Here is a 72089-nt window from a genome sequence, read left to right on the forward strand (position 1 = left end):
AAATTTGAACGGGACTTATGCAACTTTTTGCGATAAAAGTAATGTAATTCAAAACACACATGCATTTTTTATATTGCAATATATTATTTTTATTTTTTAAATATTATATTATTTATATTTTGAGTGCATATTACCATTTTTGAGGAATTTCGATTTAGCATTTTACGTTTGATGAAATTCTTGCGATATTTAAATTATTTTTAAATCAGTGAAGGCGGAATTCAGAGATTTAAAAACATTTTTTTACTTTTTTTAAATTGTATTAATCCCATGTGTTTTGCCTCAGTTTAGAAGCGCGCGAATTGCATTCGGCTAAAATTTTAACGTTAAATGCGCCTGACCGACGCGTTGTTCACGACGCTATAAAATGTACATTCCCGGGAATTCATCTGTCGCACGACTTCCTGTCTATGAGAGATACAGTTGTTAGTCAGATGAACAAACACCGATGTATCTTAATGAAATCTTTTAGAATTTGAATGTTTGAAATAGTGATATGTATATATTTAAGTATATTTTGTATATTGCGACACAGAATGAATTCTTTCCGTCGAATTTTATCATTTATTAGATTCGCTGTCTTTTCAGGAATAAGAAGTTACAGAATTTTTTCTAAAAGATTTCTGGTATCTGTCAAAAATAAAAAATATATCACAATTCGTCAAATTCACGCATTCCCTTCTTAAGAGCGTAAATAACGTGAAAAGGTCCATCTAGAATTCTAGGTCATCAGTTTACGAGATTGACCATTCGAATGAGCGTCCATAAGAAACACGTGTCCCACCGAGAAACGCATAAACATATGCGTTGGCCGAGATATTTTCACGAAAAGCGAGCGAGAGATGTGTATCCCACGAGTCCGCCGGTTACGACCCTCGAGAATTTATATCGTCGACTTACATGCCAACTATATCGAGCAAAAGACAGAGACCCGGGCCGAGTATCCGGGACGTCGATTTGATCCCCCTAACTCCTCGAGTTCGATTTATTACAAAACCCGGATCGTTTCCAGAGACGACGCATTATCGATAAGACGAGAGAGTGGCTTAAGGTCCCCGAAAGCGTGCGTATAATTCCGCTGTATCGCTATATCGCTCAATCGTTTTATTCTTTCGTTTTCTTCCCTTTCTATATCGCTCCATGGCAGCCTGTTTCAGCTTCAGTAGAAAAAACCGTTGTTGGTCAGGCTTGTCGATCCGGATATCAAAGAACACTACGCACATTATATACAAATGGACATTTTCTTGACGAATCACTTAGTATTCGGAATATTTGATAAAAATGATAAGACGAATAATTTCTTATTGCAAAATGAGTTTAATTATAAAAGTTATTCTAAAAAATAATTTAATAATTGTTGAGAAATTATCGTTTGCTTTTCTCCTATCAAATTTCCGTACCAATCGTATTCGTATACAGTTAAATACTAAAATCGACGATAAAAGGATCGTTATGATAATACGCAGATAAATAAAGAGGGAGCGGTATATCTGCCAGTTCAATTAAACTCTGACCGAGCCCAGCCGCGGAGTCTGTTCGTAGGTCGTAAGATTATTTGAACAGCTGAGGCCGAAGAGAGAGAGAAAGATAACCGGCGAATAAGCATCAGACTTCGCGATCCCACGAGTTGAGTAGGAGAGATTTGATTCCCGGAAACGATGAGAGAGACAAATTAATCGGCCGTGGAAACGCGAGAAGAAGTGAGAGAGAGAGAGAGAGAGAGAGAGGGGGAGAGAGAGAGAGAGAGAGAGAGAGAGAGAGAGAGAGAGAGAGAGAGAGAGAGAGAGAGAGAGAGAGAGAGAGAGAGAGAGGATATCTCGCGATGCCGCGGTGGCCGATAAATTTACCGGAAGTTTAATTTCATTTTATAGGCACGATACTTTAGCGAAAGCACCTGCACTTTACACTAACGGCGCCGCGCTGTCGTGAGAACCGCGAGGGCGGGAGGATCGCTCTCGTCCTCCGCACCGTCGAGGTCTAGGAATTATACATTATACCGTTCTAAATCATGACTCGAGCGCGCAACCTCATGTAATTATATCGTCGTTTTTAGAGCCCACCCTTAATACGCCGTTATGCGGCCCGTGAGTCTTACTAACGTTTCGCGCCTCCCTCTCTTCTTGCCGTCACACACGTGAGCGCGTAACGGCGCGTTGCTTTCCCGAGAGCGAGTAATGTTAACTTACAAGAGTAATGCCAAGTGGAAGGTAGCTTAAATTTTATAAATTTATAAAATAACAACTGAACGACTGATTAATCTGAAAGATACACGACGATATCGTTCGCTCTTACATCAATATATTTTAAACATATCATCTTTGATTAGTATTATCTATATAATTAACGTAATTAATAATTTTTGTCATTGGTAAGAATACAGAACAAATATTGTTGGTTCTCCGGAGATTCGATAAACGCAAACGATCCCTTAAATCAAAAGCTTCCTTGTCTACTGTCACGGTGCATCGGACGGTAAAGCAAAGCTTACTACCACGTGAACAGATAGCGGTGTAATATAATATTAATCGGCTGTATTGTGGCGCGAGGCCCACGGAAGTCGGAGGGTGGCTTTGCTACAGTCAGATTGCCAACCGAACGAAGACAATGAGGGAAAGGGAGATGCTGATCAAACACTTGATTAAAGAAAGTTTCCGATAGCTACTCCGCGCGAGAAAACCGACGTCCCGGTCGCGGTGATTGGATAAGGTAGGATACCAGGAATTTCCACGTCTCTCAACGCTCCTCTCGTCCCTATCCATCGGCCCATTGCCGATGCCGTCCCGATCTTCCTTCGTTCTAAACTCGAAAGTTCTTCGAAGCGAAGCTGAAAAGTCTAGCCGGCTTCCTCGCCGTCGAACGTTCGTTTTTTCACGACAGATATTTCACCGTGATCTTCGCGGCGGTTTAACGATATTAATATACGGCTTCTGTCGTTGTTCGCTTGTTAGACATTTTAAATCAAACGGAACGGTTCGTGCAGAATCTTACGATTTTCTTACAGAAATTTAATACTGTAAGTAATTATTTGGCTAGTGATTAATTACTTATTTTGAGTATTAAAAGGATTAAAAACAGTGCTTTTGAGATTATATCTTATATTGGGTAATTCGCATCTTTCTGAATTTATGAGATATTCTTACATTTCTACATTTAATTATTTTCTTCGATATTTAATTATTTTTATATATAGTAATTGTACAATTTATAATTTATTTAGGGCCGGTTGTTCCAACCTGTTGGTAAACTAATAGTTAAATCATATATCCATCTTTGTCTAATTTAAAGGAAAAACAGACATATATACATATGATTTAACTATTAGTTAGTTTACCAACAGGTTGGAACAACCGGCCCTTATACAATAAATACGATTTATATTATGTAGATTTTTATATATAATAGCGTATTTATATAATATTATCTTTAGCTACATCTTTAGCTTACCTTTCTCTCCCGTTCTATCGAAAAGAACGAAGACCAATTAGAATTATATTACCTTTACCGTTGCGTTGGACGATTTATGCGGTCTGCATAAATCTTGCGGAAGACGGTTATTAAAATATTAAATATTCCAACGAAAGACGGGCGCGCCTAACGTTAAACGAATAATCCGATTATATGTATATATATATTTAATATTGGCACGTTTGACGATATTTCGATCGGACGAGAGACAGAAACAGTTTAGAGGAGAAAGTTAACGACATGCAGATACGAAAGGCCGCAGTTTTTAAATGACTCAAAAAAAAAAGAGGGAGAGAAAGCCAAACCGAGGAGAAGGCCCGAGGAGAGGGAGGGAGCCGAAGGGCGAGACATTTCTAAACGAATGAAATGTAAATCGAGGAATGAAGGTAACGTTGCGGAAAATTAAATACCATTTGAATAACACAAATGCTAATAGAATTATCGGATTGATCGATTAAAGCAATAATACCGCCTGTCTTTCCGCCACTCGTGTCGGTTCTCGCCTTCATCCCCTTATCTACCAAGGACTTTACCCCCGCTCTCTCCCTTTTATTCCTTTTCTCCCAACTTCCTTTCGTATCACTTCCGTACCGCTGTCTTAACGAAGAAAAACCGTCCTCCATTCGAAATCCTTCCGTTCCCGAAAAGATCTTTCCTCTTTTCCCTTTTACTTTTTATCTAAAGCCGTTATTCGTGTGGTAACAATCTCTCTTTCACTCTTTCGGAAACGATGATCTTTTTGTTTCTACTCTAATACGAGACGTTGAAGAAGCGACGTCGCGGAAGTCGATGGAAGGCACGGCTGAATTTTCGGGCGGCATCGGTCGGGTGGGAAAGCCCTTCCTACCTCGGCTTTCGTTAACGAATGCTACGCAGGTACGATTGTTTAACGCAGCAAGCGTGAGGAGCGAAGCTTTTAGCCAAGACGAATGAGACGACTGACTCAGTCTCGGCACCAACAGCAGGAAATTGCGTTTCATTGTAGCGAGACGGTGTTTGCTTCCAGGGTACGATACCTACCGTTCCCTTACCCATTCCACCAACTCCCACCCCCCCCTTTCTCGTTCTCTACGAGCCTGGGCTGTTTGCAATGAGATACGAATGACAATTACACCCAGGTATGTAATAGTCGTCCTTTGCCGCGAGTGACGGTTATTTAAGATATGTCTAAGTCTATTCTGCGGAGGTTTAGAATCGTCAAAGAACGTTTATCATCTTCAAGATAAACGCATAAATAGAAACGTTCGGTTCCGATATACGAGTTCTGAAAATAATTTACAGGGTCTTATATTTCAAGAAGTTTCCAAAAGGGCTGACATATAAGTATATTGTACAAAAACTTGAATAAAAACTTTCGCAGCTCGTGAAAAGTGCCACGATAGCACGCCGCGTGGATGGTATACTATAATCGCCTTATAGAATGTGAGGAGCTGAACGTAGGAGATATAACTCATATATAAGGATGGCAAAGAGGACTGCCAAGCAGATTGAGCGCGACGGCGCGACGCGGGCCTGTCCCTGCGTGGCCGAGCCTTGGTTATTTATATTCATATCGATGCATAGGGAAAGTTGGTAGCCTTCTTGCCTCCGCAACTGCCGGCCCTCTTTTCCGCCCCTTCGCCAGCCCGCCAGCGCGCGCCAGTTGCATCTCAGCACAACGGCCATAAATACGAAAAACTTGTGCAGTCAGCCGCTCGCGGGCGATTTATTGCATATGAGCTCTCAGATTTGTCAATCGCGTACCGGTCCCCTCTGACCGCGTCGCGTCGTCTCCCCGGTCGATTTCTCGCTAGTGTTCGATACTGCCGAACGCTTGTTCCAAGGAACAAACCCCATAAATCAGTCCTCCGACTACGATACCGAGGATACCAGCAATCGCGGCGAGTAGTCACTACCGCCTATGTCAAACGATAATGCGTCTCACATGATTTAATTAGCGATACGAAACGCGATCAGGAAAGGAGCTTTGATGCGTTTTTCATATTTTAATAGTTGCCGTCTTTATTTTCCAGTACATTAATAAAAGCTTGTTTTACATCACGTTTTACATCACATTATATAAAGTTATTACTGTTAATGTTATATCTGGGAGGATTGTTGAAGCGGATTTTATTTGCAAAAATATTCGCCCAATTTCAACCGTGCACGTGACGTCTTTTACCGTGAGCCCTTAGTTCTCGTTCGAAGGTTTCGACGAAAAAGAGTGCTGCTAGTATTACGTACACGTACGGGATGCCCCGTTAGCCGATCGATTTATCAAGCGAGACAATTTACGAAGGAATCGCCGTAAAGCTCATCTCAAAGCACGGAGGTGGCAGATCGAACTTGCGGCCACCCAGAAAATAGGGTGTCCTAGAGCAGGCCGAGCGTGTCTACCAATTTATGACATGTAATTAAAAAGTCGAACGTCTACGATAGAGTCGTTGTTTCTTCAAGACATATTTTATTGGCCGAAAATCAGGCACGAGTACGACGATAATTCTATCGAGTCTCAATTAATATTAACGAATGCATTTACAGTAACGATTAAAATTCTTTAGACAAGTCTATAACGAGACACTCAAGAAATGCTTCTGAATTTATCATTGTTTAACAATAATTTTATTTCATAATTTACCATGAATTCTGAACCTCCCATATATACATCCCGTATGAATTTAATTTAACGAAGAAGATCTGATTACACGTTGCGATATCATTGTGAGCATATGCTCAATAAAATAACTGATATACCTTCGAATAACGTTTGTCCAGCGAGAAATCAATACTTGCTTCCTAAAATAATTGTCACGCCTGCAAATCCTTCCATATAATTTCAGCGACTTATCCGTATTATCTCACACACGCGCATCCGTAATAATTATTTGTAAATAATATCAATTAACTCATGACGTCAACATTAAATACTTCAAATGCTGCGCGCGAGCCGCGTTCGATCTCGACACGCCCGACACGAGCGCGTTTAAATTTAATCAAGATTTAATTAAATTTCATGTAAATTAATATCCGCGCCTCGAATTACATTTTATTCGTTTTGCGTTCGCGAACAATATTTTCGACGAAAGCGTACATCAGGCGCATTCTGTATTTGTACAGTCTTAAAACTGTTGTTTTTTTCCGGTTCGCAGACAGAATATTTACTCACACCCTTGCTTCCCCTGCGCTATGCAATTACAAAGTTATATACGTTCGCACCATGGAATAGATGTTCGAAATAATATGTAAGCGAACTGCTACCTATTTTTTAATTTTTTTTAAGTATTAATCGTGTACAAAATTTTTGTGCGAAAAATGTTATACCTATCAATGAAATATATTTCCTGCAAGAACTATACATGGAATTAACTGAAACATTCATTTTAGTATATCAATCAAATAGATTAACATCATTGAAAATATATATCTCGATGTTTTATTCATCAAAACATTTGCCCAAAAATTTTGTGTTAGAACTTAGTTGCGTTTCATGGACGCAGCCTTGTTAATTTTGCCAATGGATAAAGTAAGGAGAGAAAAAAGGGGAAGAAAAATGCTATCCCACTTCGTGAAGAAACGGCGAAGGAACAGGAAGGGAGAGAAAGGGACAGGCTGAGAGGGAACGACGCGATTGTCGCTCTCTTCTCATTATACATAGAACTCGGACGAATGCAAGAGCTTGCTTCCAACGGCAAACTTCCTTGAAAATTCAGGCTGCAGGGAGGAAAGTTCTTTTAATTTCATTTACTCTAATTTGTAAGGTAACTTTCCAATAGTGATTCTCTCTCGCAGTCACGGCACCGGGAATATGGGTTGAATTGGCGAGGGTGTATCGGCAAACTTGAGCAGTTTCGCTGTCCTATCAGCTCCCGCTATTTTGATTCACTTTGTAACTTTTACGTTCAGATTGTCCGTTCGCGAAGACACGCGTATCTGCATTCCAGCAGCATGAATAGATAAAAATTGTGAAGGTGATTACATACGTAATAATTGTAATCAATAATGCGCGAAATTAAAGTTAATTGATAAATAAATAATATATATTTCCGACTGAACGTCGTTGAACAACGGCGCGTGATAGCTAGCGCGATATTACAACTTTGTTGAGTGCTGGAATTAATTAATTTGTCTTTGAACAGATATCCCTTTACGAGATCGAGAATAGCTTTAAAAGGTGGCTGCCGTCGGTTGGTATTTATTAATTGAGAATAATCCGAATTTGTGCTTCAGCCAGACCCTCTGTCTTGAGGCGGCTCTTCGCGTTATAATCTTTTCCAATTCATTTCCCAGCTTTTTCTCGACTGTTCTTCTTGAACCCTTTTGCGAAACATTAAAAATTAGGGATATATCATAAATACTCCCGATTTGGTTCCAAGAAACGGTCCATTTTACGCATAATTGATAAGGATACTGAAATAATAGGGAAACACTTTATTAATTAACCAAATATTTTTATTGTTAGCCATTAAATGTGATACAAGAAATAATTCGGCGTCTTAAAATCTATGAATTCTTCACACTTTACTATATTGTATATAAATTGAGGAGTGTATATTAAAATATTGAAAATATCTCTGTATCAGTATTCAATGATCGTCAGTGAAACGAGTCATTTTTTACTCCGCGGTGGATTGATTTTTATTACAGCTGAAAACGCTGGATATTTCTAGAAAACTTCGATTTGAAATTCACGAACCAAACCGGTGCTGCTGTTATTTCAAGTAATAGGGTATGTTTATGCACGCGAAGTAACTAAACTTACCTACTCCTCAAACGAAGGAACGTAGCCTTCTTCAGCAACGGGCTCTCCTCCGTCTCTCGACGTGTCTCTTCTTCCGCCCGCCTCGCTCCATTCTGAATGATAATAAGATTTGACTCGTTAGAAGTTTCATTAGAGCTTTGTTTACCGCGTCTATGGGCGAGAGCGGGTGACAAACGGAACGGAGACGCAGAGACAGGCTGAACCTACTCCGCTGTTCGTGTCTCGTCGAAGAATACCTGGGTACTCATGGCACCTCGAGTGTTAGATCCGCGATATTAAAAAGCATGCGGAAAGTGTCAGGGTCTCATGTAAGCCATTAACAAACTATGCCGCGGCGAAACTATCCACTTTTGAATTCGTATATGCATAATCACTTGTATAATTGCTTGCTAATATTACTAGAAATTGATATTAATATACAATTATTCAACTTATTACTGAATTAATTCTTTCGCTTCACTGGCATGTGCATTTTTTCAGCTTTTATTCTTTTTCTGGGAAAAATTTTACGCTTTCCAAGCTGAAACGCGCACGTTGTGGCCTTTCATTTCTATTTTTGCAATTCGAGCCTTCCATTTCCTGCCCATTTCCACGTTTCATAAGCTAAATTTATAAAAAGTATCATCCGACTCTTCAAATAGCACTTTCTGAAAGTCGAACAGCATTTTTAATTAACTCTCTACGAGTTTCTACTAATTTCATTAAAGTTTCTCTCATTAAGAATCTAAAACATTTTTTTAAACCGTAAGCTCAAGAGGATATGACTGACAGTGCAAATCTACTGACGTGCACTTCCATCCTTCGACGTTGGTGCCCGAAGCAGCCATAAGTGTTCACTCACGCCGACATTTCAATTTCAGGCGGAAGCCGGTTCCATTTTTACGTGGGGGGTCTGCAGAGAGAAAGAGGGAAAAAAGAGCGCTCTCGCTTTTACTTCGCGGACTAATTGCGTTCTGCGTTAATCACAGTGATTTCTTCTTTTTTTATTTTATTTTATTTCATTCTCCGCGCCGCTCCGCTCTATCTCGCTTCGCGCTTTTATTCAACCGTAGACACAAAACAGGCCATTTATAATCGCGATAGAAATGGCGTAGCTAAGAGATAATCAAGAAACGTGCGTCCGTACAATCGCCAAGTATAGATGAATAAGATGCAACGATAGCACACATTCACTGGACCTACGTAAACGTAAGCTCGTCTTGAAATCGTTCAATGTATTCGTTATCGCACATCGTTTCAGTTTCATTGTGTGTCTTTATAACAATCATAAATTTACGTAATAAATAAGTAATAAAAATCTATTTATACTTAAAACCGTTTTTTTTCACGCGCGCTTCGGTATACGTTTCAAGTCAATTTCTATTGCGACGAATCTGAAACCGATTACGCGTGACACGTGGAATTGCACAAAACTGCGTTAGAGTTTATCAGAAGTTATATTCTACATAGCCGAAAAGAGTTACGAGAAAGCGCAGGTATCATCGTGCTGACGAATCAATTACGTAAATGTGAATGCGCGACGAGTCCTTGGCAGTTAGAACAGATATAGCGAGGGAACATGAACGCAGGCTGACTTATTATCGCGAGGAGCGGGGTAGATTGACCAGCAGTATGAATGATAAATCCCGACTAGGCAAATACAGTGATTTAACATTCGCTAACGAGTCATCTATATGGTAAACAGAGGGCTGGCTGCCGGTTGGAGCTCTCGCCTATAACGCGACCACCCCCTCCTCCCCATGCCGTGCCACAATATCAAATACCCCGGTATCTTCCCTCTATCACCCCCTCGTTGCATGGATTTAACCGATGAGCTAACATTTGGACGAATTCCCAAATTCGCTTTTACCACGACACCGGCGCGGCGCGGGCGCCACGTCGAGTGCCAGAGGTGCTATTTCGCGCGGTACCGCGTTCCCTCGCAGTTGCGGGGCGAACGATAACGATAACGTTGACGTCCCGACGTCAACGATCGTGAAACGCTTTAATTGCTCACCCCCGAACTGGCGCACTTCGGTGGCAGGGACGAAGGATGCAACGACGCCCGTAATATCTTTTGTCTTGGTGCCGTGAGCCAGAACATCTACCGCGTTTTATTCGATTAATTTTTATCTCGTAAACCACGAGAAAAATTGTGCATGTAGCGCTCGCGACACAAACAAGAGCGAATTTTATAAAAAAATTTAAACAAAAGATTTCTCGACGGTCTATATCACTTATAGAGATATCTGTATATGTAACTATAGTAATAGGCTATATAACTTGTATTTATATGACCGAGAATTTTGCACGCAAAATTCAAGTCGCGAACGTATAATGAATTTATTACGTAAATTTAAATGTCTAATTTTATAGACCAAAGGCATATTACGTCGCATCCATAAAGATGGAGCAAATACTCTTAGCTGAAGATGGAAGAGCGTTTCTTTTAAAGTAAAAGCATGAAACAGCATATCCTACATTTCATGTGTATAACCTTTTCCTTTTACTGCGAGGCATTCGCTTTGTATTTTAAAAGTATTTGCCTGTGAACGTCATCACTTCCAAAAGGTCCTAATATCTTTACTCGCGTACTTCTCGATATATTTGTTGCGATAAACAAAAGCAAACGCGTCTGCTCCGTTTTATTCGTACAATCTATTATTATTTTACAAACCGCGAGAAGAATTGTTATACCTGTAGCACTGCCGATACACACTGCACGCACACACATACATAGAGAAGCGGATTTTCTTGCGATAAGGCAAGATCGCGAAAATATCCAGCGGCGAAAGAAACTCTGTCATCTGAAAATTTAGAAGACAGTATCAATTTCAAGAATCGTGTCCCAGGTCGATTTCCCGACGTCGCGTCGCAGGAAGCGTCCGAGGAAGTCCCTTATTGAACGGAGAAAGTCAGTCTGGTACGCCAAAGCCATTTTTCCATAGCTTGATCTATGGTATCAATTTGGCCGCGGCGAATTCCTGGTTGACGTTTGAAATCGTTATTTATTACTCGTAAGTCCGCGGGAGGTGGAGCGTCCGTGAACCAAATTGGATCGAGATCGAACGAAAGTAACTCTCGGGTGCGGCGTGCGTCCTTTCTATATTCAATAGCGCGCTCTCTCTCTCTCTCTCTCTCCCCCTCGCTCTCTCTTTCTCTCGCGTGTTTAATTTCACGAAAATAGGTCTGTATTAATTTTTCATAAGCACGCAAACCTGGAGAAACAGTATTCATGCGGATGCGCATCGCGTCTTCCCGCGCGAAGATAATTGCAATTAAAATGAGTGTGCCTGATGCGTTATTCTAACTTTCGCCACCGCAACTTCGTCCGTATATATTCCGCGTCTACAAGAGGCAAAGACGCAGCCCAAATGCGTATTACAAACACTGCATAATTGGCAGAGAATTCAACAGGCAGCAAGCAAAGCGAAATCGCCGGCCCGTGAAGCGACACCGCGCTTCCGGTTCGCGTATTCGGCTCTGAAGTCTGAAACGATATCTATCTCGGCTACACCGAGAGCCTGTCTCGAAATATTTTCAAGAGCGAGCGCCAGACATCCCAGAGATATCGCATGGTTGCTTTTTCCATTTGGCCACCTGCCAAATTCTCCCGAAAGGATAAAAAAATTATTTTCTCTTTAAAACATATAATTATGCGCATAGTTCTGTTATATGATGTATCGGTTTTTTAAACATATTATACTTATATTTCCATAATGCACAATGTTTGTGGAAAAATCTTACGAAGAATTCGTATGCTATATAAATACGTATTTCAAAGCAAAAGGAGATATCACTGTGAGTCTGCGAATGTTCATAAATATCTTGATAAATATAAGCGAGCAATAATAACGAATGAAAATCAGTTAAATATAATTTAATTGCACAAAATTCAGTTAACGCGAGCTTATTTACACGCGCGAATATAAGCGAGATGTATTTACTCGCGTTTCAATTTAAAATACTAAATCGCGATATACATTGGAAAAAAAAATTATGAAATATGCTGGCAAACGCGAAATGCATGCGACTCGAAGCGTTGCGAACGTCTAAGTATTAGCAGGAGGGACGAATCCACCGCGCCGCGGATACTTTCATCGGATAGAGAACCCTGAAGGATTTCGTAGGTTGGGGTAAGAGCGAACTGCTGTACCGTGCAATGGATCGGATTAAATATTATTATGAGGAAGAACGAGACGTGTCGTGCCGCACGGTACAGTCTCCGTTTCATCCCCCTGTCGGTCGTCGCACCCCTTTCCCGTCCCGCCGACTCTTTCCTATGCCGGCAACCCCCGGCAACCGCCAACGTCGCCTCGCTCCACGGGAGTGCTGTGCTCGCGCTCTGAAACCGAAGTCTCGAAAGTTTGGCCCCTTCCCAGCGCCGTTGCCGCCATCGACTACACCGCAAGGAATGCATTTTTCATATCCTCACGATATTACCGCCTCCCGTTCCGTCCATTCTATTAATCGGTCTGGAAAAAGGGAGGAGGGTACGGCGGAGAGAAAAAGGTCGCGCGACAATGCAACGCGAATTCGGGGTGGATTCACGCTGTTGTCGGTGAGCACGAGATAAGTAGGGAAGGAACGGCAAAGTCCAGATGAACGTTAGATATATCGTTGGTTTTAATCGTCGCTCTTTACAGTGTACGAACGCGCGTGCTCGCCTACACATCTTTCTTCCATTTTTTCTTGGCTTTCGAAATTCGACGGGATTACGCGACGAAGATAGAGAATCGCGCGTTACGATCAAAATGTAATTAGCTCTGTCGACTTACCGCGCCGCGCTCTAGCACCGGAGATATGCGCGACGGGGAGAAGTCAATGGGCAAAAAGTACCGTGAACCAGGTAATTAAAGCCGCTCGTAGAGCGAGACATGAAAACGTGAAGACCGCGCTTTCTTCGACGACGACTTTCCCACCCCTCTCGCCGATATCGGCCAACGACCGAGATATTTCCCAGGAACACCTCGTATTGGACATCGGAGAATCGCTCGACGGTCCTCGATGAGCTCTGCTTTTGTTCCGGAAACGGCAGCCACAGACGGTAATCCTGCCGAGAGAGCACCAATAATTTTGATATGTAAATACAAAGTGGAACCCTTGCCTCGCGGTATCGGCCTGATTAAAATATCCCGGCTGCTTGGATTAACGTGGACTCGTCGCGGAAGCTGTCTCAGCCAGACATTTTATCTCTACTTAGGGGCTTCTTCCGATTGGAATGGCCGCTATAGATCAGGTAGACTTCATTACTGAATCGTCCAAACTAATATTCGTACAAAGTTCCTTATTGTTTATGCTTAATCGTCGTAAAGTAGAACTTTGCCCAAAACGCATTAGAGACTTTTAGAATTATCTTCATATAGAAGAGCCGAAAATCTGTGAATCATAACGTAAACCAGATGTTCACAAAAACTGAAGATTGATTATTAATCGATCACTATTCGTCTCGACGTTAATCAATTACACTCTCCATTGTACTCAAATATCGTGTAATTGGCAATAATCGCCATCGCAATTTGCGTTTCTTATTATATTCAATGCGACTTGAATATCCATGAAGAGAAACGCGCTCTTCTTTCACGCTGAGGATTGAAAACGGCGTCAAGGCGCTGTCATCCGTTGTTTCCGCTGAATAATAATTAGCGTCAGGCACCGACGAGTCGTCGAATATTCGGGCGAGAATCCAAGATTTTCATCTCGCGATTCTTTCGCGATATCGAATTTACCCTCCCTCAGTTTCGCGCGAACGCGCGACGACAAAATTAAAAAAGGAAAAAAAAAGGGAGCGCGCTGACTTCGACGAGGGTGAATGGACAATTAATAGCGGGAGCAAGAAGGGGTGACTCGATGCCGCTGTATGGCGAGTCGGTGGGGGAGAGGGAGGGAGTGGAGTGGCGAAACGCGAGGCGGTCGGGGTTATAATGACGAGGCACTAAATAACAGCGGCGACCGTTAAGGAATGACGAGATAAAAACCTTGGTGGATCGTTAGCGAGCGTCCCGGCCATTTCTTATTCTCTCTCCGCTCGATCTACCTCCGCCTCTCTTTCTTCTCCGCCGACCTCTATGCGAAATGGACTGCTCCTTCGCGCTCCACGTCGAATATTCCTCTCTTCTCTCACGGCCGGTCGTCGTCCTCCACCCGCCACGCTCCTCCCATTTTCTCTCTTTGCCCTCGTCTTCCTACTCAATTCTCGCGCCCCTTACAGAAACTTTTAATGTAATTGCCGCGGGACGTGAAAACCGCTGATACCGTTACCCCCGGCCCGGAGAAATCCGATCCGTGAAAATAAGTCGAGATAGCGGCACCCCCTCTGAAATCCCACCCACTCGCTTTCTTGCTCCTCCCGGCTTGTCCTTTCTCACCCCCTCTCCCCGTCACCCCTCTCTCGCACCAAGCACCGACTCGTCGAAAAATTGTTTCATCTGCTCTTGCCGAGTCCCGTTTAATTTCCACTCTCGAGACCGTCCTCGATAACGTCGCGAACGTCCTCTTCTTGAGAATCTATCTTTCCTTGCACTCTTTTATTATGAGCTCTTCGTACTCAACTTGCCTCTCTAGATATGTTTTCCTATATTATACATTTTTTTATTTGCATTTATTATTTGTTAGTTATGATTTGAATATCGTAAAAGAAAATGCGATATACTGTTAAATATAAGGGCCTTTAGGCCGATATTCATAGTCGGATCTTATTTCAAGACCGTCTTAAGTAATATCTTAAGTTGCTAATACAGTCATTTGATTGGCTGGACGAAGTCTTAAGACTGCCTTTGACCAGACTTAAGACGATCTTAGATATAAGATCCAACTATGAATACCACCTTTAATGTTGTTATGAAATTATGGCACATGACTAGAATCCTCGCCAACCAAAACCCAATAATATAGAGCGAAAAGCGATCTACACCACATACCCTGAATTTTATCGACGTTGCTTAAACGTTATACAACGCCAGCGACGTTTCGAATATTGCAGGCACGGCCCGAATTGCACGCGCGATTATAAGCTGAAGATGCATCGAGCTCGGGACCAGGCCGTGATGTCCCGAAGGCCACGAAGAAGCCCCGGACGCCGGCGATACCGAAACGCCTCTAACGATATTGTTACGCGGTTCATTTAAGTTAGATAACAATGACTCTATATAGCCATCCTGCCGGCACACCGCGCGAGTAGGGAAACAGCTACCACGGTACAATATCCGCCACATCTCTCGCTTCCAGCCTAATTACTTTCCGGCCTCCGGCGGTGGCGGTGGTGGCGGCGGCGTCAGCAACCGAGCGGCAGAGAGTAAGGGGGTGGCGCGGTAAGGCCACCTCCATCGACCGACCTCCTCCTCCCCCACCCCCCCAAGCGAGCCAACCTCCGACCTAACGCGGCGTAGGATAGGTAAGGTAAGAGATAGGCACGACGCGCGACGTATCCAGGTTGAGCACCTGGCCAGCACGGTTGGCGTCTGCCGTCTACTCGCGAGAGAGGAACGAGAGGATTCCTCCTTGCCGCGCGCGCGCTTCCCCTTTTATTTTATTTCTTATACTCCAGTTTAATTAGTTCCCCGATAATGCCCGCGCTATCTCAGCTCTACAGAGCGAGGCGAAGAATCTCCCTCCTCCGATGTCGGGGAGCCCGACCGAACATACCGACCCGTCGCGTCGTCCAGCATCCCCCGCGGCGCTTCACAAACCGACCGATCGGCCAACCACCTCCGTCATCGGATCTAATTTCGACGATTGTCCCGCGGGCGTACTCTCTGCGCGCTTATATGTATCTACAGGTTGTCACCAACGTTTACGGCACGCGTGTACCTTCGCTTCTGACACTTTGCCGAGTTTTCAAGTCTTTTTGATATTTTTCGATCGCATTATTCGAGTACAGACAAATTGATTTTGTATCTTTTTAAATTTTTTGCCACTTGTTCTTTTGTAAATTTGTTTTTTCTTTATTCTTAATCATAATCACGATTTTCACTCGGCGTAACATTAACTACGTATTCACCAACCTGCCAGAGAATTACAAAATCCCAAAATCTACGGGTTCTTCTGCGATAATTCTCTGCGCGTATAAACGCGCGAGACTTCACGAGGTACCAGTCGATCGGCACCAGTCGACCGAAACGCCAACAATAACTCGCGCCTTCCGTATACGAGCCACGATTTCCAGGCAAGTTTCCAACCAGGAAACGATTCGACCTGTCCAAGTCGTATGTTTGTTTTGGAATAGCCACAATGTGCTCTCCTACCATCGTACCATCGTGCCGGGGTCTCACCCCTCCGGCCGTGGTGACGGCGCCGCTATCTCCCGCCGCCCACCAATCGTCCATCCGATATGGTGACCCCATCCCGGCTGGTGGCGGTAGCCCGGTGAAAGAGCACCCTTTCGGAGTTTGTGATGCGTGCAGACGGTCGTGCACAGGGAAATCACGCGTGGCCGCGCGCAACTGCGCGGCTATACCGAATGCAAAACGTTCGGCCGACCGACGCCAATTAGGGCAATGACGCTTCGTGCTACCTATGATAATGGTAACGCTCGCCTGCCGATGCAACCTGTATGCGCACAGCAATGAGATGCCAAAGAGACTACCGGAAGCGCGGTCGTTGCCGTGGTCGCGCGAAACGCTACATCCTGGAAGGATGTGCCAAAATTTATTTCGAAAAGTATATGTGGTATATTTGATTTATTTTAAATTCAATTCGTATCTCGAATTCGGGCAGTTATGTTCGAATTAAATTAGAATTATAAAGAGAATTATAATTATTTTGATAGATTGAAATTAGAATTTTGCTGACGACTTTTCATCTCATGTCAAGTTAAAATAAACGATAATAAAGATATATATAAAGATGTAAATTTTAACGTTTATCGTATAAAAATGTTTAACTTAATTTTTAATGTCTAATTTAGTTTAATTTTTTAAATTTAATTTGTGGAATTTTTTTTAAAATAGTTTTAAGTAGAGTTGGTTTAATCAGAGTAATAGAGTAACTTTAAAAGCTTCTCTTAACTTTCTTTCATAACGGTTACTTTTTATAAAGAGATTTATTAAATTTATTTATGTGCGTGAAAAAGTTAATTTCATAAAATGAACCCATATAAAAGGCTTAGGGAAATATAAAACTCTCGAGACATGTGTAGGTAATATGTTTGCCGTGGACAAAGGGTTAAGCGTTTTATGAAAATACTAAAGCTCGGCTCTTTATTAGAACACGTATCTCGAGCTATGTTTAAAATTCAGTTATCTATGCAGCTTTTATCCGCTTCACATCATAGAAAATTTGTGTGAAGGCGTGCTTACGTTATGCCAGATATTAAATTCCTTACTTACGTTAGTTATGATGGATAAAGAAAGCTAGATGAAACGTAAACAAAAATCTTATCGTGTCACTATATAATATATTGCAAAAATATTTTCTATTTTTAAGATCTAAAATTTCTCTCTTTCTCTAACTATCTCCTAAGTCCTGCTAGATTTTTCTCAAGATCTTACCAAGTTTTTCGCGAAGACATCTTTACATGATATAGATATAGTCTAGTCATTTTATTTACATACCATATAACGGAATATTGAATAGAATTTCATGCGTTTATATACGAGTTATATCAACCTATCATATGCTATGAATTTTCACACTGTGCTCATCCACCGCATATTTTTGCTCAGTATAACAGAAATATTGTAATTTATTAAGTTCATAAAAAACAAGGTATATTCTTATAAATTCAACCATCAGATATAATGGCAATTGTATTCGGGACACCACTATCTTCGTTACACGTATTATCAATGATCGTGCATTAAATATTTAATATAAACAGGAAACTTGCACTGAAAATAAAAACGAGAAAAATGCATAGCGCGAGTGAGTATCAATAACGATAACACACATCTAGTTGTATAACACGTAGATAAGGTGACACCTCCGCTACGAAGTGTGATAAAAAAATAAGGTTTCCTGACTTTATACGCGTTGTGTTACACGTTCGCGAGATTGCATCTCGAGCACGTGTATTCCCGTAACCGCACTCGCGCGATAAGATGAATGTTACATTTTTATAATGAAATAGGGAATCCCCGATAACACAATCAACGTCGAACAGCGAACTAAATAAATCAATATATTGCAACACAATTGCGCAGAACATCCATACGACTTGCACAGCGCGACTCTCTCTTTTTTATATTGCTGACTCAACGTGGAGGTATAGCACTCTGTTTAGAAAAATGTCATCTCTTTCATGCTACATATAGCAATGGTTCAAGATACTATGCCCATAATCACATGTATGATTTTATAAATTGTGACATTGTAATTCGTGTAACAAATTAGCAGATATTTATTGATGAGCATACACTCTGTGGTTGCGAGGCATCGAAGTAATTTACTGATTCCGGCGCAAATTTAAATTTAATTTCGCGATGAAACGCCGCGAATAATCCTCCTCTTCACGGGTTTCCCGTTTTCACAATTTTTCCGGCTGCGATATTCAAAATATTCGTCGGAAAAATTGTTCGTTCCTGCTGGCACGTCCGTTTTGGCGGTGGAAGAGCGAGAGGGGGGAGGGAGGAAGGATGGGAGGGAAGGGGAGATAGGCGTACGTTTCAATAGCAATGAGCCGCGAAATTGCTTTACGCAATCGGCCATTATTTGCTTGAAAATTTTGCCGCGTATCCGCGAATGGCTCGCCGTTTGATACGATACGAATATTATTCAATGTGCATCGCCGAGCGCGTTTGATTGCGCGCCGATCGCGCAATTATTGATAGTAGCCGACACGGCCCTTTTGCCTATGTAATAAAACGCGACCGCATGTGCATGCGCTCACCCACGCACACGCGGGGCCGCGTGCGTACTTACGCGCGAACGCGCGGTTACCGCGCTCGCGCCTCTGCGTAAACGCAAACCGAAGGAGGAAGCGGGTGCGAGAGCAGCGATCGTGCTATAGTGGCGATCGAATTTTTATCGGCATTTATCAAGTTATATTGGAAATTCGAGATAGGTGAAAACGAGAAACGGAATGATGAAAAATGCAACGAAAATTAGGGATAAGAAACGCGAGGAGCACATTTTGCGTACTAAGGTGATACAGAACACGCATGATTCGCGCGGTGATGCAAAATCATCCGGCAGCGATTATGCAAACAACGCGCTGTTGAAAAAAGCTGTAACAGCCTTTCTTACGAAACGCATCACGAATGATTAAATACTGATTTGACGAGCTTTTGACTGAGACATCTTGAAAGTCATCGCTCTTAAATTTATTTCAGACGCGTCATCAAAACACTTTAGTCCCTGCTATTGTCAAAGATAATTTATCATTCTACGCGTTCCTATCGTTACTTCGATATCTCAAAGAAAAAAATTTTGCACGTGGCGAAAAAAGGGCCAGTGATCTTACAAAATGTATATTTAATGGCATTAATAGTACAGCTCGCGACAACTTCTAGATTGTACTCTGCCTATAAAATTTAAATTAGGAAAATTTTGCATATAATTCGAGATAGCTGTTTTTTTTCTACGCAGAAACATAGCGTTACAAATCACGTCCGATATGATTCTAAGAACTTCGGTTTTTCCGCGGAAGGCGTCTTATCTCTCGGCGCCGCCTTCGATAACGCCAAGTTCGAGGTCGGCATCGTTGAGAGGAAGAGAGAAAGAGAGAAAGTATAGACGGCACAGTCTATAAGGGAGCAGCGAGTGGAGCGGCGGGTCGGACTGAAAGGGGCGAATACCTTTTAGGAGCTTAGAGATTACGCTTGGGGACGAGCTAGTAGTAATGCAAAGGTGAGTCTCGCGGGCGCAAGCCGCTCATTCCCACGAAGGATTCGACTGAACTTATAATACCTACGATGCGGTATCGGTTGCGGCACGCTCGCTCCGTGCGAGCGCGCGAACCCGTTCCTCCCGCCCGTTCCATTGACATCACCGGCTCATCACGTCGCCTCTCCCATCACGCGCTTGACGCATTCATAATTCAATATCAAGTGCCTCTCATTGGGCCCCCGCCAGAGCCTGCGAAATTACACACGGATCCGATTTATTGCCGTTGAACGAGGCGCTTCCTTATCCTTATTGATTATGGAATAGGAAGGCAATTGGAATCGGATAGCGTTTGGGAGACGTAATAAGGATAAACGTAAATAAATTAAACGAATACTTCTTGCGACAGTACCGTCAGATTGTCCAATTAAACGTTTCGCGGAGTATAAAGTGGTAAAGTTTAATCGAGAAAAATTGTCCTGGTAAAATATTCGCATACGTCGCATATTTTTATAAAATATTCCTGTCTATTATGCTTTTTATGAGTCATATTTTGTATAGCAAACTTACTCTATCTATATTTTTTTCTTGGGACAGATCAAGACAGGCTCTCGCTGAGCCATTCAATTAAATTAAAAGCGAAATTGGCTAAATCCTTTTTTCTACGTACAGCATGACCGCGTCACATTTCTCCTTACCGCTGGCAAAGTCGCGATGAGACTTGTCATTTAATGCGAGAGATACTCTGAATAGCAATATCCATTATCGCGGAATTACACTTGAACAGACACCTCGTTTCATCGTGATCGGATTAGGCTTTATAGGAAGGCGCGCGACGAAGGGAGGTACGGGTCGCGCGTGAAAAAGGAAGCGGGAGATTTCTCAAAAGAGAGATAGGAAGGGAAAGTATTGCGTCATGGGGAGTGGTATCGCTTTAATCTGCCACGAGGAAATCTAGTAAATAATCGAAGCAATTATCCGGCTCGGTGGCACGAAGACGACGACGATCTCGTAAAGAGACCGGCGCAACTTTTCCATCTTCACGGAAAGAAGAAAAAGAGGATACCTCTCTCATCTCGTCGAGCACGAATTGATTAGTAATACGTCATGTAGTTCGAGAGTGACTTTTCGCGAGCCTCAAGGAAGAGTTAGTAGAGGATTAAGATGTCGAAGGGACGCGATCGGGTAGCAACGATCGCAGTCGGCGATTAAAGACAACGTCAATTAAATCTGAAATTATTTGGATCATTATTGTGTCTGAACGCCGAAAAATATTCAGTGCGCAAAAGCGCTATTCGGTTCCGCGAAACATTAAACGACGCTACGCTCCGATTACGTCGCAAGGCGCATATCTCACAATTTACTTACATCAAATACTCGCGATCGCGAGTCGCGAATACTCCGGCCGCGCACACTCTACTCGCATTAACAATGTCTCTCCTGCCGGCTCTTTGCTGTTCTCGCAGCCGCTTCCCCAGACAGTGTCGCGTATTCACGTGCAACAATCCCGGATCCTGTAATGTGCCGACGAAAGCTTCCCCTGCATGAATACCCAAGTATGCAAATGTCTCCGTAGCGTTAGACGTTTCTCCTCGCCTTCGAGCGTCACTCGAGAGTTCTTGTTGTTCGGGATTTCCTCTCTTCCTCGCGCAGCATCGCTGCCGCGCACGAACCTGTTTACGATCCTGCGCTAACCACATTTAATTAGCAAAGAAAAAACAACGGTGCTCACAATCGCGCAAAAGGTCTTGTTTGAGAATAGCGGGATTTGATAAACGCCATGTAATCTCAGCAGTTATGATTAGATTCTTCCAGTTTTTATAGAAATAATTGCCAGCGTTTTGATTCTAACGTAGATGGCTTAAAATCCTAACTGACTTCTTTGTTTCTCACAATATATGATTAACTAAAGAATCATCTGCCTCTACTAATAAAGTTTAAGTCATTTTGAGACTTAATATATCCGCTGCTGCGATTCAATACATATTTGTCACATGACAAAAATTTTAATTTACAGACTTGGACGAATTTCAAACTTGCCATGAAAATAGGAGGCGCAACTACTGCAATGCTGAAGGTTTATGTTTTGATTTCGCGGTATTTATGTTGGCGAGGTGTTCTTCGGCCGTTCGGCGCTGAAAGAGAGGCACATACTTCTCGGGAGGCGCCGTTACGCGACGGCATCCCGGATGGTGCACACCGGGGAGAACGGAACCGGGTCTTGAAAATCGAGAGAGAGCGAGAGCGAGAGAGAGAGAGAGAGAGAGAGAGAGAGAGAGAGAGAGAGAGAGCCCACGATAGTAGTCAGGGCACGTCTCGCAGAATAGAGGGTTGCGCGCGAACTCCGTCGTCGGCGTGTGCGCTCGTGTGGACACGCGTCGCCGTCGTGTGCGACGCGTGTGCACACGCTGCACGTGGACCAAGCCGAAATCAACGACAATAGAGGAGAAACGCGCAGCATTCACGTTACGCTCTCGGGGAACGGGAAAAGCGGATAAGCAGCCATACTAACGAGACGATGCGCGCGGAGAGATCACGTCCGGCGCGCGCATTTCCGAAGAGACGAAGAAGGGTCGCGCTTCGGTCGGCGAGGGAGGCGGTGGCAGGGAGAAAGGGATGGAGGAAAAAAGGTCGGAGTATGGCTGGAACTTGGGGAACGGTCGGGGAGAAGAAACGTGGAAATCGTAACACACCAGAGGCGCCGCCCGCGCGACTCGCCTTCTCTCGATAAAGTAAATAAGAACGTACCGACACGTACGTCGCGTGGTACGTGCGAGGCAATAACAGGCGGGCCCGGACGAATATTTTCTATTGTATTCCCTCTTCTGTTACCTCTTCAACTTCCACGTCGCTTCTTTGTCCCGCGCGGCGTGTCACCGCCACCTTCATCAACGCCGAATCGCGATATCGGCGCGTGGATCAGTCATATTGCGAATCGAGGGAGGAGTTATAAGAAATTTCATGTCCTCATTTCTCCAGAATAGAAAGTTTAGAAATATTGTTTCACATAAAAAAAATGTTTACCATTATCGTTATTAATTTCTAAGACATAACTGAAATTAAGAATCGTCATATTTTTCGGATTTTTCATGGAAATTTTGTTAGGAGTCACTTTAAGGAGAGAAAAGCGGAGAAAAATATATTTCAATATACATTTTACATTAAAAATATACTTTATCTTTAATGATATAAAAGTCATAATGCGATTTATGATATATTTATGATATCGATTATACGTAATTTTTGTACTTTTATAGAATTTTTTTGTAGAATCCTCTTATTCTGCTCTGATTATTTTGGATAACTTTAAAATTTCGAAATAAAGACATAGGAAATAAGCTCGTAAGAGGATCGTAATTCGAGAGAGGGCTTACTTAGAAAAATCCGTCCCTAGCGTCCCTCCGGCAAAGATCCGCGTTCGACGGAGACGTCAAGGATGCGGAACAGCCCGCGATTCGGAACCGCTATCGAATTCCTGGCTTATGAAGACCCATGCTGATCCCGAGATCTTGAAGCCTAGAATTTCAAGGGTCCCGTTCCAAGGCTTTCGCTCACGGCCACGATCTCGCAGGGCATCGTAGTCCAAATTGGTACGAAGTGATCCGTGGCAGGTCGTACCGTTCGCGCTTCAACCGTTTCGGATTCCTCGGACGTCCGGGATCACGTTGACTATGCAATTTTGCGGCTTCATACCCGAGAAAGCGCGGGAACCAGAAGCACTCGTCGAAGTCTCCGGATATTCCTATATATATTTTACGTAAGGATTCCGCTGCGTAATAACGTCGGACCTCATTCAGTCCCGCGAAATATTTTAAATGCAAGTCAATAAATTATCTTGTTCTGCGCGCGATAAAATTATGACAATCCCACGCAATTGTTTTAAATAGATTTTATAGATATATACGAATATATAATTCTGTATTATATTATGTATCTATAACAGAAAAGTTAGTCGACATCAAATGATTCGCAAGTATTAAAAAATTTTGAACAAAATTGACTACACAATTCTCAAAATTACTCCGTTAACGTTAAAGAGACGTGAAAACACTATCTAGTTAAGATAATCTTACGGCTGACCAGCACTCATGAGACTTGGGTATGTCACGGGAAAACAGTACCAACATTTTAATAACGTGGTAAATAAAGGGTTAAGTAATTGTTTGCGCGATATGTCACGGCCAAGCGTATCGCGCAAGCACTCTCTGTGGTGTGACGTGTCGGCCAGTAGGGAAACCGGTAATTATTCTCAATGTAGCTGCGACACAAATAAAGATGTCAGATCGTAAGCATGAAATATGATCGACAACGCGCCGATCTTTTCAGTCTATGCAGTGCGTGTACGGGGCTATGTTTACGCGAGGGGGTATAAAGCCTTCGTTTACCTCCGTGTCCCGTGTGACAGGCATAAACGAGGCAAACCACCGCCGCCGCGGCGGCGGTCGGGCGAAAGCAATGAAAACCGCCGCCGCCGTGAGAGCGGCGACCACCGCCCGCAGATCCGTAGGTATGGTGAACGGAAGTAATCCCCGTGGCGCCATAAATGCGAGCGTAGATCACCTCACGTGGATAACACGTCCGGCCGAGGATCGCCTACCAGCCCGAGCGAGCGGTGAACATTATGCGCTCGCGCACGAGTTCTTTACGAGATTTTGTCTCGTAAAATATATCAGCCGTTTCTCCTCTTTAACCTACTAATGCGTATTTCCGCGCTCAACGCGAAAAACGTAAAACGTCCACGAGGCCTTACATATAACAATATAAAGTCTAAAATTAATTGCGATCGGGTACACATCTGTATCTTCGACTTTCGAACAGCTTGCGAATGGCAAATGAAGTAAGCGAAATCAATATCGTTATCAGAGTGACGATATTTGGTTTATTTCAATTTAAATGTTGTGACATATCAGTCAGAATTTCTTGAACGTTTAAAAAATACTAAGACCATGTAATTGATTCGATACTTCCCTCCCCTTTTTCCTTCTTTCGATATAATACTAAAATAAAATTTTATTTGTGATATATTTTAGCTAAAAAGGCTATGTGCAGAATTTGAATTTTAAAGTTAATTTAATATTGCATAATTATGTCTACTTTCTAATCATAATTAATATAAAAAGTGATGTGAAATCATACATCAAAAATATGTTTTGTTAAAGTCATACTTTCGACAAATTCACAAGTTGTTCGCTTTCTACGGAAAGATGAAATGACGGACAGCTCATAGACTTTTCGATGAAATTTCATAATTAACGTTAACGAGAGCGTTTGACCGTAGAATTGGAAGACAACAATGCGTTTCTGATTACATTTTAATGATGTATTCTATATTGATCCTGTTTGCGTGTTACTCCGTTTTCATTGTGAAACGAGATTCATGAACTTTTTGAAGGCAAAATACTTAAATCATTTTATTTCTTCTACATTTAAGAAAAGCAATCTTCGTATATTATTTAATAATAACTATAATTAACTCTGAAAAGTTTACCGGATATTCTATCGAATTTCTTAAAATAAAAAATTAACAGATTTGTAAATGACGAAAGAATCCATATCGCGAACACATAACGCGTGCAAAATACTTACCAAAGGCTTACGGCAGGAAACACTGGTGAAAAAAAAAAATGGAAAAAATAGTGTGTATATAATATTTTCTTTATAATTTATTAACTTATATGATATAACGATTAATATAAATTTCCACCGTTTCTCCATGTATATTCGCCAGCGTATTTTCTGTCTTGTAAATCGCACAACTGATCGCTGCAATCCGGCCATTATTTCCTCTCGTCTTTACCTTCAACCGAATTTGAAGGTAAAACATAGTCACTCTATACAATCGTCTAAAATCATTTTCGTCAAGTTTCCTCGCGCTCCCAGTCCCAGTCCGTTTCTTCCGACTTCCTTTTCTGGCCAGCCTCGTAGATCTCATCTTCCGCCGCCTCTTCTTCTTCCTCGCCGGGCCAATTAAATTTCGCGGAATCTTCGTCGGTCTCTGATTTCGTCGAGCTCTGCCTGTGATTTCTGTCGCGCATAGCTCTACTGCATTCCGTCGAGACCGAATCTGTCTCGTCTGTGCCGGATCTCGTCGAGCCGGTCCTTGTATCCTCCGTATCGGTGCTCCTACCTCTTAGCACCACGGTGGCTTCGACCGATTCGTCATTGGCGAACAATTCGATATCCTCGGATTGTTCACCGCTATGTTCGCGTTTAATTGGCGGTTCCTTCGTCTTAGTCTCGGATTGCTGCTCCTTGGAATCCTTTATGGTATACACCGAGAAGCCTTCCTCCTCCGATTTAGACTTCTGCATCTGCCAAGCTTTCTTGAAGGGATGTTCCCGCTCTTGCTGAACCAGTTTGGGCCTCTCCGGCAGGAGGTACTCGGGATCCTCCTCGCTCGCTTGACTCTTCACGATGGACTCTCGTTTGAACAAGCCAGTCGACGTCGGTTTGATCGAGAGATCGCCTTCTTTCTTCACGACGTTCCAACCGGCACTCGCCAATTCCTCCTGCGACAACTGCGACAGATCTTGCAGGGATTCTCTCTTGCTTCCCTGGGTCAACATGAAGTTATAGTTGTTAACATCCTCCTCTTCCATGGACGTTTTCTGACTACTACTGGTGTAGGATGGCCTCCTCGACGTGTCCAGACTTGTCTCTTCCTCGCTCAGACTGTCTTCTCTCGATGGTGGACCCTGTTCGCGATATTCCCTACGTCGCATGTAAATATCCTCCTCGGGCTCACTCGGTTCCTGAGAGGATCCAAGAAGTGCAATTCGTGGGCCAACGCTAACGGTCCACGAGTCCATGTTATCTTCAGGCGTGATATCGTCCCTTAGCAAGGCTATCCTACCCTCCGCTGAGGATCTGCGTGTCAAGGATTCCACGCTGGCCTCGCTCTCCCCCTCAACCAACGATTCGCGCTGCTGAGCAATCAGTTTTTCCATAAACTGTTTCCTTCGTATTCTCAACTCACGTTCCCACTCCTCCTCGTCGCTTGTCTTTGCTTCGGAACTCGAAGCGCGTACCGGCTTCGCTCTTCCTTGGGTCGACGGCTCATCCTCGCTCTCGGAAGAGAACGTTCTTCTCGTGATATCCGCCGACTTCACGAGGAGCGGTTTCGATTCGTGCTGTTCTCTGGCAGATGAACCTTCCTTTCCGACGAATTCCCAAGAACGATCGTCCGCTTCCTTGGCCGACGTTCTTCCTCTGGATTCGGATCTCTTGTACTGCCTCGAATCGCCCTCGATCTTTTTTCTACGTTGCCATTCTTCGTCACTTTCTCTATCCCTTGACGACGGTCTCTTATCTTTGGTCCTGGATAACGAACGCCTGTTCCGCTGAGCAACAGCCTCGTCATGTTCCCGTTGACTTCTGAGAAATTCGACAGTTTCTTCTTCAGAGTCATCCGTGGCGTATCTCTGACTGTTTATACCTATCTTACGATCCGTGTAACTCTCCGTGTCTCTGGATGGTTTTCTAGTCACTAGCTTGGCTCGATCTTTGCTCGATACCTCTTCGGAATCATGATCGATGAATGACATTCGCCTTCCGTTCACCTTCTTCAGTGTCGGTACGTCTACTATTTCCTCTTCCGTGTCGTGCCTCTCGAGAATGGTAGCACCGTGAGCTATATCCTTCTGCCAGTCCCACCCGGTGGACGCGATTTCGTCATCCTCGAAACTATTTGCATGTTTGACCGCCACTTTTGCGGTTTCCATCACGGTTTCGGCATTTTTATCCTCGCTCGCGCGTGTCTTTTTTTCCTCGGAAACTTCGATCGCCGAAACGTCCGTGCTTTCCATTATGACATTCTTCACCTCCTGCATCGGAAGATCAAAAAGTAACGTCAAAACGACTGACGCGGCTATCACTATCGCTACTTCCAGAGGATCAATCTGCAAACGTAAGAATAATGTACCCCATATATGCATTAATTCTCTCGCACATAAAGTAGCATTAAATGCGGTCTGAAATTCGCTTTTGAATTATTTTTCTAGTGTCGTTTATACTTCTGAGAGATATTTTATACAGAAACTGATAGTGTATTACTGTATTATTAAAGACAATAATCAGATAGATAGATTTAGCGCTAAACGTGCGGTGAGAATATAAGCTTATAATAAATCTACAATTTCAAGAGACTGCGCGGTTTCGTAAATTATTCTCGCTTCGTCCGCACGACTTACTGCTCTATGAGGCTGAAACTCCGTAGAGAATCTCGTGGTCCCAACATTGTAGAAAAATACTGCGAATTGCGTTAGGTACACGGCGTACGATATTCTGCTGAGGATCACTAGCCAGTAGCTGGAGAGGAATCTGTTAACGCCGCCTACAAAGCGAGTGATTATTGCGTCAGTGCTCCTGTCTATTTACACGCCTATCGAGTTGTTGTTACCGCAGCGTTACAACGGACCTCCGTGCCCCGTGAAGCAGGCAAATATTGACCAGCATAGAGCCGCGGCCCACAGCACCGGTCCGATTACTGCATAGTGAGTAGCCTCTTCAGCGTCGTACACGTAGTCCCGCCTGGCCTGGCGCCAGGGTGAAAATAACGACCATGAGCCCATGGCCGTCGCAATCAACCAACCCAAGATCACTAACACCTGAAATTAGAACACTGCCACGATCACGCGCGATTATGATTATGCCGGGAGGGAGTACCCTGTGAATCCTGACGTTATTCCCAACGTAATGCAACAGCACGCCGAGGCCGACGCCGAAGACGTACGGCGTCGCTCTGTGCAGCGGCAGCGCGTAAGTTAAATTGGCAGTCTTGTAAAGGCGCTTTAATCTGCAATCAATGATATACCGTCAAAGTCTGCATTACTCGGGCGCGCGCGTAAAATGTCTGAAATATTGTAATACTCACGATATCCCGTGATAGATGACGAGAGACAGATAATTGTTCATTGTCGCTATGTAACGAAGAGTGGCAGATAGCAGGATGAGGAAGGCCATCAGAAGGATACCAACGAGGAGTTTGTATTGCAGGAAGAAGACTAGGATAGGCGCCAAGAGCGACAGTTGCATGTCCAAGGCCAATTGGTACGTATGCGTGGCACACTGTAAAAGATCCATCGTTCCACTATAGATACGATCCATAAATATTTTCCGATTCGTCGCTTGCTATCTACTCACCATCTCCTCGAATGGAAAAAAATTCTGCACGTACAACAGGTTCGTCCACGCGTTGTTCTTACAGAGTTCCGCGTTCGCCGCGACGACGCTGTTCCATTGCGGGCCCGAGCCGATGTGTTCCATCACGAACGCATACCAGAAGACCACCGCGAGCAACGCCGGTGAAAGTCTGAAGAGCATGCCAATGACAGAACAATCAATGCAACCTTTCTTTCTTGAGTTTGAGTCGAACAACTGCGAGGACTCTCTCATTTTTATTGAATCTAAAATACCTGATAAATCTGGCAACAAAACGACAAAACCAGCGAATTTCACCGCGAGTCTTCAGCTCCTTCGCCATGTTGTAAGCGGTGAGAACACCGCTTAGCAGCAAAAACGCGTCCGTGTAAACTAACGATACTCGCAGAACAGAGCTGGCCGGATTATTGGCGATCTATACGAGCAACGTTTAATCAATGAAACGATATGTCGAGGCGTTCTAACACAAAGGCGAACTTCGTCCAACGATCTTACCTCGGTAAGAAAAGTGCGGTTGCTAAACGGTATTCGGGAAATTGTTATAAGCTGGTGGGCAACGTAAAGAACGATCGTAGCCAGTGCTCTTATTCCGTAGATACACGTAATATCCGCAGCGTCCGTCGCTTCCTTCAATAAGGCTTTAATCGTCCTTCGTAAGGAAAATGACATGATTATCCTCTCAGAATAATTTCCTACGAAGGAAATGCATGCATTATGCCATAATCGCCGCTGTATTGAAATATTCCGGCAAACCTAATTTCGTAAGAGATTAAATCTTATCGAGAGACCCGCGTACCTTTCCCTCGCGTCTCCACGAAGTAATCCCTCACAGTCGCTACAATAACGAGACAAACAATCATAGCGTAAAAATACCTACAAAATAAATTAGTAACATGGATTTATCAATTGCGTTTCTTCGTGGTGTAATAAAGAGATACGTACAAAACGCCGATCGTCTCTTTCGAATAGGTCTGAGATTTTTGCTTGACGTAACACATGTTAGGATCGACGTCAACCGTAAATTTAATTCCAACAGTTTCATTGTAATCCTTTAAGGTACTTCCTAACGCACGTTTAGCGTCCTCAGCAGAACACGCCGCGGGTAAACACAGCGCCCAATTCAATGTAGTGAATTTTGGAATGAAATGACCTGGCTGAAACATTCAATTGAAACAACGATTTGCTGAGAAGTTTCTAATTAAAAAAAACGAGTTATTTGAATTTTAAAAAATCAAGATTATTTTAAGACCTCCTATTATAAAAATATTATTAGAAAAGTACCAAGAGAAACAATTTTTTAAAACAGATTTTTAATTTAAAAAAATATGAATCTTTAAATAGATTTCCATTATCAATATCTTCTTTAACTTTCGTTTACATTTCGCTCGAGATACAGACGGTATACAAATTTCACAATTTATTTTCGTTTAACTTTAACAAAACTTCTCTTACGTCGTGCATATTTCCTCGTATAAAAGTGCGAGCTTGCATTAGATTGACCGGCAGTCTCATGTCTGAATGGGAAGCTTGCAGATCCACAGTAGCCAGACAATATTTCCCTTGAATTCTTATCGTCTTTTCGTCTATTTTAACATGCGCTAGCACACCCAAACATTGATCGTAATCCCCGAACTGATTCACGTTTCCTCGTAACAAGCTCGACGGAATCTTTGCGCTCGAATCTAACACTGGAAGCAAGACAGATCTTTGGTTCGATGAAATTGATGCAATTTTTCGAAAACATAAACTTTCCGGTCATTGTCTATATATAGATGCGAGCCGAAAGCTTCGATTAAAAAGCTTTGTTAATTCAACAATGTCCACGTATTGTCCTTATTATGTTACAGTAACATAATTATTAGTCTGAACATTGAACAACTTTTAGTTGAAGTAATTACAATAACTTTGGCTTCTGAATGAAAATAGAATGAACAGTTATTTCGGTCAAACGACTCACTTTGCAGCGCCCACAACTTGTAACCTCTCAATTGTCGCAGGAATATCTTGCCATGTTGCTGACATTCCGGATTTTCAACGTTCGTAAAATTTGGCACGAAGGTCGGCACACGCAGAATTGCATCATTCACTTCGGACAATGTAATAGACGCATCTACATGTTTCTTCAATTTCGGCTCTTGCTTCGTCTCTTGCTCTAAAAAATATTGCCTGATTAATTACATAAAATAAATTACGAAATTTTTTTATGAGTTTTATTTTGAAATTTTGAGATGCGTCTATCTATTTTGAAATTCTGAGATTACTTTTATCGAACGAGGAAATAAAGATAAAAAATGTGCATTTTCAAAAAGGTCTATTTAAAGACAAAAATTTCTTTTAGTGTCCCTTAAGATTATTTAAAAAAAACAATGCAGAATTTCTACGCGTAGCAGAAGCTAGCGAATAAAAGATTACACGGCTGTTGAATATTAACTTAGTTAGATTATTACTTAAGATACTTCCACCAGCGCCTATTCACGCGGAAACACTAAACATCTTCGAATAAGCTCGGTTTTCGTATCGAACCATTTTCACATAATACTCACTCTCCGCTTGCGAAACTTCCTTCGACGGTCTCGAAGTTGGTTTTGCTGTTACTTTTTTGACATCCGCCCTTTCCGGTTGTTTCGCTTGCTCCTTAATCTTCGGTGCAGGTGTTAAAGTTTCGGGTTTCACTTGCGTCTTCGATTTTTCGTCTGTCTTCGTTGCAGTTTCAGGTTTAGGTTTAGGTTTAGGAGTAGCCTTCACCGATTCAACTTTTTTCGTGCCTTCAGTTAATTTCTTGGCACTTTCGACTGATTTTTTCGTGCCGTCGACGGATTCTTTCGTGCTATCGATCGATTCAATTTTCTTTGTGCTTTCGATCGTCTTTTTCACGCTCTCAACCGCTGGTTTCGCAACATCGGCTGATTTTTTATCTTCTTGTTTTGATTTTTCCACATCGGGTTTACTAGGTAAAATTTTAGCTATCCTCGTTTTGTCTTTATCGGCGAGCCTCACTTTCTCTAATTTTCTAGGTGCTGGGGTGGTTTCTTTTATATCAGATTCTTTACCTTCATCTTCATCTTTGTCATCTTTTTCTTGTTTTTTATGTAATACGCTAAGTGGTTTTTTAAGTGATTCTATTACTTTTTGTTGATCTATTTTGGTTGCTTTTTTTTCTTTTTCTTTCTTATCATCTTCTTTCTTATCATTATCATCAGTTTTACTATATTTCATAGATTTAATAATCTTTGTAGTTTTAATTTCCTTCACTTGTTTCTTTGAATCTCTTTTAAAAACTTTTTTATCATCATCACCATTATCTTCATCTTCACCCTTATCTTCATCTTTATCTTCATCCTTTTCTTCACCTTTATCTTCATCATCATTATCATCATCAGTAGGAAACTTTTTCTTCACTTTTTTTTTCTTATCCTCAGCATCTTCATCTGATAGTTCAGCCTCAGATGCTTCTTCTTCTTCTTCGTCTCCATTTGTCTTTCCATCCGCCTGATCTCTTTCAGAATCTCCCACTGATTCCTCATCCTCCTCCATGCTTTCCACTTCCACAACCGTTTCTTCCTCCTCCTTGTCGTCATCCTCCTCGTCACTTTCTATCCTGGAACTCCTCGGCATAGTTCCAGTCGTATCCCTGTCTCTCGGATGTTGAGTGATCTCTATTCGAGCTCTTTCCGTCCCGACATCTGACGTCGACTCGGCAGGTGGTTTCCGGCCACCAGCGATGGTCCGCGGAACCGTATCCTCGTGCCATTTCCGTGCCGAAAGTCCCCCGGTCGTCACCGTTCTGTCCGTTGGGCAGGCTCTGCCGTGCGCCGGGACGCAGACGGCCTGATGGTGCGTCTGCGGTACGACGTCGCGTATCCGGAAGCCATAGCAGGTGGCGTAGAGTATGACGAGACCCAGCAGCGCGACGCACTTGCCCAGAAGGGCGATAGCCATGACAGGGCAACCTTCACATGGAAGAGGCAAAGACCGGACGTTGTTCGCGAGGCTCGACCCACCGTCTGCCGATGATGCCTGTCGCTTGATGAGCGAGAGCGATTTCCCGTTCAAGAAATCCGTCCAAAATGAACGGCTCCGCGTCTTTTCACCCGCGGCCTCTTTGCTTCTTCCGCAATCTTCCACTTCCCGTTTCGCGATCGCGAAGAAATCCTAGGATCTATCAGCGATCTGTCGCGCCGATCGCCCTCCGACGTGGCAAACCCCGGGCCACCACGTCTACAGCCGGCCGTGCCTTCGCGGAAATTAGAGCGCATGGCATCGGTCCAAGCAGCTAGGAGTTTTATTTAGCATCAACATTTCGAGGCGGTCGACCGCCAGCAGAACGGCAGCGGCCTCTTCTAACCGCGGCTCCGACTGCATCGACGCTATCCGTTGCGGTCCATCTGACGTGTCTTTATTACGCAAGATACCAAAGGATCACCAAGTGATCCGCGTAATTTCGGTGATGCTTGCGGTTTAATCTCCCGCGTCATATTATAAAGTAAATCTCACTGCTTTATTGTTGTCGCGAAATAATTCGTTGCGAAAGCAGCGTACAGTTGTGGGAATCGATTCAAATGTCACTTTTAACAATGTGTATACAACAATTAATTAATGAGATATCTATCAAATAATCAGCTTAATCCGAGAGTTTATTGACTTTATTAAAAGTATTTCTTATCACATTTGCAATTAAAAATCTCACATGGATAAAATATATTTAGGTATCGATATTATCAATATTAGTTTTAATAAGTGTCAATGTATTGACAATGTTACATGTGTTAATTTTTATTAATTTATTTCCTCTTCTTCTTAATTATGACTAAACTATGAATAATCTCTTAATTTTTCGGACAACAAGTAATGAAATTTTAATGTGACTTCCGTAGCAGTGATTGCATTCAAATGAATACGATTGCTGATTATTTATTCATAGTCCTATTTAGGTCGTGGGACAGCAGCAAACGAACACGCTGATCCGCTTATTGCGAATTTAGTCAATCTCGACGGACGATGGCGAAATTTTGCGGACAAAGCTCACACTGGCTTTTGCAACTAGTAAAATCCGACGTATATTCGGATTAATCTCAATCGTGTCTGAGAATTTCAAGGCATTACTATCGTGTATGCTTTCTCTCTTCATATAGTTATATATAATATACATTTAGCGGAACGTTATCTTATCGAATTATTTAGACATAAAAATATAACATAATTTGATCATATAGTCAAATTTTTTTCAGCGCTATTTTTCGAAATTTGTTTTTACAATTAGATCATAAACTTGTACTAAACTGAGCAGCCATCTGGTTTAGCAATTTATTGCGTATTTCAGAACAATATGCGGACACAATGAAGAGCTATTCGAATTCCCAGATTTTGCTGCCAAGTTTAGCCAGCGAGATTGTCTGCTTCTTCGGGCACGAAACTTATATGCTACAAAAAGATGATTCCAAATTTCGAAGAATGTGCAAAAAATGACGCGACAGTAATAAGAAGAAATAGGAAATTTGCGATTTTGCACACCCAGAATCTTCAAGTCGCAAATCTAAATTCTTCTAAAAACAAATGTAAATAAATTAAATTTGTAGAAGTATATACATAATTATTTAATATTATGTTTCTGTATATTTATACTGGTTTAATAATTTATATTTCTTTAATAATTTATTTTTCTTTGAAGTATTTATTTGCAAGTATGTGTAAAGAAGAATTGATTATTTTTAATATACATATATATTAAGGAGATTGTAAAAAAAATCAGAAACTTTATAAATTGCTTGAAATTTAAAACATAAGCTGTTTTATAAATAATGTCAGCATATGAATGTTTTTAGATTCTATCGTCGTGATTAGTTTTTAAGAACATTTATAACAAAGTTCAAAATTTTTTTTAATGCCACTTTTATGTCAGTAAAAGCTTTATCAGGTAATTATCTATGTGTATTTTATACAGCGAAGCAATTGAATCCAACATACTTTCTCATGATATGATATAAAATAAGTTTATTTATTTTGTGCTGAGTTTTCGTTGTCCTATTTAAATCAATTTGATTACATACATACACGTTTTAATATCGATTTATTGCTACGCGGTCCTACCACGATGCAAATTCTAATATTGCAAGAAAATTATATATGTGTGTTGATATTTCTCAAATCTTTGAAATTTTTAAACTTTTAGTATATTTTTTTTATATAATAACCATAAGTTTATTTACTTCTTAATATTTTTTAATATAGTTATGTTTGTATATAGATAATTGATAGATATGCAGTTTTGAATCTCCCACTAGAACCCATTAATAAATCTTGAACTTTGTTATATTTTTAATATCTCTGATTCTCTTTATGATCTTAATTATATGAAAAAATGTACAATAAAATGTGAGTTATCTAAAGAAACACGCTTGCTTCTTTCATAATATTCGAATATCTCAATTATTAGTAAACTCATGTTGGAACAGAACTCTTTGATTTAACGAAAATAGGAGAATATTTCGCACCGCGTATTGTACAATTCGCGAAACATTTCTAGCAACGGAACCAGTCGCTTCTGTAGCAGGCAGCAAGATCAATAGTCGGCCAATTATCAGCGGTTGGTCACTGATTTGATATCTTTTTCTTTCCACGCACACACACAATTTTATAATTTTACATTTATATTTTTGGGAAAATTATAAATATGAAAACTACATTTGTCAATAATTCATTATTTATTCTTATTTGGGATAATCGCTCTTCATTATAATGCATCTTTTACGTCTCGTGTGAAGCACAAAACAGGAAGAGTACATTAATTTATTTTTATAATTAACACAATAATACGATTGTATATTCTTACACACTTATGTAAAACGGTTAACAATATTTAACATATTTTTAGAAATTCTTAAGAAATATTGCGAAATACAAAACTTGACATACCGCTGACGATTGATGCTTCTACATATACAGTCTAACAATAACATTTAATCACATGTAATAAATAATATTTCACGGCTACTTATGACCTATGACCTATTATTTCATAATAAAAAATTGTTGATCGTGATGAAGAGCTCGATAAGATTATAGTTTTGATTGAGAAAGATAAACTTGCATTCACATCTGATACAATGCGAAACGTTATCATTCGTAACGTAATAATATCTGTATCTTATCGAACAAGATTCCCTCAGAATTTTTTTAGGCAGAATCTACTTCAATGATCGTAACACATTCCAATCTTAATTGTCTTCATTATAAATATAACGCACAGATATATGCAGAATGGTCACAACGCTCGGAGTCGACTGAGAAAAAGATATTATAAATAAATGGGAGCGGAAGAAAATAGTGAATCGGTTAAAAAAGCATGCACAAGTCGAATAAACGTTCAAAAGGAATGTAAGCGTCTCCCCGTGCTCCGCCATCTGTTTCCATCAAGGTAGAGATCAACGTTGCAGGGATAAACGTGAAAGAAAAATCTATTTTCATTTCAATGCACGTCGCAATGCAAGAGAGACGGACATCACTAACTTCTAGATCTTAACGCAATATTTGCGCGCTTCATGTTTTACCGATATCAAAGTAAATGCGCAAATAACAACCGATATTCTGTTGCGGGAGAAATGAAGTTTACTTATCTTTCAGCCGCGTTATTTTCAACTTTGCATACTTGTTTAACCAAATGTTTAAACAAATATCCGATCTAGCTCAAGAACGGAAAAAGTAGGAAAAATAAAACATTTTATTTTCTTTTAGTGCGAAAATACGACTGGTAACGACAAGTTCTGCATTGTTTTATTTACATGGAATATAAAAATATATCGGAGTATCTCTATGTTTATCTATACGTGTATCGTATTGATCGTATTTTAAAGATAATGATCAGTCACGTTCTGCAGAGCCTCATCAGAATGAAGTAAATGTTGCCTTCACAAAGATTAGATTAACCCACCAGGTTGTTCAGCAAAGTTCATACAAAGTTATACAACAACTTTTACTAGATCTAATATAGAACGCACTTTGAAAAATTCAGTTCCACACGAAGATCCGTAATGCGCATTTTAAATGCTTATTATGCTTCAAATTCGCTTCTCTTTCTATCTTCCACCGAAAGATACACGCCACTCATTCGAACGAGGCAGCAAATTTACGCGACTGAAGATACGCGGCCGCGCGCGAAAAAAGAATGCAAGTTCGTTTTACTCTTTGTCGGAGCGGCTGATACCGGCGACGGAGAGGGATGCATAAGCCTCTTGAGAAGATAACCCGGAGCTATCCGCGGAGGTATCGGGTCGGCCATATGGGCTCGGCTCAAAGCCGAGCGCGAGGTCTCTTATAAATGCGTGGCGTTCGTTCATGCCTTCCAGTCGGTGGGAGATCAGCCTTTCCGCGGGAACGATACGGCGCGACGATACAACGTCAACGTTACACGCTTGGAATAAACGCGTCGTTTCTCCTCTCCTCCCTGTCGTCCCTTGTCTTTTCTTCTCGCTGTCCCCTCGCGGGCCGCCGCGGTCGGGAAACCGCGGTCGGTGCGGGCGAAATCATGCCGCGGAATGTCTTTTAGCACATCCGACTTTCCTTCGCGTTAAATCGAACGGAACTTGTGCCGTTTGGGTGTGTTACTCCTTGGAATGCCAGTGGGCGAGTGCGCATCCCCTCGGCGAAGAAACGGAGCGAGCCGATAAATCGGTGCGACGCAAACTGCGTGACGCAGCGTATTAAGAGGAATAACGTAAGAGGAATAAAAAATCGTCGCTTATCTAAATGGAATTTGAAATAATCGCATTGGCGTAACGGAAACTAAAACAAATCTATCACACCGAAAATTTTAATAGATTAGTAAAATATATGTGCTTTTTTCTTTTGATTATCCCCTGAGCTTCTTCTTCACTCTTAAAAATTCCAAACGCTTGAAAACCGAATTAATTAAGAATGATTCGATCGTTATTTTGTATTATTATCATTACCAAATAGTATAAAGTATACACTTCTTAACAAAATATTAAAATTGCAAATCGCGTACAAAATTTTTAGAGAAAATATGACCAATATCTGTCCTACTGTTTCTTCTTAAAACTCTCAAGAATATTTGAAATCTCTGACACGTCCGTGCAACGTGCACGAGAGAAATCGAGCTGTGAACGACGGAAAGTTTTAATGCTAATGTCTTGACGTAGCCGTTAAAAGCAGCAGGTGGTTAAGAAGCGTAGGACTCCGCTAAACTGCGCACGCGTTTTGTATACATACGACCGGAGCTCGCGTATAATCGGATATGGATATGTCGCGCGCGAGCATGAGCATCGTAATCTCTCCTCGTGGTGCTCCTTTGCGCCGCCAAGTGTTTACGTTTGTAAAACGAATTCAAAAATAGACCTCGGTAGCTAAACAGCCGCGGCTGTTCGTTTGCCGCGAGAAGAATCCAACAACGTCGTAAATCGATTGCGAACGATTCAGCGCGGCTATCGAGTAACCCGCTCACGTCAAAGAGCTATGCAGTGTAAATTAAGGATTACAAGACACATTAATCATATACATGTATATCTGCGATAAAATTACATGAAAGAAAAACAGTTATCATTTCAGTCATAAATCATAGATTACGCTTTTAGAAAGGCTGCTGCTGTTTGAGACTTGCGCATTGAGCAGAGATTGAAAATGCTCGGCATCGTAGCGATATTACTGGATCCTTTTCTGCTTATCGGGCTCCTCCTCGGTAGCCTGTACTTCTATTTCACGGCCACCTTTGACTTTTGGGAATGCCGCGGCGTACCGTTCAGAAAGCCGACCGTGCTGGTCGGGAATTTCGGTCCCTTGCTTTTGTTCCGACAGTCTCTGCCGGAAAACGTGAAAGAGATGTATCAGTGGTTCAAGGATGAAAGGTTCTTCGGCGCATTCCGAGTAAGATCGCCCGTGCTGATCTTACGCGACCCCGATCTGGTGAAGAGCGTATGCGTCAAGGATTTCGCTTGCTTCCTGAACCGTGGGATTCCGGTCAATAACGATCAGGTACGCGCGACAACTAATCTCCTTTCCTGTCTCCATCGCCGAGACGCTAACTGCTACTTCTTGTTAATATTTGTTAAAATACGCGAGAACGCTGTTGATGAAATCCCCATTTTAATTGTGCACGCGCCAGGATCCGCTCTCCGGACATCTGTTCAATCTCGAAGGGCGCAAATGGAAGGGCCTCAGGTCGAAACTGACGCCCGCTTTCTCGTCGGGCAAGCTGAAGCGGATGTTCTACTTGTTGGTGGAGTGCTCCGAGGAGTTGCAGAGACTCATCAAGGAAGCGAGCTGCAACGACGACCAAACCGTCGAGGTACGGGAACTGGCCGCGAAATTCATCATCGACGTCATCGGCAGCTGCGCCTTCGGCATACAGATAAACGCGCTCACTGACGACGAATCCGAGTTTCACAGGGCGGCGAAGAGGCTCAAGCCGAGTTATAAGGACTCTCTCTGGAGGATGCTACGAACGGCCATGCCGAAGTTGTACAAACTGCTGGGTATTCAGCTCGTTGATCCAAGTGTTACCAAATTCTTCATGGACGTCGTGTCGCAAATGATCAGCCAGAGGGAAAGTAACGGCACGACCAGGTACGACTTTATGGACCTGCTGATCGAGCTAAGAAACAAGGGTACTCTGGAGAACGAAGCCGGCAACCCGACGATCTGCAGCGACGAGGACGCCCAAGCGGCGAAGGAAGCCGGTAAATCAAATTGCGATGCGGAACATACGGCATCGTTTTACTTACAAAAGCTAAAAAAAAATCCGTTATTTATAGAATTAGATCAGCATACTATCGCGGCGCAAGCATTCGTTTTCTTCGCCGCCGGCTACGAAACGTCATCGAACACGATCGCGTTCTGCCTCTACGAGCTGGCCTTGAACCAGGAAATCCAAGATAAGACCAGGCGAGAGATACACGACGTTTTACAAGAACGGGGTGAAAAATTGACATACGACGCGGTGCAGGAAATGAAGTATCTCGACATGGTAATATTAGGTACGGACCTGATGATGTCATTGATTGAGAAATCCGAAAGTAAGGGAAAAAACAATGTATATCCCCGAACGTAATCCTTTTCTCGCGAACAACGAGATTCGGATCTCAATTTTGTATCGCGATAAAAGTCGTCACGCGACAGTTCGACAGTAAAAATAAAACCGTTGGAGATAATCTGGGAATGCTTATTTAAATATATATATAAAATGTGTAGAGACTCTCAGGAAATATCCGCCGGCCCCGCTGCTCTCTCGAAGATGCGAGTACAACTACCAAATACCGAACAGCAATGTGGAGCTGCCGGCCGGCATACGGGTCATCATACCGATTTACGGCCTCCACCACGACCCGAATTACTATCCCGATCCGGCAAGATTCAATCCCGAGAGATTCACGGAAGAGAATAAACGCGCGAGACATCCCTACACGTATCTTCCATTTGGAGAAGGGCCACGAAATTGCATAGGTACCCGACTCTTGCGCTCACAATCAGAGAAAGACGTAGTACCAGCAGCTAGAAAATTAAGAGGAACAACGTAGCTATATTCTGATAATTCTCATGACTTTATATAAAGGGGTCTTTATGCGGGTATTTAAATCTCATTGTCAGATGTGTCACATTATGGTTGCTAGAACTATTTTCTCTGAGTGTACTTAGCTTCTTTCTATATTTTCGCACTTTTTTCTAGATTTCGCGTTAAGTTGAACTTCCATTCTATCTGTTACGGAAAGTTTCGAAAAGTTTTCTATTATTACAGCATGATCTCTTTTTCTATATCTATTTCTTTTTCTGCTCTTAAAAATAAAAACAATTTTTGGCACAAATCGCCGATTTTAGCGCAAACGCTGAAATTTTCTGCGAAATGTCGTAAGTTTAATGTTATCAGATCTAAGAAGAGTTGCTCAACATCGTTTATCTTCCAGATATATTTTAAGCAGTTTTCGGACTTTTGTGCTGTTCGAACGAACGTCTAAAGTCTAAACTCTTAAATTATTTATTTTTTTTGTAGGATGGCTGCGAATGATATCGCAGTCGAATTGCGAGTAGAGAGATTAAGCAAACAGTGAATCCAGAGAATTCATAATCCGCTGACTCAACGCGCGACATTACGTCACGTGCTACGTCGCTCGTTCGAATAAAAAAAAAGGCTTATTGATTCCGGTCAGCACTTTAGAACCATGACAAAATTATTCGATGTCGATAAGAAATAATATCTATAGAATTCGCAAACACGCCGTGTAATCCCCGCTCGATTGTCTTATCGAGATTCATACATACATTTTTCCCTTATCTCCGTTTGCCATGCTTCACGCAAGAGCGTGCCAATGTTGTTGAATCACATTCAGCCAATATTCCTCGTTATCTTTAAGCGATCGTTAATTCAACTAATAATCGACGGACGACAGATTGCATATTAAAGCGATTGCGTAGCGTGCGAAATTCGTCGTTTAAATAACTCGCTTAGCAATTATTAGCTCAAGAGGCGAGACGCACCGCGCTTGAGCGTGCAAATTTATGCGGCACGGAGGACGACGACCTTGATAATGTACCGTATATGCGCGTGTTTTATGCAAAAGCCACCGTCCCGATTTGATAAGCAAGCTTGCCTCAAACTCGTCGTTAAATCAGCAATTAAGTAACTGACGCGTCGTAAAGTCGACACATTATGACGATTTTGCAACTTTTCAGGCATGCGGTTCGCGTTGCTGCAAATCAAGATGGGGATAATATCATTCCTGAAGGATCATCGAGTCAAAATATGCGACAAGTCGACGGTGCCGATCAAGTTCAGCAGACGGAGTCTCGTGACCACGAACGAGGCAGGATTTTGGCTCGCCATTACTTCCTCTTCCTAAATACAGACTGCATTTGATAGCGCGTTTCTTTTTCCTTCAAGAAACCAGTGATTAACGTTAAAAATAGACGCGTATATAAATTCGCTACGATAATGCACTTAATTCGCGACAGAGAAACAGAACGTCAGCTGTCACTCGTTTGTTTCTTGCAAATTAATTAATGCAGAATTGGAGGAAGATTCGCGAAATGAATTAAGTTCACATAATATCTTTATGTTGTTTTTCCATCTGAATTCAAGATTAAAAAAAGATATTTGTTATTGATTTTTAGAATTCTCAATCTTGAAAGATCTTTTCTTCTCGCTCTCCTGAAAAGTCCGAGTGTTTTAGTTTCTTCTACTTTTGACGCTTTTAATAGAAATCCTATATCTAGAACCGCGAAGGAATAAATCATTCTTGTTGATTAAAAAAGAGAACGAAACAAGATCATTGAAATGTTATCAATGATTTATGTTTTATGTTACATCGATCCCACCTACACAAATAACTTTTGCAATCGCGCATTAGAGATTTATGTTGCGCGCATAAATACAATTTTTAATGCGATATTTGTGAAAAATTATCCTATTCAGTCAAAGAAAATAACGAGTGAACTGATATACTTCTGAATCTCTCAGAAGTCAAACGTGATCATTTTCACTTTTTGTATATTATTTCTTGATTTTAGTACCAGAGTATACGTAATTAGTTTATAATTTCATCAATTTTCTCTATTTTTTAATTCATGGAGTTGTAGTCGAGTTCTGAGAGTTTGAGTTCCTAGGCTCATGTCATATCCCCCATAAGTAGCAATAATATTTTTTAGAGGCTTTAAAAGAAAAGAGAATAAAGTTGTTTGCTTATTACATTAACAACAATGTAAGCGGAGAATAGCCAATTTAACTGAAAGATGGAAAAGTATAAGATGCGAGACGAATCGATTTAAATTTACTCTTTTAAGTGCCTTAATTTTTATTTATTAAATAAAAAAACCGTATGGGATGACTCAATATCTTAAAATATTCAACTAGATAAAAAAAAACGATATTATATGTATACCTCCCACTATAAGGAACATTAAGTCACTGTTATTAGCGACTCTCATTTCTGCAATGCGTACTTATATGTAGTTTTTGTCATATCGAAGATTTATCTCATTACATTAAGTTCTAGAAGTGACTCGCTCTTAACTTTCCACGAGAGGCAGTGTACTTTTTATTCTAACATTTATAAAATATATATTTATAAAATATATTTATAAACGCAGCGTTTTAAAATAAAGTACCGCGTTCAGAGAAATTTTTTCTGTTACATGTAGCACACATTCATACTTATCCAACCGATTTAAAACTCGAAATATACTTTTTTTATATTTTCTCTTTATCTGTATCATTCTTTCGACGCGGATAACGGTTCGCGCGAGAGGGTCGACTTCGTGAATATCACCCGGTATTAAAAAACCAAATCGCGTATAAAGCGTAGCAGCGGCGCGCTTCCATATACGAAAGAATGAGAGTTGGCCGCGGTTGAGTTACATATACAGTTCGTCTTGAAGCGGAACTCCTAACTGGCCGCGGGCCTACGCACTCCATTAATTGAATCGGATAAGGCTCGGCGACGCGGCCGATCGGCGCGCGATCGGTGCGATGAGGAGCGTGCGGGCCCGCTCGTTGTCGGCGAAGAAGCCACTTCCTCGCGACGCGGCGTCGTCCGCCGCAGTGCCGTCGCGCGTGTTGACCATCAGTAACAGTAACTCGGTGTCTCGGTATTCGATTCGAGCGAGTCGAGTCAGTCTGTCAGTGTGACGCCGGCCGGACGTCCAGGTTTCGGCGAGCTCGGAGCTGCTCGGAACGAAGCGCGCAAGGAGCGAGATCCCCGAGCCGAAAATCGCGCCGGAGCACCGGGGGGCCAGGAGCGGAGCACCGGGCGAGGGCGTTAAGGCCTTCACACATAAAATAGCATAAGGACGTAAAACGTAAGCGTAAGAAAATCGACCAATCCCAATCAAGTATTGTGCTGACCGTAACCCCAGTAGGGGAAAATACTTGATTGGGATTGATCGATTTTCTTACGCTTACGTTTTACGTCCTTACGGCATTTTATGTGTGAAGGCCTTTACTTTCCTGAGCGCGCGCGCGCGCGCGTTACGGCGCTGCGTCGGCGGATCGGCCCGTAATCGGCGCGGCGGAGGAAGCAAGACGGAAGCGGAGGACCGCGAGAGCGAGAGAGAGAGAGAGACAGACGGCGGTGTTTCGCGAGCACCTGTCAGCGAGCGAGCCGAGAGCCTGTTCAGGGAATAATGCCACGGTGAGCCGTCGGCGGATTTACCGGAATCACTCGAACGTCACCTCGTGGCCTGGTCGCGCGTGACCGATAACGCGGCCCTTTAAACGCGCTCGCCCGCGCGCCAGCTCCCCGGATTTTCTTCTCTCTTTATTATCGTTAGCCCTTTCCCTCTTTCCCCTCCGTTATTTATCGATACACACGCGTTTTCGTCGCTCGCTGGCGGCCAGTAGCGCACGCGTCGTCGCTACGTGCCACTCTGTTCGCGACAGACAGCCCGAGAGAGAGAAAAAAAAGATCCGTCCGACGCGGTGACATTTACAGGGTGACACGAAACGACGCGGCGTACGGGATGCACGATAGCCGATAGATACTCCCGGGAGGGACGTCGTCCTCGAGGCCAGCAGCGATTTACTCGTCCCTCATCGTAGCGGAAGTCTCTGCTCCGGTTGCTCCGTCGCGACTCCGCTCGATATAGGTTAGAGCGTGTGTGATCCTACGGGACACACCGTCGTCCGCTCCTAATTCGGCTGTCGCACGCGTTGACTGTTGACTCGCGCGTGGCAACGCATCGTATCGGAATGTATTACCGGTGTAACGGCGAGCATGATCTTCGAATCTGATTCCAGATGTCACACTACAGTAGAAACACCTGCGATCAAAAGACTGCGGTGATTGACCATGAAAGGAAGTATCAGGAGGACTTGGAGCAGGCCAAGGCCCTCAGTCTGGAAAGCTTGGCTCTGGAGAAGTACAGATTGGAGAAGCTGCGATTGGAGCTTAGTAACGTGCAACAGGCGTGCCTCGCGCAAAACAATGTGTGCAATACGAATAGCGTGCCGGAGACAGACAGCTCGCAAGGAGAAAGGTACATATTTTGACACTTCACCTTCCAATCGGCTGCTTTTAATTTTTCAAAATTAATTGTGTCTTATAATGTGTATCAATTTGACAATTTTGATGCAACTCTTTACTGTATAACAATTAAGCAATTTACCGTGTAATATGTATAGATTGCAATGCAGAAGTCGACCAAGACCAGGATCCATTAACACAAATCAAAAGAGTACTGTAATATTGGCACCGCCACCTCCAATACCGTGTAGAAGAAATTCGACGACTACCGCATCAAATCAAGATTCTTCTACCGACCTAATCAATTTTACAAGCCCTGTAAAGCAGGATAATCTGGCTGAATATTGTTCGGCTCCACCTCCGCCACCGCCGTAAATATATTTTTATAATATTTAGTTATTTATATATTTAGTTAAGAGACACGGCACTTTTTTAAAGAACTGTACTTGTGCAAGCATATTTTTATAATTATTCTCTTTTACATACATGTACGATGATTATATTATTTCTATTTTGATTTTGAAATAAATTATCAAGTTTATATAATAGCAATTTATACAATTGTGACATCTGAAAAGTCTTTCTTTTTTTATTGAAACGTTTATAATTTTTTATCTTTATCTTACGAAAGATTGTGACTTATTAAAAACTTTTTGTTACAGAAAAGCAGCATCGTTAGAGCCTAAATGGGATACCCATCCGTCATTATTGAAGAAACAATCAAGAGTGTCTCGAAGTAATAGCTCAGTCAGCGCGTATCATTCTAGAGACTTTAGATATCATTCTCTTTCCCCAGGCCCACGATCTTCCACAGCACCATGTACGCCAGGAACACCGGGAATTAGCCCTATCATGTCAAGAGCTAGTAGCGTTAGCAATAATGTACCTGATATTGCACCACAGGTAATAAAGACTATAGATTCTATAGATTCTATAAATTCTATAGAATCTGCCTTGTTCTGAAATGAATATTTTCTATTTTCTATATGAATATTTTCTTGCAAAAATCTTTTTTTTTTTTTTTAATTTGTTTGTTTACGGGATTAATATACAAAGCAGTTTGTTAAAACATTTTTCTTTGCAGCCTGCATGGAAATCTGTTATCTTTAAGCATTTTTTCTTCACACAGGTATATCATATCTGAAGATATCTGAAGATATGGTAGATGCTTATTTTTTTTTTAGCATAGCATTATTATTATACATAGTATTATTAGTATTATTAATAGATATTAATATTATTAATAACCCAGATAGCAGAGTGCGTCAAACGTAACGTTATAAGTAACGTTATAATGCCGTCAAAGTGACGTCTCTAACGACAACAATCCGTCATTTTGACTGCACTATTACGCCACTTGACGCCACTCTGCTATCTGGGAAGTTGTATATGTTTCAATTTATTTTTAATATTTAAAAAAATATATATACATATTTATTATCTCAATCTTTCTTAATTAAAAATATGTGAAATATACATCTTCTATTGTTAGTTTTGCTACTTTTTAAAACCAATTTTATTAATTAATGACGAACATTTTTCAAAATAGTTGTTTTGAATATATTTATACATTTCTTTTTTAGATTCCTCCATTGCCTATGAATTATAGACCAACTGTTCCACCTGCCATATGTGGAACACCATTTTTGGATGATGAAAAGTTGAATGTATTAAAAGTGATAGAGAAGAAACCAAATAGCAATCTTATAGATTTGAATAGTTTCGAGCAAACAGAGGACAAAACAAATGTACGAGTTAGCGTGTTGGAAGCATTCGATCCGTTACTTATTAAGACTGACAACGGAAATAATTCTATACCAGAGCATAAAGATGGTAAATTATCAAATCTCATTTTTTCTAAATTATTAATATAGTATAAAATAATTACAGAATAATTATAGTATAAAATAATATAATATGTCAAATTTAAAACTCGAAACATGTGACTAAAAATGGAAGTACATTCTGTTATTTTAATATTAATAAATAACATTGAATAATTTTTGCAGATTCACAATCACAAGTTAGTGGCAGTGTATATGATCCATTCGATCCGTTTGATTATATGTACAGCACAAATGAAAGTGTCAACTCGGATCCCGTTTATGCTGCTGTGGAAAAATCTGCGAAATCGCCAGCTGTATCGCCAGCTGCACCACCTCCACTGCCTCCTCGAAATTCATCTGCATGGAATACCATAGAGAGACGAAGAACTTCCTTAGATCGTCGAGTAAGTTGCGAAAAAATTTCTGTCTAATTTTTCATAAAATAATTGTTATACTTTAATATTATTTTCAGCAGAAGCGTCAAACACGATTATACGAAAACTTAACAGTCATTAAAACTAGATCATCTCTGCATGATTGTGATCTGAAGGCATTTCACAACATGATAAAGTCTATACGAAGTTAGTAGAGAACCTTTTGTTCTATAATGGTATATTGATACATCTTTGTTGCTCACAATTTGGTTCAATTTCAGGCGAGTTTCCGTTTAATAATCCTAGTACAAATATTGGATACGTTGTTAGCCCAATAATGGAGAATCTATATCCAGATGGTACAAGTATAAAATTAGTAGTCCATCCACAATTACTCAATAACGATAAAGATCCTGTATCATCTATTACTTTCACTTGTAATGGTAAGTTAAAAAGAAAATCTTTTTTTTCCAAAGTAAGATTACTTTCTCTCTTTTGTATCTAAAGCAAATCGTTTTAAACATTATGTTTCAGTGAATTGCAGTGTCGAGCATGTTATCTTGAACGTCGCTTGTTCCTTGGAGGATGAAGATACAGTAAATGTAGAAAAATATTGTTTAAGAGTATGGGGATTAGCTGAATACCTTGCACCTAACACAACCTTAGCACAATACGAATACATACATCTATGCATTAAATTAGAAAAAGATATCGAATTAGCTATAATGAGCAGGGCACAAATTAAACAATCCATTGCTCGAACGGTCAGTATCAGACATATATGTATATTGTATACATATTATAATGTATCGCAAGCAGACTGTTCAAACCATTATTCTTTTTTTTCCAGCTACAAGATGATAATTGTGATCAAACTCTAAAATTAGAAGATATTCTACCAAATGAACCGTCACAGCCTATTTCATATGATACATTAGTTATTTTATTAGGTATGTTTACACACACACACACATGCATATGAAAAGAAATTGTTTGTCTATAATATATTTATATTGCACATTGAATTTTAATATTACGTTATGGATTATAGAAACAGTAGAAAAGGAAATGGAACGCGTAGAAACTGCAGCGTTACAATTGGCAACCACAAATCAAGGTTCTACCTTATTACCTCAACTTCAACCGCACGGCGTAGTGCAAGCAGTTAAAGCAGTGTGTGCCTTAATGGGAAACATCGAGACATTCGAGATCACGGAAGCTATTGACAATTTCGTGAATGCTTGTTGCCAATTTTTGCCGCAAGCTCACACAGCTAATATAGACTGTAAAAAGCCCGAGATTATACACGAAGATGGCGATTATGCTGTGGTTACTTTGAGGAAAAAGTTTCCTGATGTGATCGCCTCTCATTGTCATAAAACTCGCGATGCTATTCAGGAACTCGTCGAGACCTACTGTCATGCGTTTAGGGTCGATTTTCAACTAAATAACAAAGGAGAATTTTCGACAAGTAAGAAGACTAATCCTATTGCAATAATATACTTTGTATAAGAAAAAATTTCATGATATAATCATGATATATTTTTTCTTAACAGATACACTGATTGCGACAGAAGTAATTGATACTATTCTGGTGCGTGTTGGAGCTTTGCACAGGCTACCAACCACGTGGAAACACGACGATTATATAGTGGCAGCTCAAATCTTTCACGGAACCAGACCTGTGGGAAATCCAGTTTTATCAGAACCAATGACGGTTAGCACAAATTTTTATCCAAGGATTTTATTTAATTCGTGGTAAGTACGAAAAGACGCTTACAATACTCAAGAATGCCAGTTGGATTTAATACAAATTATATAATTTATATAAGGTTGGAATTTCGCGGAATAAGTGTATGTCAAGTACCACGGGAAGCTAGACTTGTGTTAGTTCTTTACGGACGTACGCTGCAGCCTGCGGAGCACGAATCCAACTCATCCGCGGAAAACGCAATGCAGAAAGAAGAACTGGGATGGGGTGCTATACAATTCTTCGATTATGACGGGTAAATGATGTGTCTGCTACATTTCACGAATTGTTCCTCGCATTCAGCTTTTTATCTTCGAAACTTTTACAATTTGTATTTTCGTTGCTTCATATCATGCACGGTTTTATGTACCTTCATTTTATTTCTAGCGTTATGAGCCAAGGGAGTTTTTTTCTGTCCCTTTGGCCAGCCATTGCAGACAAACGATTAGGTCCGGCGCCGGCGCCTGGAATTCATCCACGTGGCGATACTCATCCTATAATAGGAGTAGAATTACCCGATTATGGAGGAAAAGTATTATTCCCCAATTCCTCGGAATTGCGAGATTATGACGTGGAATCGTTAGACTTCAACTCGTTAGATCAAAATACACAAGAATTATTAATAGATATTACACAGCAAGATACATTCTCGAGGTATGTTAATAATATATGATTAAAAATATAGAAAGACTTAAATTTTTTAAATTTTTGACATTTTGCAAAAGCTGATTCCTATTTCTAGACCGCCTATCGATGAGAGAGAAATTCTATGGGAGAAGAGGCATTATTTACACGACAGACCTGAAGCTTTACCAAAAGTATTACTGGCTGCACACAGTTGGGATTGGGCGTGTCTACCGGATTTACATGCGTCGCTTAGAATTTGGAGTCCACTGCCTCCGGTACAAGCGTTACAATTACTTTTACCATGGTATGTATTTCTATCGATTATTTCTCTATTACAACTCCTGAAGAATCGTCTCGTAGAACGCTGCAATTTCTATTTTTTTTCCTGCAGCTTCCCAGATATGAAAGTCAGAGAGATGGCAGTTGACTGGATTCGCGAATTAAGTAATGACGAATTGGTCGATTATCTGCCGCAGTTACTTCAGGCGATGAAACACGAGACATACGAAGCATCACCTCTTACTCGATTCTTATTAGAACGTGCCTTACTTTCGCCGAGAGTGGCTCATTATATTTACTGGTTACTAAATCAAGCGCTGCCGGGACAAAGTCCCCAGGTACAGGTTGGGTTGATCAGCATTGGTGACATTAAATGCTTACGCATTTGTATTAAATGCTTACAGTATGGATTGTAGATAAAAAATAACTTTTTTAATTAAAGCTGTAGAGAATTGCTTCATGCGATATATATTATTAATAATAATATAAACTTTTCTATATTAAATAATAAAGGCTTTTTATTTTATAGAATTCTGGTGAAATTGCCGCGGAAGATGATAAAGCTATCAGTTGTGCTCGTTATCAACGAAGATTGCAGTTAATGTTGAGAGCGTTATTAGCAGTTATCGGAGATGCGCTGAGAAAGAGTTTCCTCACTCAACAATTGCTAGTTAAAGTGCGCCTTAACTTTTGTATCTTGCTTATTTTAAACAGTCTTGTTTATTTCGAATATACACTTTAAGTCGTAATCCGTACAGAATCTGCACGAAGTGGCTGAGAATATCAAAATTACAAAGGAATCGTTACGAATGGATACGCTTAAAACTGGTTTACAAAATATACACTGCCAGTTAATGGAAGACGATGGAACATGCTTACCACTGTCTCCCAGCAAACTAGTGTTCGGTATCAATGTACAGACATGTGCCTATTTCCCGTCGTTCACTCTCCCGTTGAAAATTAACTTTATCAGTTGTGACAATGTTATAAGCCCAGCAATCTTCAAGGTACGTTTTTGCGATGGGTAATCCGTAAAAATTTTCTACAAAACACTATTTTCTTCGAAATTAATATCGAAAAATTTGATATTAACATACATTGTACTTTTTGTTGCCAGGTGGGCGATGATTTGCAGCAGGATATGTTGACTCTCCAAATGGTACGCATTATGGACAAATTGTGGTTGAAGGAAGGCCTCGATTTGAAAATGGTCACTTTCGCCTGTGTGCCCACTGGTCACAAACGCGGAATGATAGAAATGGTAACAGACGCAGAAACGTTACGGAAGATCCAAGTTGAGTTTGGGTTAACTGGATCGTTTAAGGATCGACCGATCGCGGAGTGGCTTGCGAAGCATAATCCTTCAGAATTAGAATATGAGAGGGCGGTAGAAAATTTCACTGCTTCTTGTGCCGGCTATAGCGTTGCCACTTACATTTTAGGAATTTGTGATAGACATAATGATAATATCATGCTAAAGACATCTGGTCACTTGTTTCATATTGACTTTGGAAAGTTTCTCGGTGACGCACAAATGTTTGGAAACTTCAAGAGGTGAGTATGTTATATTTCATCTATTTCTGGATTATACTATGTACCATATTCTTATTTTAAATATAAAAGATGAGAGATATATGTAATCTTATGTTACATTTTTAATCAGAGATAGGACGCCATTTGTGCTGACGTCCGATATGGCATATGTTATAAATGGTGGTGATAAACCTTCAGCGAAATTTCATCATTTCGTGGACTTGTGCTGCCAAGCTTTTAATATAGTGCGAAAACATGGAAATCTTATTCTTCATCTTTTTGGACTGGTATGTTTTAAAATAGTTTTATGCTTATTGTTAGAGGTAAATAATTGGTCACTATGTGGTACAAGTAACATATATAAATCTTTTAGTTTTCAATAATTTTTTTAGACAAATAGCTATATATACAGCAACCTTCGTTAAATTAGATTAACGTAATATTTCTAAATTTTAGTTCAGATAAATAAATTTTAAACAGCTCAAATTTAAGTAATATTGAATAAATTATTTTGGGAAGATATAATTTTAGTATGAATAGCTGATATATATTTTGAATTAATTTCTATTATAAATGCACACACATTTTATGCAAAGGTTTTGAACAATTTTAGAATATATTTAAAATAAAGAATTTATCAGTTGTATGGTCACCACACCGTTATGAAAACAATAAAACCACAACGGAAGAACATATCCGTGTGCTTTATCAGAAACCGGACCGCTATCTCACTAAACTATATGCGATGTAGTTAATTAGTATTTATCGCCCGCGCTCCCATAATATCGTATGTTGCAGCAGTCTGAGTCAATCATGTTAAGAGTAAAGTACCGTTGGGAGTGAATAAAAAAGTTGAGGAATCATTATAAAGTCCAATAGCATTTATATAAGGATCGCGCGGTGTAAAAAAATAGATTTATTTGTTGTTTTAATATTCAACAAATAAATCGCAATGGATAAGTTAATATCGCGAAAGAATCTTCTCAGTGATCTGCACAAGCAAAGTGTTATAGCGCGAAAGTTGCACGATATCGAGATAAAAGATCATTTAAACAAGGCAAGAATGAACGAGTACACGACTTCGCAGATGACTTCGTCCGGTATCCCTGGGGTGACCGTGGACGCAGTTAGTTACGTACAGAAAGCTTTGCTTCCTGGACAAACAAATCCCGAAGCAGCGGCGACCTTCGCTCGCATGATAGAAAGTTCATTGAAAAGTTGGTTTACGCAATTCAACTTCTTCCTGCATAATCTGGCGCAGATGAGATTCTCCGGAGAACACACTGAGGGGGAGCTATTATCTTTTATTCCACGCACGTATACGTGAGTTTTGCACTGTTGCTAAACGAAGCAAACGTAAAGCTGACTGTATCAGGCGCAAAAAATCGAAAATCTTAAAAGCATGACTTTTCCTGATTTTTCCACGGATAATAGTCAACGCGTATCTAATACATATATTCTTGTAGAATGCAGCAAGAAGGTGAGTTAACAAGCGTTCAGGTTCATGGATATCAAAAACGTTACGATCCAGAGAAATATTACATGTACATTTTACGGATACAACGGAAGGGCCAACCGGACCCGACATATCTATTCCGATCATACAAGGAGTTTTGCGAATTCTATCAGAAATTGTGCATACATTTTCCACTTGCTAAAGTAACCAGGTAAATATCATACATATATCAGTCGCATATCATCCTTTCGTATTCCCATTTCTATTTTCATCTTCATCTTACGATGCTTAATATAGCATAATATTATAAGATTATCACAATCTTGTAGATATATTTATTTTAAGGCAAAAGTTGTATATTAACATTTTTTTATATATTAAATTACTTTATATAAATATTACGTTTATATAAACGTATAATATTAACAACATGTTGCATATTTAATTCATACATAGTTAAATTATATCTTAATTTCGAATATAGTGTATAAATAATAAATGCGAATTAAGTAAATACATATATAAAAAGATAGAAGATGGTAAATTGTATAAAGATATTCAAATCGAGACAAAAATATCCATCTTTCGTGCAAAATATTTTTATATACATGCATTATCTCTACATTTTCTCTGTATTAAATCACTAACTCGTTATCTGAAGAGATAGGACTTTTTGTATTTGACATATCATACCGATCTTCAGTTATCTTATTTGATTCGTCGCCGCATGTTGATTGCTCTTTTACATTTGGATCTTTGATGGAAGTAGAAGGTTCCGCATTTTCAACTGCATGATTATTTATCTGTAATTTCTTATCATTGTCTTTTACCGTAATTTCGTCCGAATCAGTAATTGACGATGATAATTGACTTGTAAGATCTGCTTTTGAACGGTCATATTGTACTGTTTCGTTATCGTCACTCGCCGTTGAATCACTTATGATTGAAGAAGGCGCACCTGAGACTTCTGCATTTTTCGGAATTGCCGACTCAAAGTATGAAACTCTCCGATAGAAGCCCGTCATTTCTGGAACTTTGGCCGCTTCTTCCTCCATCGATAGACTTGCTCGAAACCATTTTAGGCCCATTTTCTTCCAAATTTAGTATTAAATCTTTGGAAATCAGTTAATTTAGGATTAAATCTTTGAAAATCAGTTAATTTGTATTCAAGACTTTCGAGTCGTAAATGAATTCTTAAATTATCTACAGATAACATTTTCATATTTGTACTGATAAACATGACTGATGACATTAAAAATATTTTACAACCTTTCTGCAAATATTACAAAGATATTGTATAAAATTACTTACTCTTGTGAAAAGAAGTCTTTGATATATTAACAAGTTGTGATTCCTCTCTTTTAAAAATCAGGTATATTTATTGAACGTAATTTGTATCCTAAAAAATTACGTTATATTTTTTATTCTGTTATTTTGCAATATTAATTTTTCTTATATAAGATGACGTGAAATGGCATGATTATTTGCTTGCAATTTCAAAAAATAATTTATGTACTTACAACACAGAACTGTCAAAGTGTCAAAGCACCTGTTATTGCCCGTACTTGCTTTAGAAGAAAAAAGTATCAAGTACCAGATTGACTTGATTAGCTAAACTAATCACAGCTTTAAAGGAAAAACTGTTCGTATGTTACGTTGTCACAAACCAAAATACTTTTCGCGATTCTAAAGCGACACAGAACGAAGACAATATGTCATACGAACCGTAAGAGGATATCTTAAACGCAAAAGCTCTTCGCGCACAATGTCGTTCCTTTTGATATGTGTTATCTTCAGATCATCTGATATTAGAGTCAGACATATCTCATATTTATAACAGTCTTAGTCATACAATGATTAATCAACGAGTGTGGAACAATTCGTTAAACATTAAAGAAATACATTAATTAATACGACACTCTATTCAAAATAAAATACTTGAGTTTCAATATTTATTCTTCCTCTTGCTACAAAGAGCTCTCACAATGTGACTACTACTTAATGCGGCCGTTTGGCCTCTGCTATGTTGTTTATTTGCGAAACGATATAATGATACCTGTGTTAATTCTTCGAGTGAGGCGGGAATATAGGAATGTTTACGAATACAGAACATTCTATTCATTCACTCACATTGCGAGAATAAGATCGATTCTCTCTATTTGTTTTACAGCTTACCAAGTGGAATGAGCGTGGGACGTTCTAATATTAAGCAAGTAGCCGATAAACGACGGGCGGATATAGAAAAGTTTCTTGTAAGTTTGTTTAAAATGGCACCAGAAATATCCCAAAGCGATCTGGTGTACACTTTCTTCCATCCGTTATTACGAGACCAAAAGAACCCCGACATTCGTTTACGTAAAGTCAAAGGTTTGAATTCTCCAAATATATTATTATTTGTAAGCGCTATTAACAGTTCGGAATAAATTTCCTTAAGCACAGCAACATTTATACATTTGTATTAATAATAAACCTAACAATAAATTGAATGAAAACTGAATATTAATTATAACAAAATATGACAATGATTAAAGCAAATATATGTATATCATATTTATGTAAATAGGATTAATATCTGACAAAATTATGTTTTGTGTCAAAAATACAATTTATCTGAAAATATCATATAACAGTTTAAAACTTATGTAATACAGTTAATAATTTATGAAATAATACATAAAATGATGTCGCTTTTATATAACAGTGGGAAATAATTGGTGGGCCGAGAAAAGAGTTCGAGACAACGTACAGAGTGGTCAGATCAAGTTGGCTCTTCATTACGTTCGCGGCACCTTATCTGTCATGGTTTGTCATGCCCGAGGACTCCCTAAAGTGGCTAATGCTCAAGAGCCAAATACGTACGTGAAGGTATACCTCAAGCCCGATCCTACAAAGGCGACGAAACGGAAAACGAAAGTAGTAAAGAAGAATTGTCACCCATCATTCATGGAGATGGTAAAGTCAAATTTTTACGCCTTTAGATACACGGTCTTGTGTCTTGGTAATAAACTATATACATTTAGAAAATGGATAAGCTCTAGATACAAAGATGCAATCCGTTATATAATTAATCAATTATATGGTAAGTTTTATAACTCATTTTTTGCACTAGTTGGAGTATAGAATGCCCCTAGAAGTGATCAGAGAGAGAACGCTTGAAGCAACGATATGGAATCACGATACTTTGCAGGAGAATGAATTTCTCGGTGGTATAAGTTTGCCGCTCGGACGTCTCGACTTGACGAACGAAACTATCGAATGGTTTCCGTTAGGTAACGTACGATAAAGCGAGTATAAAGACTGCCCTGGAGTATATATAGAAGTCCCTTAATGCTCATATATATTGTTGTTAAGATATAGATGATATAATATTAGCGCACAATATTAAAACTTCTTTATTATGCACAGCCAAGTGCAATAATCATCGTGCTTTATGACATAAAAATAATTTTTATTTATATAATTTCGTGCATCTATATAACAGAGCTTCGTTTCTATTTGACGAAGTAAAGATCCGAAATTGATAAATGTGAAAAATTGTGTGATATTTGAAAGAAGATAACTATATATATGTAGAAAGAGAATCGACTTCTGCAATAACTGCTAAAAGAGATATATACATAATGACAGTAATACAGAATCTAAAAAGCATCTAAATCGAGCCTGCATAATAAATAGATAAAAAGGAAAATGTTACAATAGTTCAGAATTGTATATCGTACGTGCATATTCCTTTAATTATATTTTTGACGTATATTATATCTGAAAATCTGACAAATTCAGCATGAATTTATTAGATTTATGTTGGAAGTTTACTCTTTTATACAAAATTTTATACACTTATTTATTTATATCACTTTTTACTGACTAATAATCACCGATTGTAAATAGAATGTACTTTATATCATATAAATATGATAATGAAATCGTTTATAACAAGCAATTCTACAATCTGAACGAAAGAGTTTGCAGTTTTCTATTACAGACATATATATCTAATCATATAAAATTAGATATAAAAATAGTATATAAAAAGTTGAATTTTGATATACAACATATAACAGAATCATGTTTCACGGACTTTTATGGTGTTATTTTATTAGGAGAGAAATCTACATAATTGTCTGTTTATGTAATGGCCTCATTTATAATGAACAATTGTATTATTGATGAAACTTGTAAATATACTATTAAATCTGTGTAATAAATCAATTTTAAATTATTTATTGCAGATATATTACACCATGCGTTATTTGAAAATTTTTATATTTTTAGAATTACTTTCGTCACTGACAAGTTCCGAAAATGTTTACTGCTTTATCTTAAAAATAATCGCACTCACTGCAGTTAAATAAGAGAAATGCTAACAATCCTTGTTTCATATGTGTTATTGAAATGAAAAAAAAATTGTTCTTAATTTTTAATATTTAATTAATATTTAATTTTTCGCTAAATCAATTTTCCTCTTTATCAGTGAAAGGTAGTGCTTATACAAATATAATATCGATGGAACTCTGATGAAGTTTAGTTCGTAATCGCTCGTTGTTGAGGCGCCACTTTACTACTCTAATCCTGGCCCGCCAGAATTTCTCGCAGGAATAACTGATCCAGCTGAACCACACAGAATTTAGACTTACAGACCCAAACATGATACATTGTGGACACTCGCACATCATGTATGTACCCTATATACATATATACATGTTTATATGAGTAATAATGTAATGAATATTTGAGGAGAAAGGCGGAAGCAAGATACAATTCTTAGTTTAACACTAATATTATACTTTGGCTTTTTACATTTTAGAGCGTATATTTATAAACTTTTAAAGACCTTTAAAACCATCATAGAGGATAGTTTTACGTATTAACAGATATAAACACATTAAACGATATTAACAGATATAATAATTATTAAGTTATGCCTATATAAAGCGTAGTTTCACGTTCTATCGACGTAGTTAAGAATAGCTGCTAATTTGGGCGCTTCACGAAATGTCCGACGCATTATCTGCCGCAAACATAATGCGTCATTTCTCGCAACGTCGCCGTCGCCTTATCGGCAGGAAACGCGTTAACAAATTATTTCGCGTGCCAAAAATGGCCCTCGCTTCGCTCGGAAATCAAAGAGCGACGGATATGGCCGAGGACGCGGAATTGCTCCACTTTGCGCGGAAAGCTGCAATTTATTTTAAAACCCATTCGAAATCGTTTAGAGTCAATCGACCAAAAAGTCCGAGGTACGTGTTACAGTACTTTCCTCGTCGTGTACTCTTCTTCGTAAAAATTATGAAAAATTCATTAATTTTTAGAACTCCTAATTACTCCGAAAAGAAATAAAATATTGGGCGTCTGCTTTTTCAAGCTAAAATGCGGAACAAACATCGACATGATGTACACCAATCTTCGTCCCAAAGTTCCTTCGTTCCTTTTAACTCTCTTTTCTTTTGTTATACAAATATCGAGCGAGGTTCAGGCTAGAAAAAGTAAAGGAAAAAACGCAAACTACCTGGTTCGAACGTGCGGCACGTCAATTAAAGCGCCGCGGCGCCGGGTTGAAAATTATCGTTTTGCTGAAACGTCTAAATTTGAACTATGAAAAGTGGTCAGCATAAAATATACATCCCGGATGTTTCCGCTCAAAGGCAGTTCTTCTTAATGTTTCCCCAACATAGGGATCAACCCTTTCAATAAGCTTGGGCTCGAAGCCCGAATTTTACGTTTAGTTTTGCGAATGCACGCAGTAAAAGAGTTTCCAACGCGCACAGAAAAGTAAACAGAAATCATGTGATGCGCAATTATTTTCGCGCGCGATTGTTATCATTGCGCGTCGTCATTTAATGTCTCGTCAACTACTTGACAATGTGATATATCAGTTTAATATAAAGTCTATTTTATATATAAATACTTTTAATATAAATGTTTTTTACTTATTTATTTTGTATCTGCCTTATATTATTTGTAATCTCTTCGTTGAAAGAGGTAAAAGAAGAGGGGGAAAAACTGTTTTCATCAGGTCCCCGGCAGTCCTGCTAATGAGTAATTTTCTGGTAAGTATCCCGCAATACACACGCGCGGAACGAGATAGAACCGCTATTCGAAACGCCATCGTAAATATTATGCAATCGCAATTAATAGCTCTCGTGTGTGCTTACCGAGATATCGTACACGCGCGATCGTGCGACAACTGTGACACATATGACACAGCGCATACCATAGACATTTAGTCGTGCGTATAAAATTACATTATTCTTTTAATTCACTTCATCGACAGCATCGAGTTTCAAAGTATGCAGAATTTGATGCAAAACGCGATTTCAAGTGTCAAAAACACATTAGTACGAATAAAGTCATCCAAAATAAAGCGCAACATAAGCTTTTAATAACAAAAACTTATGAAATTGAATTATTTTTTAAAATTAATTTTTTGGCTTTAAATTTTTTTTAAAAAGCCCGTTGTTTTTTAGTATTTCGTTAGATATGCGACGATTAAATGCAATGATATTAAACTCTAAAATTATTTCAAAGCAATATAATATAATTATAAAAATATAAAATCCAAAAAATCTTAGAAGTTTTTTACATGCGCCTACTATTCTTTTTTTTTTTTTCAATTTAGCCGCATATCTTGAATCACATTTGAGGTACAATCTAGCAATCTCCCGGTTATGTTATTACCCAGGATCTAATGTTATGCTCGCCGATTAAACATTTGAATTTCCGACCGGCCATAATGCCAGTGCGAGAGCTTTCCGCGGCCCCCGAGGCCGAAGGGCTTTTAGGTACTAATTTTATGTAAAGTTATGAGACGTTGCGGCGCGCTCCAATGTGCCATCATGTTTCCCGCAGGTGCTATAATCGAGAGGTTGCGCTTCACACAGTTGCCTCGCTGCAGTATAACTAAATATTCTGACTCCAGAAATTCCGACTCTTTTGGAGATGATAGAGCTTTCGACGAAAATAAACCACGGCGCGACGCTTTTTGAAGCTCCGTGAAAAGTTAACACATATAGATGAAAAGTAAAAAGTATTAAAAAATTGAAAGGAGCGAGATTTTAAGCATGCGTTGGAGCAAAATTAAATTGCTAAGGCGTATGTGCAGAGAAATAATTTATCTGTCCCAGCAACATTATTGCACACATATGCTATAATATTATACATATTTATGATTTGACAGCGATCAAACAAGTTTGCGATAATTGTTAAATGTTACAGTAAGATCTGTTTTATCGGTAGAAAAAATATTTTACTGACGATGAGTAAGTTTGTTCACAAGAATTAATTTCTTTTTGTACAGAAATAATATATATATATATTTTTTTTTTAAATTTAATTATATATATTATATATTATATTTTTTTCAAAACTTGAATTAATTACACAAATGCCATGAAAAGATATCGCCGTATAAACAAGCTGCAACAGGCACTATGCGCGCCTTCAGCGGCGAAGTGTTTATGGCATCATAAAAAAATAAAAATAGGAAACATTTTTACGGGCTGATCATTAAAGCCGACTCGGCGAAGCAACGAAGATGTCCGCCAATTAATGTCCGTAGCCTCACGTAACTATAACTCTCCGGTTGTGCACAACGCGATGGGTATATCGAGTTATCCTCGTCTATTCAAGTTTTCCTTTCTTTTCGCGCGTTTATCGTGTTGTAGGAGAGAGAAATTATTTATTCTCCCATATTCAATGGCACGAAGTTACGAGTCATAAAATTATAGATAAAAGATACAACTTAAAATAAATTGATGGAAGAAGGTTAAAAGTCATGGCAAAAAGTCACAGAAGTAAAAAAGATAAAGAAGAGTCACTGAAGTTAAACATTTTTAGATTAAAAATTATGAAAACTGCATATATTGTCAATTGAATTAGGGTCTTCATTGTCATTATATTATATTTTAATAGCATTACACATTTACAAAATTATTCGAGTTCTGTCTATTTCAACTGCTTTCTATATACGTTCTGTTACAGTTATTACTTGCTTTTCTAATTAAAAGGGATTATAGATTTTTATGGAATTGATGACGTGTAAAGGGGTAAGAATAAATTTATTTGCTGACAGAGACAAGATTATCACGGGACGTTTCGTATCTGTGTTATTATGAAGGATAAGTTTCAAATATCTAACATAGTCGATTATTAATATTTTCGAGCACGTATTGAGGAGACAAAAAGTTTACAACTAAAAGTAAACTACTAAATCTATATAAATTAGACCCACACAATCTGTAATAAAGAAACGAGACAAGTGTAATAATTATGTGTTTTATTGTCTGACTAACGGCATAAGCTCAATAAATCGACGTTTTTGCCTTTCAGTCTGTCCTTATTGTAAATATTATTGGTATGGCATAAAGTTTAGTATCCGTTTGAAAGTGACTGTTAGGAAGAAAGACTGATTATAACTGATTGAGTCACTGAAACATTTATGACTAACTTAGGATAAACCCTTTAAAGACAGATCATAGAGAGGACATAAATACAATCTCGATAAAGAAAAACAAAAACTCGTGAACACAATCATAATTATAGAAGAAGAATCGAAACTCGAAAGTTAACGCGAATATTTACATATCAAATACTTGCATCGCGCACACAGCGCAAGAGAGATTATATCAATTATCTTAAATAATATTAATAATAACAGAGATTTGCGTAATAAAAAAAAATGGATTCCATATAAAACCAGACGAAAGGACGTCAATTTTAATCTGACAATAAGGAAATTTCGTGGTTATTGTTGGGATGACCAGAAAGAAAAAGTTTCCATATTTCAAATAATTGGAAGGTTCAATAAATCGCCAGGAAAGGGAGCAAAGAAAGTTGCGAAAAAGAAGCGTGTCCTAAAGTGTCGTAATCGGTAGCGTGGGAAACCGTCGCAGTCGGTGGTATTCGGTCATTCGGAGAAAGGAAGAAAGGAAAAACAGGAAAAAAGGTGTGAAAAATTAAAAAAGGGATATAATAGACCACCTTTTTTTCTTTTCACGTCATGCTCTGTACCATGTTGTGCAATACCGGAAGTTATATTACAGCGCAACAAGAGTGATTCTCGGAAAAGTATTTTTCTAACACGGACAGAACATTACAATCCGTTTTTAATAAAAAAAAGGTTGAATGGAAATGAAAAGAATAACGGGACTCTTATCTCACCATTGTGAAGAACAATTCCCTCTCTCGTCTCTATTCTTTCATTTAAAAATATTACTGTCGAAGAATAACTCTATTCTCAGGATATTCCTGTCTTTTTCGTGTAACTTGTGCGTGTGGTTAACAAAATTAATGTAGTCTAGATTTATAAAAGTGATCGCTTGTATACCACAAGCTTTCTAGAACTTTAGTGCATAGTTAAATTGTTTTTAGCCTTCTAATTTTGAAAAGAAACGCATTCAACGCGAGCAAAACGCGGTTATTGTTTTCTATCTCGAAATTATTTTCGAAAATCGTATTTACAGATGGAAACATTATAGAAAGTTATTTCCTTACTTAAACTTCAGCAATTAATATATCATTTAGCATGTATCACCACGCTAAAATGCTCATATCGATCATATGCAATCACCAAATTTTTCAAGGTAATGACAGATCAGCAATCATGCTTTTCTATCACAAGTGCAATGATGACAATTATTTAAGATGAATGAGTATAAAGATCCAAAGATGAAAAAAAGAAAAAAAGAAAAAGAAAAGGATTAAAAAAAAAAAAAGATTTTTTTAGATCGCTTCAATAAAAGAAACTCAAAAGTTCCAACAAAGAAAAAAAGATTTTTTTACGTCCATAACCTTCACACGATCAACATTTCGATATCAGTCTCGAATTTTCCTTCTAAAAAAGTGAAACAGCAAATTTCCAACATTTTAATCTTTAATATTGAAAAGATGTAGAATCTCTTGAATCTCTATGCTCTAATTTTATCTTTTAGCTTTTATACGCGAAATAAATAAATAACTAAAGGCGTTAGCATTAATGCAATAATTCTTCTTATATATTTTATTTCTTATATTTTAAGAAATTCACTTTAAAATGAGCCCTATTTGGCATTAATAACTCAATATTTACTAGATGCGTGATTTTTTATCATATAATATTCTAGATCTCACGTCTCATCGAACATACTAAACGCATTTTAAATTTGTCTTGAAACCGATAATGATTTTCAGCTCCTGAAATAGTTTCCTAGCAAAAAATGAATTTTTAGGATTCATATTTCATCTTTTTAGATATAGGAATATAAAATAAGATTAGTCTTGTCAATAGGACGCGTTACTGTTTTGAAACAATTTTTATAGCCATGAACAATCTGAATTAGCATGTCGTCACTCTATTCTTGTATTATTGTAAAGAATTTAATGAATTGAGGCTCCTTCACTTTCGAGAAAACTTAATAAGGGCAAAAAATATAGAGATGCATTTCTTAACACTGTGACAGCTATAAAAAGCCATATAACTAATGCTCTATTATTAACAACAGAATCAGGTGCTTACTACGCGATAATATCCGACAAGTATATTAGATATATTGCTATACCTAAATTACCTCAATAAAAATAAACATGAAGTGGTAATCAAACGCTTGACACCGCACATTGACTAGACGGTGAACCTTCATTATTGTAACAAAAACAATCTATGTCTAATATCAAATAGCTGTTTGTGCGGAAAAACACACGTTTATTATACTTATTTGTGATTCGAGAATACATTTTGTTATTAATCTTTCGGACATATAATTTCAGATATAATAAATATACATATCTCAGGAAGTTTTTAAGACATTCTGTTAAAGTTACAAAACTATTTTAAGAAATAAGAAAAGTGATTGCAACAAACTACATTTTGCGATTTATTGCAATATTTTCATTTACGTGCAAAATATTAATATCTACATAATTGAAATAAAGAAAAAGTATCATATAAATATATAATATTGCAAAGCCATTACAAACATTATTATCATGTTCATGAAACATAATGACATAGAATGCATCATTTGCAATAAAACATATATTCTGGCAAATAGTTATGGAATAAATATAATTGTGCACAATTGCGAAAGTAAAATTGCGAAGAAACGAAACGTGATTTAAAAGAATAAAAATTGAGAAGTTATTATAAATAAAAAATACATTTAAAATATATATACACAAAATATATTTAACTATCCCCTTATAAATCGGTTATTGTAGAACAGTGTTCGAAAATAGCGTTTGTATGTAACTTACCTAGCTACAAAAGGCCAAAAGGCCACGTTATGATTAAAAGTGCCCACTACTATTTTCAAACCCGAGCTCATTAAATCATTTTTTTCCAAGAAAGGCAAAACTAAAATGAAGGACACAATAAAATGTGGTCGTAATTTTCACATTTTTTTCATCTATCGTAAATCATATATGTTGGCACCAAAGGGCGAAAATCGTCCAAAAATTCTATGTACCAGCGGTTACATACCATGAGAGATCTAGACCATTTGTTGTGACTAGATCTTCTCAACCCTTTCAAAATACAATTTTATTTTAATTTTGACGTCGATGACTCAATTTCAATTTAATGTTAACTTTGACGGGTAGATCTTTCGCTATTCATATAAAATTGCAATATAAAAGTTAAATCGAATCTCAAAGTCAGAAAAACTAAAAATGTTTATTGAAATAGATTTCAAATAAAAAAACTTATTTTCACTCTTAATCCTTTTTCTAATGCATATTAAACATAAAGCTAAAATTATGACGAAAAACATGTTATACCTTTTATATTTAATTATAAATATTATAATTATGTATGATATATACAATTATTATATAATACTTACAACAGTTCTGTGTATATTATATAATTGTATATACATACAATAATGTATTTGCCCATTTTTAATACATTTAATTAGATAGACAGTAATGAATTGGTTTTTTTTCCTTGATAACTTTAGATTAATATAAAATCATTGCCTAATATTTTATTAATATGTAAGCATTTTTGTCAAAATAAATAAAAACGTTTAACATTTCCGATGCTTTTAAATAAATGCAAGTTTTCTTAGAAAAGAATTAAGAGAGAAGAGAGGCAAACATACATGAATGTGCAAGATGAAATTTGACCGATCTCTGAGTAAAATTGTTTAGACCAATATAGATATATATATAATTATATAGATATACATAATTATACATAGATATATATATATATATATACAATCAGTATTTACACTGCATGGTGCATGCATGGGCGACTTGAATGCGTCACACCACAGCGCGACTTTCGAGTATGTGGCTCCGTTAAAAAAAATGATTTAAGTGGCCCTAAAATTACAAATAGTTTATTAATAGAAAATACGTAAGATTTTCTTATAAAATCCGAAACTCAAGATTATCGAACGTTATGCGTAAGAGCAAAGTAAGAAACTCATTGACTTATATCAGCATCATTCAGTATAAGTAGTTGGTTACACACTCATCTCTTATTAAACACATAACGTTCCCACTTCAACTTAAGTAAACGTAATAAACAATGATTATCGATCTTAATCGCAAGCCGCGATAAACTTGAGTTTTCGGTTCTAAATCATCTAAGCGACGAAATGATTTATGAACTTCTCGTATGGTTTATAAGTGTTATACATCCCGGAATCGGTATACGATTTTGTTACGACCACGTAATAAAATAATATATTACGCGAATGCACCGATTAATACTGTAGATACTGTGGATATTGTGTAGATATATGATACGTGTACTGTGCTGTGATTTATGTGTCACTGTGAGAAATCAACTTATGATTTCTTGTTAATGCGAGATCTTAAAAAAACTATGATATACATATATAAAAACGTAATGTAAAAATACTATATATTTTATTAATAATGATGTATTGAACTTTAAGATAACGATTAAAAATATCTTTTTTAGAAACAATCACATTTTTACATTATAAAATAAAGGCTGATGAGAGCCTGGCGCACAATGCGGATGCAAATTAGGAAAAATTTTCATCATATGCTAATCAAATATTTAGGAACATTACAATTTTTATCTCTCTACCTCATTTTTAACTAGAAACACAAAATCAAACAATAAATATTAAGATGCAAATTTTTTTTATTACTTTTTTAAAATTTTTTGTGAATGTAGGCAGCTGCCTAAGAAAAAAAAACAAAGAAAGTAAGAAGCATTATGTTTTGCATGTGAAAATAATTATATGTGCATCATCAGAAGAAAACTGAGTTAACTGATCGATGTCATCATTATCATCACAGTACCATTCGTCCAGAAGATCACAAATTTCAATATCCTAGAATTCTAAGCTAGCAAATTTAATTGCAACCTTTCAAATTTAAACAGTAAGTAAATTTACGCAATTAAATTAAATTTTAGAATATTCTACAAATATCTCTGGACATTACCCTTTATAATTCAATCCAATAAACAAATTAAAATGTAAAACAAGTAGGAATTAATTTCCGTCTGCTATTAGAAGATTAAAAATTAAGACTATCTTCATAATGCAGTCGATACGAGGAAAGCAACCGATCAACTTCCTCAAAAATGTATAAAGGTAGCAACAGCGTGCCTATCGAGAGGTGGAGCTACAAGAACCGACATCCCACTCTTTCTCTGGTTCTCTTTTTGTAGGCGGGCGACATTCCTACTGTTCGGCGACGTTCCCGTTGGACACCATTATGTTGGGTGCCGGATGTAGATTGGTCGTTCGATGCCGCTCGGTAGGGGCGGAGCCTACTGGCAGATCCCCACCAAGCTCCGTGTCTGTTAGATTTACTCCTCAGCTAGTAAACGTTGGAGTTACGTTGTCAGTTCAATATCGATATCGGACAAAACGCGTTTGTCGGGCACCAGCAATAAGCGTTGATACGTTTCATCTGTGCCGGTTTTGTTGTTTGTGTCGCTATAAGTGTCGTGAATGTATAACGATTCACGTTAATTTACAATTTTTTGGTGACTTCAATCAATTTCTGTTCAAAGAAACAGACGTTTATATTGTGTAAGTTAAGCCCAATTCGCAGAACCGACATGCCATCGTTTCGTGACGACACCATCTCTGGAGAATCCTCAAACGTCATATCGAACCTCAGCAACATCGCCAACATGATGCACTATAATCAAACGAACCTCGCATATCGCCCACAGCAGCAACAGGTCGCTGATAACCCACAACAACATCAACTGATAATGAATCAAGCACATCAGCAAACATCGACGCAACAGGTCCAGCCACACACCGCGGTTGCGGTTGCGGCTCCCGCCGCCATTGAAGGTCCCCAATACTGGTACGGATACTCGACCAGACCCATACCCGCGACACCGGCGTTGCATCCTCAGCATCAACCAAGTTCAATTCCTCCGCAGTTATTTAACCACCCCGAAATGCTATCCGGATGGCACTACACTCAGTATCCGCCGTATCTACATCAGTATCAATCGCAGCATCTACATTTTCAAACGCAATCGCAATCGCAATCGCAACAACATCATACGCAAGAACTGGAGCAACATTCACCGTCCGAACAACGTCTCCAGCAACATTTGTCACAGCCACATCTGCAACAGAGTTCACCGCCCGAGCAACTCTATCAGCATTCGTCTCCACAGCAGCACCTCCAACATAATTCACCTCCCCAACAACTCTGCCAACAGCATCCGTCGCCTCATCAACACCTACAGCAAAGCTCGCCGCCTCAACTCTGTCAGCAACACAGTCAACAATTGACCACTTCATCGCCACAGCAATTGCAGCAAAATTCTCCGCCGCAACAACATACCCAACCAAATTCTTTGCCACAGCAGCGCATTCAGCAGCGATCGTTGCCGAAACACTTGCAGGAAAGTTCGCCGCCGCAGTTCTTCCAACAAAATTCACCGCCACAATATCTCCAGTCGCAAATACCATCGAGAGAACAGGAATATGAAATTGCCTACAGACGACGAATGTTGAAATGGAGCATCAGAAACGTGAATATCGATATGGCGATCCGTAATCAATATCCACCAGCGACCACAAAAATGAATGGTAACGTAGACGGCAATATGAACGGCAGTATGAATGGCAGCCTGAACGGTAGCATGAACGGCAGCAGCCATAGCAACAACAGCGCTTCTCCTACAACACCACCTAATTTTCATATTGTGCCATACGATGACTTACCCTGTGCGTCTCGCAACATGAATTTATCATCCACATCTGGCAATATAAACCTGCTACCTACAAACATGAACGTGCCGTCCACATCTAGAGATATGCCGTCTACATCCAGAGACATGCCGACCACGTCCAGAGATATGTCGTCCACATCAAGAGACATGTCATCCACATCAAGACGTCACCAATTATACACATCCCATAGAATTCAAGGGAGAAGGAGTCCGTACGAGTGGATGAAAAGGCCGTCCTATCAAAGTCAACCTAAACCAGGTTGGTAAAACATCATGTTTCTAGCACCACTAAATCTTCTTCAAACTCGCTTTCAAGAAATTAAAAAAATGTGACACATAAAAATTTCAAATTTAATCATAATTTGAAAAATTTGCAATTGCATGAATAACAAACGCTTTCGAACACTGAAAGAATACATTCTCAACATTGTTTAATATATATATATATTTTTTTTTTTATTTTTTTTTTGAAAATTCTGTATGCGAGAACAATTGTTGACAGTAAACATTTGGAATGGGTAAAACTGTCAAAATAGACGGACTTGAGATGGAAAAATTGTACGTTTCATTTTTCTTCGCAATTATCTTTTTGCCGAAAATTCGTCGTGTTATATAAAATATGATATTTGTGTTTGGTATAAAATTTTTATCTGTCTTAAAAGAATGAAATTCATTCACTGTAAAAAGCTTTTGGAATTATAACAAAATTTATAACATATGAAATAAAGATGAAGAGTACTTTTTCTATATCTCTTGCGAGCAGCAAAAGTTCGCCAAAATTAATTAATATTAAACTTAATGAATATTAATTTGGCTCATTTCACAGCATAATTGATACATGTCAAATAAATATGTTATCTATCAAAATTTGATAATAACAGATTATGTTATTATGAATTATCGCTGTATGTTGAAGGCTGCTCCTCTCCTTTTCTCTTTTACTTCGTAAAATTGATCAAAATGAATTCAACAACGTGAATAATGGACACGGCGCGCGCCGTCGCCGTCGGATCATTTTATACCTCGATTTATCACTTCTTTTTCATGGTCCCACTTTATTTTTATCTTATCTTGCAATTGACTAAATGTAATGTAATGCAATTTACGTGGAAATTGTTGTAGATTATAATTAAATGACTTAAATTTTAATTAAGAGATAAAAACAACTATTTTAAGATGTTACAGGTTGTTCCTAAAATATTTGATTAAACTTCATCAGTACGTGTATTTTGCTCATCATATGAAGTGATAAAAATATCAAGTATGTAAATATATTCTTTTCGATTTATAATATTGATAGTTTTATTAATGAACCAAATAAATCGTCAAGAATATAATTATATGCTCCGATATTGCAAAATATAATTAAACATTATTAGATATCGAATGTATAACATGTGCTCTTCTTTTTCTCTCTAGAATTATTATTTATTATTTAACACGAAAAGAATGCAGTTAATTCTTTTACAGTTCTGAATTATATAAATTTACATTAAAGATAATTATTGTGAACATATAACAAATATTTATTAACGTAACACAAAATTCTAAAAACTCATGGAAGAAATTTTTAAATATAATTCATATCAGATGCGGTTTTTTCGGGAAATTGTGCTTTAGCATAATTTATTTTGCCATAATAATGATTTACTTCCATCTTTCTTTAATGAAAAAGAGCAAGACAAATATTTAAATTTAATCGAGATCCTGAATTGAGAAAATTGAGGAATGATTGTTGAAACAACATAGAAATTCAAAAGATGTCTAAAGAAAATTTTTTCGATATTATACATATATCTGTATTTCCTGAGAATACATTTAACAAATTTTAGAAAATATATACTGTAGATTTGTATCAATAAAACTTTTGCTAGAATATAACAAAATTTGATACTGACAATGAGAACGCGATTCTGCAAATCGCGATTGCGAACCTTGAGCAAACGACTCGCGTGGCCGAGCTCTGCCCGTGAACAGTTAATCTTCAATTTCAAGAGCTCGATTAAGAAATCGGATTAAAAAGCCACGTGACGAAGTTACGCGCCTAACGAGCACTTCTTTCGCGCATATCGCGCGCGGTCATAAACACGTCTCCAGCGGTCTAGATACGGCAAACCATGTAAACACGGTAACGGACGAGCAAACATCTAATTGCTCTCAAATATTTGTGAGATAATCCCCTTCCCTCCCTCCCTCCCTCCCTTTCGTCGTCCATCTCGATTTTTCACCGAATTCGAAAGTCCCATCCGTTCGCACGGAACGCGTCCTGAATCAACACACGCGACGAGGAACAATTAACTCTACGTTTCCGCGGGACCGTAATTCGGTATACACGAGCCGTTCGAAAATCCGGTCAATTTCCTTGTTCGATATAAACGCACCTGAAGAAACAGCTTTTAGGTGAAAGAGATGTTTTTTCTCAAATTGTTGCAGAATGCAACGCCGAAACTGTCGGCAGCGCGGATTCAACGTCGCCAATTAATGAACTCTGTTGCCGACTTGAAATTCTTGGTACGAATCAAAATTAATTGATTGTCGATGTACAATATTACCTTTGGTGTTTGCATGCGTTATTGTACCACGATTGTGCATGCAGCTGATTGTTCTTTGGTAGAAACGTGTCTCATAGATGTTTTCTAACTGAAGATATACGTCAGTTCTCAAACTGTCCAAGGAAAACAACGAGAATAATGGTAAAAGTGAGATATTTTAAAAAACCTGCAGTTTTTAAAATCTATTTTTAAAGTATACAATGTATCATATACTTCAAAAAATAATGTGATATATTTTATAATGACTAGCATGCTGACAATGTTACACTAACAACGCTAAACAAGAGATTGATTAATTTTAGCAATCGAAGGTGACAACGTTAGTCAATTTTGGTTCAACAGGATCATTTTATCGGTTCGGTACGCTCTTCCGCGAGGGGGTTTTTACTTACACCTCACCGAGATCTCGATACTTTTTAATCTTCATCCCAGCGAATTTTTCACCATATATTCAAAACTGAAATAGCAATAACCTGACAATTTTTCCTTCTAAAAATTTGCTCATGTTCCGTTCGTACGGTGTTTAATACAATTTCTTTCAGTATCTCCGAATTCAGGTACTTATATTAGAAGTAGCATACGCGTATCGAAAGATGAATTTTGAAATTGTAAACACGTAGACGATTATTTCCATCTCCATTTCTATTATTACTATTATTATGTCGCTTAAGACGCTTATTATGTTTGATGTTACACGCATGTGTTTTGCGCGTTGCGCGTGTATACATGTACAGACAGCTTCACGTATTCACGTTTTCACCCGGCTGTCCGCTCCGAGTTTTTGAATGAGAAGCATTGCAGAAAAAGAATACTTATGTTTAAATTTTACATTACATTTGTTTTTCTTTTATATTACATTTGTGTTTTCGTGAGCGACATTGACAAATCCTCTTCTAAAGAAAAGCGCAAGGCCAGTGTACGTGCATCATGGATATACTTGGTCAATCTTTAACCGCTAACGGGATTAACATGCTAATACATTCAGACTGCTTTGCCCCAAATCCCAAATTATTCCTCGCCTGATGCACTTCGCCATCAGGCGCTTCGCAGAATCCATCTCAATTCTTCTCTTTCGTCGCCGTCTCTCTCCTGTTCCTCTTATTTGCATTTTACCTCACGCGCGTGCAGTAAGTACGCACCTTAAGTACCTTGAAACGAGCGTCCCGTACCTTCCAGCGGCAATTATCTGCGTTTTATGGTTATATTGCGGGCAGAAGCCGCATGGCAGAGCCTCTCACCACGACAATACAAAAACGTGAGGCGTGTGCATTACAATTTCGTGGAGGGACGGCCTCGTGCATATGCGCTTTCTCGTTCGCGCATCGCGAATCGCCGCCGCGCCGCGCCGTTCGGTTCCGTGAGAGCGGTCCTCCGTGAACACGCGATTTCTACCGCTTTTATGACGCCTTCGTCTGGCTACGATCCTCTTATCGGCGCGATTAAAGGTAAACAACAAAGAGGAAAGA

General features: G+C 39.2%; 5 protein-coding genes across 14 annotated transcripts in view; 3 read left to right on the forward strand and 2 right to left on the reverse strand.

Moving 5' to 3' along the window:
• Window positions 1–19901: 19901 nt before the first annotated feature.
• On the forward strand, window positions 19902–43232 carry LOC112454341 (probable cytochrome P450 6a13). 3 transcript variants are annotated; one of them, XM_025015667.1, is made up of 6 exons: window positions 19902–19966; window positions 38689–39085; window positions 39216–39789; window positions 39865–40086; window positions 40301–40552; window positions 41777–43232. In XM_025015667.1, the coding sequence occupies exons 2-6, from the start codon at window positions 38735–38737 to the stop codon at window positions 41941–41943; spliced, it is 1566 nt and encodes a 521-aa protein (XP_024871435.1). In that variant the 5' UTR covers window positions 19902–19966; window positions 38689–38734; the 3' UTR covers window positions 41944–43232. The 3 variants fall into 3 exon arrangements, with proteins under 3 accessions (XP_024871435.1, XP_024871434.1, XP_024871432.1); XM_025015666.1 differs by lacking the exon at window positions 19902–19966 and adding an exon at window positions 37328–37811 and having other exon boundaries at window positions 38693–39085; XM_025015664.1 differs by lacking the exon at window positions 19902–19966 and adding an exon at window positions 37330–37811.
• On the reverse strand, window positions 25584–33352 carry LOC112454340. Of its 2 annotated transcripts, none has more exons than XM_025015663.1 (13): window positions 31645–33352; window positions 31059–31253; window positions 30554–30789; window positions 30044–30255; window positions 29898–29974; window positions 29597–29793; window positions 29356–29516; window positions 29084–29252; window positions 28815–29008; window positions 28607–28736; window positions 28359–28548; window positions 28132–28274; window positions 25584–27765 (listed from the first exon to the last, which is right to left on the reverse strand). In XM_025015663.1, exons 1-13 carry the CDS (start codon window positions 33038–33040, stop codon window positions 25801–25803), a joined length of 5265 nt encoding a protein of 1754 aa, XP_024871431.1. In that variant the 5' UTR covers window positions 33041–33352; the 3' UTR covers window positions 25584–25800. The 2 variants fall into 2 exon arrangements, with proteins under 2 accessions (XP_024871431.1, XP_024871430.1); XM_025015662.1 differs by having other exon boundaries at window positions 25584–27840; window positions 31645–33351.
• Window positions 43233–44261: 1029 nt separating the features above from the next.
• LOC112454338 (phosphatidylinositol 4-phosphate 3-kinase C2 domain-containing subunit beta) lies at window positions 44262–57124 on the forward strand. 5 transcript variants are annotated; one of them, XM_025015657.1, is made up of 26 exons: window positions 44262–44683; window positions 44835–45073; window positions 45219–45431; window positions 45723–45963; window positions 46145–46189; window positions 46644–46893; window positions 47070–47290; window positions 47359–47467; window positions 47542–47703; window positions 47795–48024; window positions 48111–48210; window positions 48312–48731; window positions 48817–49018; window positions 49093–49266; window positions 49398–49664; window positions 49753–49941; window positions 50029–50260; window positions 50446–50592; window positions 50675–50923; window positions 51034–51470; window positions 51580–51736; window positions 52537–52772; window positions 52916–53116; window positions 55076–55272; window positions 55607–55857; window positions 56015–57124. In XM_025015657.1, exons 2-26 carry the CDS (start codon window positions 44835–44837, stop codon window positions 56186–56188), a joined length of 5343 nt encoding a protein of 1780 aa, XP_024871425.1. In that variant the 5' UTR covers window positions 44262–44683; the 3' UTR covers window positions 56189–57124. The 5 variants fall into 5 exon arrangements, with proteins under 5 accessions (XP_024871425.1, XP_024871426.1, XP_024871427.1 ...); XM_025015658.1 differs by having other exon boundaries at window positions 50029–50254; XM_025015659.1 differs by having other exon boundaries at window positions 47362–47467; window positions 50029–50254.
• Window positions 53373–54163, reverse strand: LOC112454342. The gene is made up of 2 exons (XM_025015668.1): window positions 54066–54163; window positions 53373–54035 (listed from the first exon to the last, which is right to left on the reverse strand). The coding sequence occupies exon 2, from the start codon at window positions 53991–53993 to the stop codon at window positions 53541–53543; it is 453 nt and encodes a 150-aa protein (XP_024871436.1). The 5' UTR covers window positions 53994–54035; window positions 54066–54163; the 3' UTR covers window positions 53373–53540.
• Window positions 57125–66735: 9611 nt separating the features above from the next.
• Window positions 66736–72089, forward strand: part of LOC112454377 (homeobox protein abdominal-A-like) — a 14354-nt gene continuing 9000 nt past the window's right edge. For 2 of the 3 annotated variants that reach the window (XR_003040720.1, XM_025015734.1), the window contains exons 1-2: window positions 66736–68330; window positions 70505–70582. Coding sequence is in view for 1 of the 3 variants with exons in the window: in XM_025015734.1 (XP_024871502.1) it covers window positions 66932–68330; window positions 70505–70582 (1477 nt within the window). In the remaining 2 variants the exon portion in view is untranslated. The remainder of the gene's footprint in view (window positions 68331–70504; window positions 70583–72089) is intronic. The other variant, XR_003040721.1, reaches the window with a different exon arrangement.

This window comes from Temnothorax curvispinosus, unplaced genomic scaffold (genome assembly GCF_003070985.1).
Source record: "Temnothorax curvispinosus isolate PA1 unplaced genomic scaffold, ASM307098v1 QBEX01005011.1, whole genome shotgun sequence".
In the NCBI taxonomy this organism is placed as follows: domain Eukaryota; kingdom Metazoa; phylum Arthropoda; class Insecta; order Hymenoptera; family Formicidae; genus Temnothorax; species Temnothorax curvispinosus.

Bases quoted from the DNA above. Each gene is read 5' to 3' on its own strand.
- LOC112454342 (XM_025015668.1), bottom strand. From the start codon at position 53,993: ATGGGCCTAAAATGGTTTCGAGCAAGTCTATCGATGGAGGAAGAAGCG.
- LOC112454341 (XM_025015667.1), top strand. From the start codon at position 38,735: ATGCTCGGCATCGTAGCGATATTACTGGATCCTTTTCTGCTTATCGGG. The intron at 39,086-39,215 runs GTACGCGCGACA...TGCACGCGCCAG, and splicing joins TTCCGGTCAATAACGATCAG to GATCCGCTCTCCGGACATCT. The intron at 40,553-41,776 runs GTACCCGACTCT...GCAACTTTTCAG, and splicing joins AGGGCCACGAAATTGCATAG to GCATGCGGTTCGCGTTGCTG.
- LOC112454338 (XM_025015657.1), top strand. From the start codon at position 44,835: ATGTCACACTACAGTAGAAACACCTGCGATCAAAAGACTGCGGTGATT. The intron at 49,267-49,397 runs GTAAATGATGTG...TTTTATTTCTAG, and splicing joins CAATTCTTCGATTATGACGG to CGTTATGAGCCAAGGGAGTT. The intron at 50,593-50,674 runs GTGCGCCTTAAC...TAATCCGTACAG, and splicing joins CTCAACAATTGCTAGTTAAA to AATCTGCACGAAGTGGCTGA.
- LOC112454340 (XM_025015662.1), bottom strand. From the start codon at position 33,040: ATGGCTATCGCCCTTCTGGGCAAGTGCGTCGCGCTGCTGGGTCTCGTC. The intron at 29,517-29,596 runs GTAAGATCGTTG...TTGCTCGTATAG, and splicing joins ACCGCACTTTTCTTACCGAG to ATCGCCAATAATCCGGCCAG. The intron at 29,253-29,355 runs GTATTTTAGATT...CATGCTCTTCAG, and splicing joins TTTGTTGCCAGATTTATCAG to ACTTTCACCGGCGTTGCTCG.